This window comes from Schistocerca piceifrons, chromosome 4 (genome assembly GCF_021461385.2).
Source record: "Schistocerca piceifrons isolate TAMUIC-IGC-003096 chromosome 4, iqSchPice1.1, whole genome shotgun sequence".
Lineage (NCBI taxonomy): Eukaryota > Metazoa > Arthropoda > Insecta > Orthoptera > Acrididae > Schistocerca > Schistocerca piceifrons.
The window spans coordinates 532,305,217-532,377,305 of NC_060141.1; positions in this window are offsets into that span (position 1 = coordinate 532,305,217).

The window sequence follows — 72,089 nt, forward strand, 5'->3', positions numbered from 1 at the left end:
TACATCTACAGCATTAAGAGGGTTGGAACTTCAATAGTGGCAACTATTTATTTACAGCTCGTACAAAATAGATACGGTTTTCTAAGTTTTACTGACCTTCAAAGTAGTCACCAGCATTGTGTATAACCCGTTGCCAGCGTTGTGGAAGTCGTAGGATACTCTTAGCAGTGCCAATTGTACTGACAATTCGAGAGGCGCGGTCTATTGCCCGACGAATTTGTAACAGTTCTGAAGCGAATGCCGTGAAGTGTTTCCTTCAGTTTAGAAATCGAGTTGAACGTACGAGGGCTTAATTCAGAGGAGTGCAATACGTGGTATAGCTCTTAGCAGCCCCATCAGTCAAACAAATCAATAAAAGGTTGCTTGAGCATTGTCCTGCAAAGTGATGGTCAGGTCCTGCAGAAAGTGTCATCACTTATTTCTCTAAGTCATTTAATTTTTGAACACAAGCTATGACTCGCTTAGAGACAGAATTAATGATACTTTCTGCAGTACCTGACCATCATTTTGCAGGAGAATGCTCAAGCACGTACAGTGCAAGCTGTTACTGATTTATTTGACTGATCGGGCTGCTAAGTACTATACCACCTACTGCACTCCCCTGACTTAAGCCCTCGTGAGTTCGATTTCTAAACTAAAGGAAACACTTCACGGCATTCGCTTCAACTGCTACAAATTCGTCGGGCAGTAGGCCGCGCCGCCCGAATTGTCAACACAACTGGCACTGCTAAGAGTATCCTAGGACTTCCACATCGCTGGCAACGGGTTATACACAGTGCTGGTGACTTGATTACTTTGAAGGTCAGTAAAACTTTGTAACACGTATCTATTTTGTACCAGCTGTAAATAAATAGTTGCCACTTTTAAAGTTCCAACCCTTGTATGTGAAGTTACTTCTTCAGTCGTTGATGATATAAAAAGATAACGTAAAAACCTGAGATTTACTGAAGAGCTAACGAAGAGATCAATTTAAAAACAGATGTAATGGATTTATTAAGCTATCGGATTATCAGTATTAAGAGTTACATTCACGAAAATCGAAATACTTATCCATGAGATATTATATGATGAACAACAAGTAAGTTTTACGTGGATCTAGTCCTTTCGTTTCTTGGCCTACGTAGGAATCGAAGGAAGTTCTTCATTTTTAATGTGTAGCACATCGATATAATGCATTTAAGAATAGCTAAGGTCTACGTGGTACATTAACAGCCTTAATCAGTGTTAGTTATTTATGAAACCTGTAACACAGCAAATATAAAATTAATAGGAGATAAATAAACATCCAGAAAGGCAAAACAGGTGACTATAAAAGAAAAGAGACAGAAGAAAAAAACAAATTTAATCATAAGATATTAGTCATTAGCTATACAAGAATGGTGTCAGTAGATTAAAATACAGCTCTTTGCAGCTTTTGCTACTATGTCTCTGCCAGCCTAATTATGGAGGTTACTGAAATAACAGCCTCGACAAAACTAATAGCCCAGAAAGAAAAGCTCAGTTTCATAAAGACCTCGTCGTTGGCATTCAGATTATTAAGGTATTGGAAGCTATCTCAAAGTGCTAAGTCGGAAACGCCGGGAGCCATGTATCATGCGACAAAGCCGAGGAAGAACTGGGTCGTTGTAACAGCTAAGACTGGTAGAGAGAAAAAGGATAGTCATGAGTATTGTTTAGCACTGTATCTCATTACTTGCTTGTTTCAACCCAGAAAACGGTAACAGAAAGTGTTCTCGTAGTCGTGTTAGTGAGAACAGCACCAGGAGGAAACAGTTATGTGGGAAGTTCATACCATCTTCATCCTTTAAAAGATAGCAAACAATCAACCCTGAAAATAATTTAGCAACTAATGATTCATCTTAAAGGGAATCATAATAGCCTAGTGGTCAAGAACAAACGGCAGAACATTGCTGCCACAACTTCACAATTAATAGCAATCGTTTACATTTACATAACATCATCTTCCATACATCACACGGTGTAGAACTTGCGGTGAGTCTGTAAGGATACGGTTTTATCATGCACGTCAGCGTTTAAATTCAGTGTGCACTCCAGTGTAACAAATATAAAAAGTATACAAATGCTCAGTCTAGATACAGTGGGAGTTCAGTGAAGTAAAAGAAGATAAGGATTTCTGACCAGACGAGTATAATGTCTTATGTACAGCAAGAGAATAAAATTCGTCATGAACAGGGAAGCAGGGCTGCGAATGAATTACTGTCAACAGTTCAGTGACAGCATTTTTCTCATCATAATTGGCATCAATCTAACAACAGAGAAACTGTATGAGGCCATTTAACTGGTAGTTCAGAGTGGAATGGAAATGAAAATTAAATAATCTTGTGTTACTGGACCGCTGTTGTAGGGAGTGGTACTAAAGGATGATAAGGGTGCAATAGTAAGAATGAGAGAAAAGAATACCTAATTGTATTCTGCAATAATTTTCAGCTTCGAGTAGTGAATAGACTGCTCCAAAATAACAAGAGGAAATGATGTATTTGGAAAAGATATGGGGACTCGGCAACAAACCAGCTGGATTATATTATGGCGAGAGGGATATTTCGAGATTAGACAGTGAATTCTGAGACGTACTCAGAAACAGGTACAGATTTAGAACACAATAAATATTTACTAATAACCAAGAGTAGACTGAAATTTAAGAGTTTCATCTGGAAAAATTAGTATGCAATTAAGTGGGATACTAAAGTATTGAGGAATGATGAGAGGCAGTTTAAGTTCTCTGATGGTGTAGACACACACCACAGTAGGTGGTTCATTTGAATAGGAATGTACATCTCCAGAAACGACAATCACAGAAACTGGAGTCACAAACAGAAATGTCAGGACGGCAACGGCAAATAAACGTTGGTAAAAGAAGAAATATTTCAACTAACTGACGAAAGAAGCAGGTACAAAAATTTCCAGGCAAAGACAGGGATGGAGCAATATAACTCATTTGCGAAATAAATGAAAAGCAAGTGCAGCGAAGCTAAAGGGAAGTGGCTGCAAGAAAAATTAAGAGGTATTCCAATTTAAATGCATAGTACTGAGTAGATATGGGGAAAGAGTGCACTGACGGGCTTTATGAGAGGGAGCAACCGTCTCATGATGTGATAGAAAAAGAAATGGGCGTAGATTAGGAAGATATGAGTGATCAAGAGTTAGAACCAAAGATTAACCGAGCCTTAAGATCTAATAAGGTGGATGGCACTATATATCTAGAAATACCCAAAATCATTTGGTGAAGTAGCAACCAAAAGCATATTCTAGAAGGCTTGTACAATCTGTGAGACGGAAGATATACTCTCATACATGAATTTGAAGTTTACGTTACGGATGGAATTGGACTAGAGTAATCCACGTAGCTGTGTTATACACACTGGAAACGTGGCGTAGTGAATAGCACAGCTGCCTAGTAAGCAGTAGTCGAGTTCAAGTCACGGCCTTGACACTAATTTCAGTTCAATATTTCAGCTTCGATTCTTATCGAATTTAGTAGACATTCTCTCCGTAGACATTTAGCAACGGAGACTTAGATAGAAGTAATACGTTGTCTCACTCTTCTTGCAGTGTGCGGTCCCGGGACTTTAACAGCAAATCTCTACCACTGGAGTTTGATGAGAGGAGCCGTAATGCTCTAGTGCCGACTGAACGTTCGCGTAACTCAGTGCAATGCTCTTCGTTGGACCTTGTCTGCCTAGTGTATTAATCCACCATGTTAAGTGTCCCAGGCCGACGAGAAATACTAAAGAATCAGTCCATTTTTTTTAATTTCTTAAGTAAATAAATTGCTTATCCTAAATGTTCTTCCAATGGACCTCATCCTGACATTTGGTTTTCTTAACAATAGTTTCATGTGGTCATACCACTTTAGGTCAACCCAGATGGTTACTTAAAGGTGTTCTATGATTTGCATTGTTGCAGCGATTTATCATCAACAGAGGACTCTAAAAGTAGACGACCTCCGCGGCTATTCACACGTCATACGTTGCATTTATCTGCGAGTGGGGTTAACATCATGACAGGCAGGAATCGTCGAATCACAGTGGCTCGTCCGGAATTTCGCTGCAGTCTTCTGGCTTTGCACAAGGCAAGTAGACAACGATACCGCCAATGAACAGTTTCATGGAGCTTTCGGCGTCACCAAAAGGTCACTTAATGGGTTGTAAACAGCAATAGTCCCATAGTACTTCCTTAGGGTATTACCAAAAGTAGTTTTATATAGCGTTAAGAGTTCTTGTCTGTTATGAAATCTTGAATTCAGAAACAGCTCTGGTCTGATACTTCGGGATATCGTATTTTCATCACTAAACTATTACGAACAGCTGTATCGAATGCCTTCCGGAAATCGAAAGAACACTGCATCATCCTAGGTGCTGTTGTGTATTGATCTCATGAACAAAGAGAGCGAACAGTTTGCACAGTGCATGTTGAGTTTAACAGAGAAATTTTCTTTCTCTGAAGTGCTCGTAATACGTGAGCATCAGGCGTGTTCCATATTGATGAAACAGACCTGTTTCCTGCAAGACGTGTTCAACAATAATATTTTCGTTCCTTGCTTAACATTTATTGAGGCATCAGTGGTTAATAATACAGTAACAGCTATAAATCACTGATGCCTCCTCTGGTTTAACAGATTTGTTAGAGTACAAAAAGTGATAATGTCGAAATTTGCCATAATATCTGGAACAATCAGCAGAAAGTCTATAGAAAACATTTAAAACACAAACATTTTACACAATGTGTACTTCATCTGAACTATTGAAAACTCGAAAAAATCATTACTGAAAGTTGTCCAAGTTTGTTAAAAAATAAAAGTAAAAATATAATGATTATATACTACACTCAAGTACGGTACCCTATATGTTGTTATATTCCATATAGTTATAAAGTATGTAAATCGTCAGAAAGCAATAGCTCTGAACTCATTGTCAGATGAAAGCTTAACGTCTGTAGTATTTTTGTATAAAGCAAAAGAACGGTAACAGTATCATTTACCCAAAAATACATTAAACGAGACAAAAATGTTTTCATATATCATGTTTGAGAATATGCACTAAACAACAGTTTTAGCACAAATGTTAACAAAGTGTCGAATATGTACACAAATGCCAGTCATTTAGCAAGATGTAAGGATCACATACAACAAATAAAAGTGAGAGTCTGCTGACAAACTTATGTGTAAAGCTGAGAACAAGTGAAAATCATGATACGAAACCAATCTTAACTGCTATCTCCTAGTACAAATAAATGAAGTCCCTAGCAATTCATATAAAGATTATTATGTATATATACAATTCCTTTCAATATATTCATCATAATTCAAAAGAAAGAGCGGTAACACAATTAACAAACCTAGCGAAATATGCCAGTCTGAGTGAACCAAAAGCACCTGTACCTCTGATTACTAATACCAAAAATGGTTCAAATGGCTCTGAGCACTATGGGACTTAACTTCTGAGGTCATCAGTCCCCTAGAACTTAGAACTACTTAAACCTAACCAACCTAAGGACTTAACACACATCCATGCCCGAATGCCCGAGGCAGGATTCGAACCTACGACCATAGTGGTCGCGCGGTTTCAGACTGTAGCGCCTAGAACCGATCGGCCACCCCGGCCGGCTAGTAATACTATATATAACGATGACAAAACTGTTGTACTTAATAGCACATACTTTTACTGCTATTTGTACGAAATATAGCAACTTTAAAAGTGTTATTTACAGAATGTTGATGAATAAGAAAATTGTACAGTGAGATCAAGATTCAATAACAAAAGTAAGGCACAGTAGTCGCCATAATTTAGCTTCGCTAACAAAAAATTATAATTGCTCAGCTTTATAATATCACACTGACTACATTCCTCGTTGCAACAGTGTCATTCCACAACTTGCCAACAGCGTGAGTGAGCTTCCGACTAGCTAGACGTATGAAAGCTGTAAAAAAGGCAGAAACGTCAACAGCACAGTTAAAATGACAAGAGAGCAACCTTAGAAAGAGATGCCTCTTAGAAACCACATGTCTAAGTGTGGCAGATTGTCAGCAGTTCAGGCTTCTAAGCTAGAAAACATGCAAGCGATTTGAGTTGGGAAGGGGGGGGGGGTGGGGAGTGGGCTCCTTAACTTCATGTCACAGATTCAGAGGCTCCTTGCAACACACACGACGGCAGTGGGCCCTGTCGGCGATCGCCATGAACAGTTGCCAGCACCGTCTGTTGCGCGTCCTTCGTTGTCATGGCAATATCAACAGATGAAGATACCAAAAATGTTTCACCTGCACTGCGGTATTAACTGGCCTGTCCGTTCATATCAGATAAGTGACGTCAGCTCAGGTGGCGGTACACACCCAGCCTGCATCCACGATGAAGTTATCTGGGTTCCGCGTCCTTCCTTGTCATGGCAATATCAACAGATGAAGATACCAAAAAATGTTTCACCTGCACTGCGATGTTAACTGGCCTGTCCGTTCGTATCAGATAAGTGACGTCAGCTCAGGTGGCGGTACACACCCAGCCTGCATCCACGATGAAGTTATCTGGATGTCAGTGTGTAAGCACGAAAACGAAGACGTGTGCTACTATGCACCAGTGCTCCATCCTTGTACTACTTCATTCGTACCCTCCTCAACGGCCAACCTTCTCCGCTTCAACAACAGGCTCCCTATCCTAGGGTAGGTTCTTCCGGTTTTAGCGACAGGAAAGTGCTTTTTTCAAATATCAGTCTTCCGGCATCAGGTTTTAAATGTGTTCTTACATTGTTTTGTTTTATCTTTTAATATTACTGTTTTTAACTAAAAGCACAAGAATCATATCTCTCATATACATAAAAACAAGCATTTTATTTTCACGTTTAAAGTTTTAAATTCATTTTAAATGTCTCTTCTTTCTGTTTTTAGTGTTTTATATCATTTAGTTTTCGTTGTCATTAGACTGAATACCAGGTTCACCGTATCGTTGGAAGTACCTTCTATACCCACCACGTCCACACTCCGCCGAAATGTGGCGCTGGGGGATGAAAAAAAGAACCTAAGTCTATCCTTCACACACATACATGTACCTTGCAACAAGTGAGAGACGGATACTTAAATGAGGAAAGTGTAAGGTTGAATAATTCCAAATCCTTTGCATTTTCGGCACCAAAAATTTTTTCAGCTTCTCTGTCGAACAGAGATCTCTTTATTCCGAAAGCCCTGTCAGTAATGATAATGGTCCCAAAAAATAGCTCTTGTCCATTCCTGATCACTCCCACATCTCAAATCTAAACTGAAAGAAGAAATGTGCACGAGGACATTGGAGGATGAAGGGAGATATGAGCATGACTGCTTTTTACTGATTTTGCAAAGTAAAGCATTCCCAAGTAAGGAGATTAATGCCCGCCCGGCTAGCCGAGCGGTCTAGGGTGCTACTTCCCGAGAGGGAAGGCGTTCCGGTCCCCGGCACGAATCCGCCCGGCGGATTAGTATCGAGGAATGGTGTGCCGGCCGGCCTGTGGATGGTTTACTGAGGAGATTTTCCATCTGCCTCGACCAATGCGGGCTATTTTCCCTTATTCTGCCTCAGTGATGATTGCTGTGCAAACACTGTCTCCTTGCACTTATGCGTACACCATCATTACTCTACCACGTTAAGATTTATGGTTACACACGCCTGGCATGAGAAGTTCCTGGGGGAGGGGGGGAGGGGGCACTGGCGGCGGAACCACACAATAGCCCTGGGTTCGGTGTCGGGCGTCGGTGAGGTGGGTGGACTGCCGTGGCCTGTTGTGGGGTTTTGAACCAGTCAGGGCTACGGTGGGACGAAGCCTGTTCGTATTTGCTAGGTCCCCGGTTTCAATATACACACAATACACAAGGGGATTATATCTCCCCTTGGTGAAAACTCCGAAATCATTGCCGAAAAAAATGGTTTATCATTCTCTATAGAAAGTTTAAGAACAAATGAGTTTTGTTAAGGTCGTCTTTAACAGATCGACCCCCCCCCCCCCCTTTGAATAATCTTGCCTACGTCCTTGATATGAGGGACACCGTCCTATATTTTAGAGACTCGATGAGGTTACTGGGCCTCATTTTCGACTCCAAATTGTCGTGATTGCCTCATCTGGGAGACCTGACAGCTACAACGCTCAAGGCACTGAACATCACAAAGTGCCTCAGCCACAGGTCTTGAGGAGTGGACAGCGCACGTCTTCTTTAGTTTTATAGGGGTTTTGTGTGTTTGCAGTAGGACTATGGGTTCATGGTATACGGATCAGCGAGGTCTTTTTATTTGATGATCATTGACGCTGCCAACCATGATGGGATTCGGCGGGCCACTAGTGCTTATAGGACGAGTCTCATGCCCAGCCTCCATGCTGAGGTCGGGGAACCGCCACTCACCATCACAGCTCCGACTTGACCCGCATGCCATAGTGAATAAATACTATAGAATAAATAACATCGGAAAGACGGCTGCAGGTGCTCCGTTTTATTCCATACTGTTGCTCATTTGTCTCGGGAATGCTTTTTTCCAACCGTGCAGGAGCCACAATGCCGTTCGGAATCCGCGTGCAGCGTGGGTGGAGTCACTTGGTGTAGAGCAAGTCCAACGCCAAGTCCAGGGTCTTAAGCGTCTGCCGCCCTGGTTATTGCAGTGGCTCGGAGTAATTTTAGATTTGGTGCAGTACAGGAGAGTTTACACTTTGTTTTTAATGTGATATTTTCTGACATTTTAAATGAGCACCGTAACTATGTAGCTGTCTTTACGGATGGGTCTGAACAGGGGTCTCAGATGATTGCTCTACCGTTTTTCCAGATCGTGTCCTGAAGGTCCGACTGCCTGAAGACTTCACTGTCTTCGACACACAATTACATGGGATACTGTGGGCACTTGAGCAGATGAGACATTCTTTCAGTGATAAATTCCTTCTGTCTTCTTGTATGTCCCGATTCCCTGAGTCCCATTCACTCTCAGAAATGTTTGTAGCCAGCAGATAAAGTAGTCGAGAATATCCAGGATGCCCTCCTCCAACTGCAGCGACTAGGGAGGGAGGTGTCTTTCTGCTGTGTACCAGGTCACATTGGAATTGCGGGAAACGAGTGAAACTATCAGCCAAGGAGGTGTGTCGTGATCCTCAGCTATTTCTGTGGGCCATCCTCTATAAGGTATGGCCTGGCAGTTGATCTCCAGAGCCTTGCGTTGGTGGGAATGTGTGTGGCTGGAAGTGACAGACAGTAAGCTCCGTCTAGTAAGGCCTACAATGCGGACGTGGTGTAACAGGGTGACTGGTTCACCCATATATTTTGTAAGTAGCCAACCAGTGATATTAGCATGTGCCTTTCGTTTAGCTCCTTTGTTGTTTTACATGTGTTTTAATCTCATGTATAGCTACTTTCACTCTTTCTCTATTGTTTTAGCGCATGTGAGATAAAGTGATAGCGTCGTCGATTCGAGTGCTAGAATGTGGAAAAATTTTCGAAGTTTTAGCTTTATACCTTTGTTTCAATGATGTTAAGGGCACTGATAGCCTCGCCATTCAGCACCCATAAGGTCCAAACACACACACAGACCCACCTTGAGTGACACAAGAAGTATTACCATTGATCGACTAAGGGAGGAAGTATAAAAATGCTCGGGGAAAGAAAGGAATACAGCAATATAAATCAATTAGGAATGAAATAAATAGGAAGGGCACGGCAGCCAAGACGAAATAGTTACAGGAAAAATGTAAAGAAGACGAACATGAAATGACCGTCGGAAGGACTATCTCGGCATATAGAAAAATGAAAATACCTTTCGATGCAACTGAAAGCAAGGGTAGTAACATCAAGAGCGCAATAGCAATTCCGCTGTTAAACACAGAGGAAAGAGCGGATGGGTGGAACGAGTACATTGTAGGCCTCTATGAGGGGGAAGGCTTGTCTGATGAGTAGATAGAAGAAAAATTTGTGGTTGATGTAGAAGATATATGAGTTCCAGTATTAGAGTCGTAAACCAAAAGTGTTCTGGAAGATTTCAGATCAGGTGAGGCAGAAGAGATAGATAATATTCCATCGGAATTTCTAAGGGCAATGGGCGAAATGGCAACCATTCCATTATTAAAGTTGGTGTTGAGATTCTATGTGACTGGATGGGTACCATCAGACACGTTGGAAAATGTTATCCACAATATTCCGTAGACAGCAAGGGCAGATAGGTGCGAAAATAATTCCACCACGAGATTAACATGTAAAACATCCAAGCTGCTGACAGGAATAATTTACAGAAGAATGGGAAAGAGGAGGATCTATTAGACGACGATCAATTTGGCTTTAGGAAAGGTGAAATCAACAGATAGGCAGTTGTACTTGATAACTGAAGCAAGAATGAAGTAAAATCAAGATACGCCCATAGCATTTGTCGATCTGGAAAAAACGTTCGTTAACGTGAAATGGCGTTACATGTTCCAAATTTGATAGAAAATGAGTAAGCTCTAGAGAAAGATAGATGACATATGTTGGGCAATTCCAGTTACAAACTTCTAGGACTTGTAGAGTGGTTGAGTACATAATATCAGACAACGGTAAACGGTACGGCGATTTCAATTCAGTTGTGCAACACCTCATCATCTGCTGGGGGAAAAGGAAGGGTCTTAGAGAGAGCCTGCCCTGGCACGCAGTAGGGTAAACAGATTGACGCCCTTCAGCATGATGGTGCACCACCTAATTTCTCTCGTGCCGTTTGGAGACATCTCAGCAGACGATGTAGTGAAAGACGGATAGGCCGAGTTGGTGCAGCCGCGTGGTCGCTGAGAGTGCCGGATTTAACTGCTATGAACTACTTCTTGTAAGATTGTATGTTAAATCTAATTCGCGAGAATCCTATAGAGACAGAGGAAGATTTTCTGGCACTGGCTGCACTAGAAACTCATGGTACAGTGTCGCTAACAACGTCGGTGGTCGCCACATCGAGCCGCTGTTGTTGTGCATCGGTACTGTTCTGTACGTACAGTGTACTGTGTTTTCTTTTTGTTTTAGAGTAAAGTAAACACGTAACGTTTAAGTGTTGAATCAAACAAGTGTACATAAGTGATAATGGATGTTTCGTTATCTTTCCATTCGAACTGTTACGCAATAATCGTACTGCGTTACACCTAATTAAATTCCTCAAACAGAATTAGATGACTTAAATATCTAATATGAAACCGTTGAAGAATGGAAACAGTACACTTGTGGACATGGGTTCCTATTCAATATATTATGTACTCACTCCTCTCTGCAAGTTCTAAAAGTTTGTAACAATAATTTCCGAACCACCGAGAGGGACTAATAATATAGTAAGACCAAGAGTGAAGTGGTCGGATTAAAAAGGGTGTAACAGAGGCATTCAGTGGGTTAAAATAGACTTTTGTTTATAACGGATTCGATGATAAAATACCGTTGATGAAGGTGGATTTGATAGTAATTTGATTTATTTAATGTAACTGATATTGTCTCTGAGGTGTGTACACATCGCCCGTCGCTCTCATTATTTATTATTCTATTTTAATTATTTTAATGTAGCTTCAATTTAGATGAGATAAGTCGTAAACATAGTAGGTGTACTGGAGACTCTTATTGTTCAGTCCATACTTCAAAATAACCTAAATACAGGAAAGATTCAAGGGTGGAATAAAATTCAGGATGGAACGATATCAATGATAAGATTCTCTCACAACGTTGCTACATTGATATCCGGAGTAAAAATGAAGAAGAATTACAGGTTTCGTTGAATGGAATGAACTCCGTAATGAATACAGAATAAGGACTGAGAGTGAAAAGGAGAGAGACAAAAGTAATGAGATGTAGCAGAAATGAAAACCACAAGAAACTTAACATCTAGACTGATGATCATAAAGTAGTCGAAGGAATTTGCTATGTTGGAAGCAAAATAATCCACGGCGGAAGAAGCAAGGAGCACATAGAAATCATCTTTTGGAACATTGTTAGAGGAAGAACATCTATCCTCATAATATTATAACTTATTGCAGTACACACAGGCGTGATCGAATTCAGATTCTTTATTTTTATTTTCAGATGAAAGGTTTCGACCTTCAAATCTTACATTCCTTGCTGTAATATCTCAAAGTGATCTCTTAGAAGAGCGAAAAAATCATCTGAAAATGGAAATTAATGAACTCAAATGCGATCACGACTGTCTGTACTGAAATAAGACATAAAAATCAAACTAGCACAGACAGAGTGCATCCTAGCCAACAGACGTTTACTGGTGTCAAATTAGGGGAAGAAATGTCTAAGAATGCACATTTGGAGCACAGAAATTTATAGTGGTAAATCAGGGACAATGGGAGAAGAGAACAGAAGTGTCTGAGATGAAGCGCTACAGAATAATGTTGAAAATTAGCTCTACAAACAAAATAAGGAATGAGAAGGTCCTCTTCAGAATGAGTGAAGATAGGAAAATACGGAAAACACTGAAAAGAAGATGCAGCAGGGTTCGCACATGTCTTAAGGCATCAGGAAATAACCTTCGTGGTGCTAGAGCGAACTTTAGATGGTACAAAGTGTATGGGAATAGAGACATTGTGTCATCACAAACATTTGGATTTAAGTTTTATAGGCTAATGCAATCACATTAAACGTCAATAAGAAATAATTCATTACAATCATCAGCACCCATCTTGAGATATGGAAGACAGACAACAACAAAAATTAGTTTAAAAGTTAAAAATGATAATATGTTGTGTATGATAAAATTAAAAGATGTACAATACACTGATTTCACAACATTAAATATAACAATACCTTATTCCAAATCACATTGAGGAAAAAATAGCGTCAAATAAATTGAAGTGAGACTACTCGCTTGATGGGCATGAAACTAACTATTCAATCTGCTAGTCAATATATAGCGACATAATACACTAGATTTAAAATGGTGTTCAAATATAATTTATAAAACAGCATTGGAAGTAAGTTAGCATGTATTGGGTTAAAGGTGCTATACATCTGAGATGAGAACACACGTTATGTACAAATTGTACACCTGTACACAATTAAGTTCACAAATTTTTTTTAAACGGTTCATACTATTCATACTGTAGAAAAAGAGTCTTTTTATATAAGCAGTATGACAAGAGAGCTGAATAAAAGTCAACAACCGAAAATTATAAAAGTGAATTACAGGGTATGACTTTCCGTTTCTTTACTTCACATCTACATTCAGTACCATTAAAAGCGTCAACTAACACGTTGCGAATGATTTAGTTTTTGCTGGAAGAGGGAATTTAACATGTCAGGCGTTTAACTAAGTGCTCCGTGTATTCATCTGCCTGTTGGCAGTACTCCGCTCCCCTGTGCTGTTGCTCCAGCCGCAACGGATATGTCGTGCAGTGGCCGAAGTGCGCGCGTCTCATACTCCTGTGTTTACATGCAGCTCCAGACGTCAAGTGGAATGAAATGGGTCTATAGCACGTCGTCAAAAAAATTCAGTCTGGGAACTGATTGTGCTCATTTAAAATATTATCCTCATCCTTTTGTGTAGCAATGTACATCTGTAATTGCTCGACGGAGCTAATTCTTTTCCTCCACCAGTTCTGCGCACGAGTTTTAAACTTGTATTAACTATGCTACGTTTCAGCATCATAGAGTGAAGCCCCAACGCTAATTTGTTGCTCTTGTATGTTTATTTCTTGAAATGAGCTCTATATACCCCACCAGTTTGTCGTATGTAGTCTTTTCTGCAGTCTTGACACGTAATTTTATAAACTCTTATTGTTGAGCCCTTATCTGTCCAAGGTACAATACAACACAGTAGTTCTAATTGTAATCGATTTGATTTTTCTCCGTGACATGTACTCTGAGGCTCTGAGCACTATAGGACTCAACATCTATGGTCATCAGTCGACATGTACTCTGCTTCATCTTGTAGTGGTCTGTTGTTTGTCACTGTAACAAAATCTCTTTTTTCTTATTAACTTCTTATTGCTGCTATTTACCCGTGGGTCCGTTGTTTATTTTATTTCTTATCTTTATTAAGATTTTGGATCATAATTATTGGCGAAAGTACCATGGTGAAAACTGTTAAATAACTTCTTGACTTGGGCTCCATGTGGAAGAACTTGTAGAGTTTTACGCAAGTATCATTGTATAGAAGCAAGCAAGCTAATTTCCAACCTTTTATTTGTGTGTTTACTGTATCAATTACAAACGAACGTTTATCTATTTTTAAAACAGCTGAAGCTAAGAAATAAATCTTTTGTTCTGATCTGAGTTCTGTCATAAATTATAATTCTATAAGTATTTCAGTTAACCTAAGCGTTATTAGTTCAATAAGCGTTGCATTACGTTTACAAAGCACAGTGTAGTCATGGACACGTCTACAATGACAAATTATGTGTCTTGCTACTTCGTTATTCTAGATGGTTTTCAACCAGGTTTACAATAACCTTAGCAGTTTCCAATTCTGAGATCGTATTGTCATAGTAAAATTCGTCACTAAACTAAAAAAATATGACCATGTCAAGTTGGAGATGTTGAACATTTTTCTGACGTTGACAGATATACGTTTATGTGATAACACCATAAAACAATTACTAGCGTCTTCATCTTGTCCAGAAAGATCATTTTTTCCATGTTATCGTGAGTGCTTTTCACTAAGTCTCCCTGTATTCTTTCCTGAACAGAGAATGCTCTATTTACAAAAGTGGTGGTACAGTGTTTTGTAACTCTACTGACGTCATAAGTTTAATTGAGTTCCATTCCAATCCTTCGTTCACTACAAAGCTAAAGACCTTGCGTAAGGTCAACATTACACAACGTTGGAACTTCTAAAAGTTGTGATTCAGTTTGATCAATAATTATCCATTGTTCAATATTCTGAGTCCATAAAGCAGCCATCTTCAGCTATGAGATGACAAACAATGCCATCTGCTTAACCGCGCACAAAAGTTGTATGAAACCAAAAAGTGTCTTTAGCTCGTTTTTAGTCAATGGCGAACATTTTTTTGGCTACGTCCATTTCCAAGTTTCTTTTCCATTGCAACTTGTTTCGGTGAAGTTAAGTGTCCTAGATATTTAACTTCATTACGTGAAAATCTTAATTCATATCGACTTTCAGAATTTTATTCTTCCGATGACATTAAATTAAGCAGAACGTCACTAACGTTTTGCTGTAATTTCTTTTCCATATTGTGACTCAATGCACATGACAATGCTCCTGACGAAATGATCAATCCGAAAGGTAATCTACTATTTTTGATATTGTCTGTGTAGTTTATGCTTTTCAGATGCGACTGAAACTGCCAGTAACTGAATTGTTAGGACACAATTTGTTAAATATTTGATGCCCTTGAATTTTGCAAATGTTCTCTCCATATTTTTTGGTTGTCTTGTTTGTGGGAAAATGATGCGGTTTAAAGCTCATGCATCAATAACAACTCTGATGGAAGGATTATTTTTGTATTAGGCCGCTTTATCATGACATACGTTGCCGTACAACGAACATCATCAACAACTGCTTTGCTTTTAGTCGACATAAGTTAATTTCTGCTTTTGAAAGTGCAGATGATATATTAATACCTCATGAAGTTATTCCATTTAGAGATGCAGCCAGTAATACCAAATATTTAGTTTCCAAACTGATCCCAATAATAAAACCTTTTAATAATTAATCCCGTTTTCATACTCTTCTAGGTTACTTCCTCTTGGCACATTCCCAGCATCATTGCATTCTCTCATTCAGTGTCCACACTACCGCCAACTAACCTATGTGGCATATTCTCATTCCATTATTAATAGATCTGTCATCCGGTATTAAGATAAATTTATTACGAAACTTAAGCTTTCAAATCACTTCTGTCAACAATTAGGTTCCTAAAATCGGTCACATATATTAACAGTGGCAATAAAAACATTTTTTTCTTCTGTGTAAATGGTTCAAATGGCTCTGAGCACTATGAGACTTAACTTCTGAGGTCATCAGTCCCCTAGAACATAGAACTACTTAAACCGAACTAACCTAAGAACATCACACACATCCATGCCCGAGGCAGGATTCGAACCTGCGACCGCAGCGGTTGTGCGGTTCCAGACTGTAGCGCCTAGAATCGCTCGGCCACCCCGGCCGACCTGTATAAGTTCTGAACTAAAATAAAGACTGTCATATAGCTGTTTCATTCTTAATTGCCAACAGTGCTGAACACACAAATTCCGTTCGTAGGAACAATCGAAGTATTGTCTCGTCGTTAAAAAAGCATTAACAAATTTTTTGAAATAGTCGTCAACTCTCTCCCTGGATCTAATAAAGTACCGATACTTATTCCAAAAATATTTACATCCATGTGAGAGGCATCTATTTTGCCTTCTTGGCTGTTTCAGGATAGTGTAGTAAGTGTTTTAGTGTCAGATTCCGCTTTATACTGAATCTGATTAAATTATGTTACATGTACACAACTTTTCATGGTATTAGTTTCAGTATGGGTCTGGTCCAAAAGATGTTTCAGTTTCCCGATTTACGAGGTGGCTCTGCGCGATCGTCACCTCTTGTTCATTTTGCACTTGCTTTAAGACACTGACGATTTGTATTTGATCTACGATGATAATGATAATTTTGATTGAGTTTGTTTGAAATTGGGGAATATTGGTATGGACTTACCATACTGCCTGTTTCCTGTTGTCGCTGTCCTTTTTCTAGTGCCTCGAGTTGGTTGAGACTCGATAAACTCCCTCATTAGATTTGTGCTTGGTTGGAGGGAAGATTTTCCGCACAGTCAACGGTAACATTTGAAAGAATACAGTAACGGTCTACTTGACTGGATCATCGATGTATCACTATCTAAATATCTTTGTAAAATTCTCAGACGGGGCGTCACTTCCGGTATAATTTTTTCGCATGAATATGGTTGACTTTATTGTACGATCCCGTTCGTGTGACCAATATTTACTCAGGAAAAATATTTCAAATTTTTTTGTAAGTGAGAAAACACTTCGTGATACATATTTGCTTTGAGTTCCCGTCGTCCTGAGTGCAGTCCTCACAAACATTGATCGTTTGGCGCTCCAGTCATCGTGTGCACAATGTATTTAGAAACTGCTTGATGTATGTTACAGAATGGAAATCCTGAAATGCTGGACGTTTTTCCTTTACTTATAATTAAGCTTGGAATCAAAAACAAAAACTGATTATACTTTTCAGGGCGGACGAAAAATTTTCGCGTAATAGTTCTCTAAAGGTTTCAATTTCGGTAACAGTCTTCTGTAATATTTTCATGGGACTTCTGCATAATTAATAAACACCAGAGAATTGTTTAAGATCAGCTTTCTCGCAAGCAATCACTCTGAGTTCAACAACATGCTGTTTTACAAGGCTATCTACCGTACGTTCTTAATTAATTTCTGAGCTATTGTCTCTTAATCAGAAATCTATGTTTCGATTTTAGTAACTTTACTTTGTGCTACACTCTGAAATTCTTATCACAATTCGTTACCTTTTATATCTGGTACTATACATAACTTGTTTGATATGTTCGTGAACGTATTGCCGCAGTTCACACTGACTTTGTTCAATGTGTTCTCTGACATGTCTCTAGAAACATTAGCATTTATCACAAAATCTTGGCTAGACGCTTGAATCGACACCTACATTGCCTAACTCTGTATATAGTTACCGAGTTAGCGTGTTTCCGTAAGTTCGTTACTAGAAATTTCAGATTTACTCTTTGTTTTAAGGCTAATTATACGGTTCACAACTGGTGCTACAGCCTGAGTTGCAGTAGGAATTTCACTTATGTTAACCATCTTATGACAGAAGTGACTAAGCTCTGACAAAGGACTTTCTTCATATGCACAACACTGAACATTTCCAGTCGACGCACCACAGTTCACTGTTATATAAAACACGCAATATGAACTCTATATTTTGCTGCAAAGGACATCGAGGGTTACCAAGACTGGTTTAAGCAAAATTCCAGAGCGCCGGAGACCAGTGCACAACCCCTTACCCGTAGAACGCTCTTATGTGCATTACCCAAGATACTGTAGCCATCACTGCCAAATGTAGATGTTGGCGTGCAGTGGAGGAATGTAGGACTGGGATGGAAACTTTCAGGATGCGCCATATTAAAATTCGGCCATGATCTTCAAGTGTTTTATTATTCCCAGCTACAGTGCTGCATTCCCCTCTGTCTGCATCACAGGGTCCCGTGCCGAGGACACCACTTCGCTGTCTGCAAAACAGCTTGGTGCTGATGGGCTATCTCAACAACCTGTGCACTGTACTGCTGTGCGATGGCCGTTTACAGCCGCGGAGTTTTGATGATGTCAGGATGCACTGGCAGCCAACTCAGTGACCTCTTTCCCCATTGCCTCAGCACCACTGACGAGGAGCCGCAGGTCGGCCCGCTGCGTCTTCTTCGCCTTTGTGGTTAAGATCACGGTGACAACAAGAGCCTGCAATCCGACATCCAAATCCGCGGCCCTCGCCTCGGGATGCCTCTGGTGTGCGTTGGGAGCCAGCAAGACTGCCCACAGTAGCGAGCCATCGAGTGGCCTGCCGCTGGCTGGCTATGGACCCAGCATTGGCCTCAGAGGTTTGAACCAGCGACCTGCCGTGGACTAGAATACTGGCACCCCATCTACTGCTTCGTGTAGCTGGTGGTGTGACACGCCTCGCTGTCGAGGAGAGCTGCCACACTTGAATCTCCCGCGTTGGCCTCAGAGTGTCGAATCAGTGACCTGCTGTGGACTGGAACACTGGCGCACCATTTCCTGCCGCATGTAGCCGGTGGAGTGACAAGCCCCGCTGTCCAGGAGAGCAGAAACACTTGAATCCCCTCGTTAGAAAACCAGTACCTATTTATACGCGGCTCTGCACCTCTGTTTTGCACACTCGCCACTACGTTGGGCCAGTGGGACTCCTCTGCCTGTAACTTGCGCCATTCAAACCACTTTGCTTACTCTTTTCAGAGGTTCTACGGCCCTGTGGCCTCCATTCAACATCGCAACTGCTGGTAAGCGTAACTTACTGTCAACAGGCCCGCACCTGGCTGTGACTTGTGCGCTCATAATATTACATCGAATCTAACTTTTTCCTATCTTAAACAGTAGTGCCGCTACAACACAAAGCAATTGCAACATGTAGCTGCTCATGGGCAACCTCTGTACCAATGGGAAAAGTTGAAAATGTGTGGTGGCCCGGGATTTGAACCCTGATCTCCTGCTTACCAGGCAGATGCTCCGGACACAGTTGCCATCATAACTGCCAGGACTGCCACAGCGTTCTCCCTGTCTAATCCATATTCTCTGCTACTAACATAGTGGCCCTGCCCATTATCCTCGCTACTCACGGCGTTTTTCCGGTTCTCATAAGTACGCTATTGCAATTCTTGTGCTATTTTATGATGCAAAATTCCTTTGGACTTGCATGCACGTCAAAAGGTACCAGGCACTGGGCCAATTACAGCCGCTTTGAAATATATCAAATGAATTGGCAGTTGTGAATAAGGACAACCATCACCTGTAGAATGGAATGGCGACCACGAAAATTTGTGTCGGAGTGGGACTCGAACACGGAGCTCCTGCTTATCACGAGCGGTTGACTTGCCATTTGGCTATCTGGGCACGACTCACGGCCAGACCCATAGGTCCAAATTTCGTGCTTGGGATCGCGTCGCTGTCTGGTAAAAATTTTCACTGTCGTCATTCCATTCTACAGCTGTACGGGAATGTACATAATGGATGTACGAACACAGATCATAGACTCTTGGTTGTCGAAATGGATTCGTTCTTGTCCAAAGAAACTTTCTATCGTAATCCGAATGACACAGGCACTGCAATATTGTAGTTATCTGCCGTTACAGGAAAAGTAACTTTCATGTACGACGTCTCACCTGTACGGGAATGCACATAATGGATGAACGAGTACAGGTCGTAGATGCATGGTTGACGATATATGGAAGTTTGGGTCTAGGCGTGAAACGCACGCGGCTAGCCAAATGGTATAGCGACCGCGTGCGATAAGCGGGAAATCTCGAATCGAGTCCAGGTCTGGCACAAATTTTCATTGTCATCAATCCATTCTACAGCTGATGGTTGTCCTTATTCGCAATTGGGAATTTATTTGTTTCCCGTAAGAGTTGGAGTATGGTGTGCATCTGTATTGAAGTGATCGTTGGCCAGTCTCGCCTCAATTGTGTATGTAGTGTCTGTTCATTTGGGCATGTCCGAAAGAACAGACACCATGTTGATACTACAGCCTAGTAAACAGGAGACCTGAGTTTGAATCCTGATTCGGCAATAGTTTTCAACATTTCCGATTCATGTAGATCAATGCCCACTAGCAGCTATAAGTCGGAATACCTTTGTGTCTTGACTACAATGGTTGCAGAATGAAAATGGTATTTGTTCTTTCGGACATGTGCAGAAGAACAGAAAGAACATTTATAATTATTGTGAGACTGGCCAATGATCTCTTCAGTGAAGTTGCAGGTCACACTTTAACACTTATGGGAATCGGCCAAACCCCTCAAGTAACGAGGATGAAGGGCAGGAAGTACTACATCAGTAATGTGTGGATGAATTGAGAATTTGGGTCTGATGGGATGCGTGCTACGGAAGTCTGTGCAGTAGGGATGACCACTATGCCTAGGTAGTAAAGTGATACGAGCATGTAACTAGAAAGCGTGAGGCACGGGCTCAAATCCCAGTCAATGTCCTCTATGAGAGACGGCAAAACTGACGGTTCCATAGACTTTCACATTACCAGTATAGGGTGTATTCAGTTATTTTATTAAAGATTGACCGACGGTGATTGCCAATACATGCAGTAATTATAGGCGTCTTTTTAGAATTACGTTTGGCTGGGCTGGTGTTTCACATACAGGCTGCAGATAAAAGTCAGTCGAGGGGCACTGTTAACTTAAAACACGTTGTAAAAGGTGACGCCAACGCCAGATATGACAGTATTCGTAGAAGGCTGTTCTGTGTGCTGGACAGGACGATGGGCGCTCGTCGCGAGCCGAAACAGTGCGAACAGCAGGTTCCCCGTGGCAATCCCGATGGCTACGCAGGAGTCGATGGAATTTTGCATGAGATTTCTGCCGCTCCCACATTCCTAAAGGAGGCTTTGCATAATACTGTAAAGGTTCCTGAAGGTGCGCAACAATGAGCCTTGGGCGGAGAATGCAGAGATGATGACTCAAATCTGCCGATAGGAGAGCAATATACTGGTGGACACTTTGCAGGCTGTGTGAAAGCTACAGGTATTTGCGGCACTACGCTCTCGGTAGAAAATGACTGGTGACGCTTGAGGTCTCTGTAAGTGTAAGGTTTCAGTTTCCTCATCCCAAAAATACCTGTAGCTGGCCCATCATATATACAAAGCATATAGGAATCTTAGGAGGGCCGTGGGAAAGAATATGATAACGTGCTCCTTTGAGGCATCTACAGGACAAGGCTGTAGGTATCTGGGTGCGAATTTTCCAATTCTGCATTTCGTCATCGATTGTACAGCTCGTTAGTACATTTGTGGAGTTATGTGGCACCAGGTTGGAACCAGGTTGGTAGGTACTCAGTGAGCGCAGAGGATAAACGCCCGTGAGCTGACCCTTAACTTCATGACATAAATCGTCCGCAAGCGGCAACCCAGATACTGCTACAACAGCGGAACGAAGCTCTTCCCAGTTTGAAGGACGATCACGAAAAACGAGGTGCGACTTATCCGGCGTTCGCATTCCCCTGAGATCAATAGACACCAAACCCCCGTTCTGGCAAATCGATCAAGAAGGCCAAGCAGGCCGTCTGAACTCTGGCCACATACTGATGTAACTCCTCTTTATCCTGCTGCATCTCCCAAATGTAATGACACTCAAGCTGTTTCCGAACTCCGGCGGTCAATCTCTGGTCAGTGACAAGCTCTCTCAACTGCTGCAAGGTAAGCCCTTCTGTCATGGCTAGGGATACGAGGCTCCTCAACTTACCTCTAGCTAGCAGGTACAATAATGACAAAAATACTTGGTACGGAACGCGAAATGAAGCAGCATGTTGCTCAAGACGAACCAACAACCATAATAAGTTTTCAATCTGCTCAGGTCGATATACAACTAATTCAGTAACATCTCGAAAGATTAGGCAGTTTGCCAAACGCTGTGTCTATCTTCTCAGAGGATATAACAAAATCACTCCCGGTCTGCATTCCGGTTCCCCCTCGATATGGCAAGTCCCGCTCTTCAATCCTCTTCCCATCCAGTTCCAAACATGTAAGCTTAAACTGCAATGCATTAACCAAAGACCCCAATTCGGCGGTTAATTTTTTATGATGATCCTCCTAGCCTAACATGCCTAAATCCGCTATCCGATTGGTTAGATGCACTAACTGTACCCGCACCCTGTCTGACTGCCACTAGCTTGAGTGTCTTCCAAAACACAAATGGTGTCCTCGAGGCCCCTAATACCATTAAAAATAATTCAGTGGCAGATTCTGTCTCACTCACCACATCCGGCGTGACGTCAACCTGCTGATGAACAGTAGCACACAAACATGCCACTAAGTCCGCAACAGTGCCATCAATAGACTGGCTCCTTAGCACCAACTCATAAACAAGGTGATCCTTCCTCAGCAGGCCAGTCCCCAGGCACTGCCTGACTGCCATTAAAATAGTTCACCTGAAAGAATCAACAACCAAGACAATATGGTGCAACACTAACAGAAATACAATTGAAACAAACAGTAACTGTAATGGCAATCGCACAATCGTAACCACGCTCTGCTACCATTTGAAACCAGGTTGGTAGGTACTCAGAGAGTGCACAGGATAAGGTTATGATTGTGGATGGGGCGGAAAACAGTTCCTGTGAGTTACACAATCAAATAGACGACTTTATTTTTCTAAGAACCACTCATTTACACATTGCTTTAAAAGATCACAATTAAACAATACGGCTGAAGGCCTAGCTAAAGAACTTGTGATGCTTTCTGGGCTGAAGGCCTGAAACCACACCAAAAACAAGAATGGCTGAAGGCCTGGCTTAGAAATCAAAAGCAATTAAAAATAGAAAGTAAATTAAAAAAAAACATGAAATTGAAAACAATCAGCAGCTGAAGACTTACACTACATCTATGAAGGACAACTATAATTAAAAAAATATTAATAAACAATTTTTCTAACCAAGAACTTTCCTTTTGAAGTTACAACAGAATGGCCAAAAGTCTAATTAAAGAAATATTAACTTATTGCACGGATGAAGGCCACAAACAAATTTGAAACAACGGCTGAATGCCTGAACAACAAGTCAACCAAACAACTTAAAATAAATCCCTTCGTTCTTATAAAATATTTTCCTTTAAAGTATACACACAGCTCAAGGCCCTATCAAAAGGGGTTCGTGTAAATCCTCAGCTGAAGGCCACACGCAACACATTGAACAAGTAATGGCTTAGGACCTGGATTACAAACAATTTCAGATAGAACCAATTTTAAGAAATTTTTTTAAAATAAAATCTTCAAAATTTTAATTTAACACAGCTGAAGGCCTTTGTGAAAATTTAAAAAGAAATAAATTAATACACGGCTGAAGGCCTCGCAGAATACTTCAAACTAAAAAGAAAGTCACTATCTAAACCAAACAGAACTAGTGGTGCTCAGAAGTGTTCCAAGGGTCAGCCTGAGAAGGTGGCTCAAACGTATGGTGAGGTGAGACAGGCAGCCAAGAGTTGAAGTTAAATAATCGGATGGCAACCAAACTAGGGATCGACCAACAATTTAACCAATTCCCTTCCGTCTGACCAACGGCAGAATGATGAAAAACATTGGCTGAGGACGAGGATACGAACAGCACTACGTCTTCAGAAACTGGCATTTAAAAACTGCCACGCGAACAATAACCACTCTCGGCAAATATGAACCAAACAACTTAAAGGGCTGTCGAACTATACGCTGGACAGCATCAACACGACAGGGGAAAGACACACCGCCGGAAAAGTACGCCAATGACCAGGGCAGGTAACCGAGGCGTTAACGGCCATAGGGCAGAAAATACCGCTGGTGCAGTTCCCTGGTAAGTAACAGTCAGTTTAATAATCACAATATTGGAAAACGGCTGCAATATTTCGCCGACCCCAACACATCATACATTGCTCTAGCCCGAACAGCCCAGGGTGCAACAACCCGCAAATGAACGAAGAGATGTCACAATAGTTGAGGCTTCATAACAGATTAACTGATCGCACAATTCCAGCGTCCAGGTTCGGTGGGCAATGAACTTTGTCGCTCTCGCAGCTAGCGCCTTACGATCCGACTGCGCATGCACGTCGCCAGCGACCAGGCCGCGCGCCGTGGACAGTTCCTTGCTGCTCCATCCCAACCGACTCACCACTACACACACCAGCACCATCCGGAAATACCAGCGGTCACACCAAAGATAGTACGACAGTACTAGTATCGATAAGCGCTGCTGCTGCCACTCAAGGAGGCAAGCCAGCAACTTCGTTACGCCAGTAAGTAAGGAAGAAACAAGACGCCACTCGACATGACAAAATGCCAAAGAACAAACAGCATGAACGCGAGCCGCATAGGGGTCACAGTTGATGTAATTCCTGCAAATAACTGGGCGCTGATTTGTGATGTGGTGATCACGCTCGATAGCGACCCAGTTTGGAATCATCAGACTCATATCAGGCAAATATGGTCGCCGTGACATTACTGTGATTGCACTATTATGCTTCTCGAATCATTGTAGCACGATTCTGGGTTCTAGACACGGACAAGTATGCTGCTGTAGGACGACATTCTCATCAGGTAAGACATCAAGTATGAAGGAATGCAGGTAGTCCGCAGCTGACCTGGCGTCTTCGATTACTACCACAGGTCCCACGCAACGCTGGAGAATGTTGCCTCTGAATGGCTGTATGTTGCGATTTTTTTATTTCATTGTTTAACCAAATAGATTCAAATTTTACTGCACAGCTGGCCGTTGTCGTTGTGAGATTCTCATAGTTATTAAGCATAAAGCAGATATTTGTTCTTAAATTAACTCTTTTGTATTAATAGTAAAACATTTGTTATGATCAGTGCTGTTTAAACAAGGAGCCTTCTGCAAGCATAGTGGAGTTGCCTTAGAGGGATTGAATATTTCAAGGTTGAAAGTTATTTGTGGTCTTTTATGTTCAGCCAAGCTCAGTATCCAAAACTTTTTAAGATTTACTTCACCAGTCTAATATTACTTGGTTTAAGATTTTAAGGTGTTTCAGATTTGGTTCAAAACAGGAATTGGTTGGGTCTCTGTTTATATTTGAAACTATGTTAATATTTGAAATGTAATTTTAATTTTTAGTTTGCTATAGTGATTTGATTTTAACTGTCCTTGTACTTGTGTCTGTGGGTCCCGTTAGATAATCCTACAATGGCGACTAAGCCCGTATTATGGCTGTCGCCGATGGCGGCTGCCTATAGATTCTTGCTAAAAATCTGATTTTATATTTTTTGGAGAAGCTTTACGATCACGATGTAATAGTTTCATAATAAGTGGTGCGTAAACTAATCCTTTGAAATACATCCTTATTAAATTTTGTTAATTAATTGTGAGTGGTGTCTGAAGTATTATTTCATTTTACTTGTAGGCTGCCCCTCTTACCCAGCAGATAATTACGCTGACGTTGGCCGAGACACGAGAAAGACTAGTACGTGGTGGGAGAGCGGAGGATTTGCATGACTGTTTGACAGAAGAAAGTATCTGTATAGGTTATATTAGTTGGGGAAGAATTATGAGGTTTACAGAAAGAATTGCCCCAGTTTTTTTCGCAAGTACATCAAAGTTTTGAACTGTGCTCAGTGTGTTGGGTTAGCATGTTCCAGAGGCGAACAACAGCAAGAGAGAACCGGTTTGCGAATATTTTTGTTTTATAGATGGGCACAGCTAAGATAATAAATAATGTATACGCAGTCCAAAAGGTCCTACGCATAAACTGGAAGCTGCTAGATGCTTTCTCAGATTTTCTCAGTGTGGTCGATTAATGACGCGCTTCCTGGTGTTCTGCCGAGTTGTTATTTTCATTTTATGTACGATACTTCGACGATTGCCACAATGATCTTTTGCAGGTGCTGCGTGTTTTGACGTAATGAGTACTCGCTGTCTGGATTCGAACGAAACAGTAAATTACTGCTGGCCTCACGCCGCTATTTATAGCAGAGTTAGAATATCGGTATGCACTATGACATTTCATGCTTTTTCAGAGGTCGCAGTGATATTTCACTGAAACACAAAGTCTTTTAGCGTTTTTCAGCCCTGGTGGATGTGACGAGCGGTCGGATTTTGATAAACTGACTGCCACATACCGCTGTCACGATTAAGCGATAATTAGATATACGGATATGAAGGAGGGAGTGCATGTGAAGGGGTCGAGAGACCCATAAGGTCGCCACAAGACTTTTGTCGATGTCTCAGTAGGAGCAGTTCCTAGGTGACAGCTAGTTTTCGCAGAGGCCTTGTTCCTCGAAATGCTTACTGTAAACAGTTCCTTCTGCTAATCCGCTTTCGACGGGCACAGATGACCTCGGTAGCGACAGGTTCCCCTGAGGTTGTCTGTGGGTGAAGTCAGCCCTTCTATTTGCACATAAAGGAGGTGGCCACCTACTGGCAGGTCTTTGGCATGGGAGAGAGTGCGCTGCTCCCGTCCAAAATTACGGACTGTCCAACCCACGGTAATGCTGCCGCCAGACGCGGTTCAGTCGGTGCCGACCAACAGAGGGTGAATGTTCAAACTCGGTACCAATCTGATGAATTGTAATTATGTTTTGTGCAATGTTTAAGTTTGAAGTTCCTGTTGCTTTCCTTTGTTTATATGTAGAAAAGGAAACATGCTCATCCATCAAATAGAGAGCAGCAGGCAATCTCCTCTCTAAAAGGAGCTTGAAAATTGTGCAGGTTTTGGAGATAACTTGGTTCGTAAGATTCGCTTCCCAGCTCTCGTCTGGTGCTGTCTTGCGCCCTCTCGCTGTGCGTGGTTGGTTTCGCGCAGGCAGTAGCGCAAACCTTATTTCATTCATTTGGTTATGTATCTTGAATGCTCACTTATCTGTCACGCATATTTGTTTTTGCGAGTCTTGTAGATATTTGCTTCCTGCAGTCTTCCAGCTAAAAGTTGGTTACATAGAGCTTAAAGTAATTTTATTTTGTTTTTCAACAATTTTCAGAACATGGCTCTGTACTACTCACTCTTAAGTGTCCAATGACTTATATTAAATAAAATTTTTGAATTCTCCATATAAAATTTGAGATTCCAATTGCTGTACACCTTCCCTGTGGTTAGGCGATTGTAATTAGTAAATAAAGACAGTGAAACTTCAGGGATGTTAGCTTCATTGTGACAAGTTCCCATTGTGTGCAGTGGTCAAGCACTGTTTTTGAGGATGTGAGAACACAGTTGCAGTAATGAGTGTAGAGCCCTCCCAGCGTTATACAGAGTAATTCAGTTGCTCCTACCGAAGGGTTTTATGCAACCTACAACACCTTCTAAGACCAGGTGCGAGATTTTCATATGATCCTGGTCACAACTCACAGACTGTTAGTAAGAAAAACCACTCCGCCTTCAGATCACAAGTGGCCCATAGGGACCATCCGACCGCCGTGTCACCCTCACTGAGGACACGGATAGGAGGGGCGTGTGGTCAGCATAGCGGTCTCCCGGTCGTTATAATGGTTTTCTTTGACAGAAGCCACTACTATTCAGTCAAGTTGCTCCTCAACTGGCATCACGAGGCTGAGTGCACCCCAAAAAGTGGCAACAACGCATGGCGGACCGGATGATCACCCATCCAAGTGCCGACCAGGCCCAACATCGCTTAACTTCGGTGATCTGACTGCAAAGGTGTATCCACTCCGGCACGGTCATTGCCACAAACTGTTAGTGCTACAGAAAAAAAGAACAGAATCTTTCCGTTGGATATTTAATCGATTCGGGGCCGCAGCGCTTACCCGAGTCCAGGAAGCAGCGCGTTAGCGCTCTCGGCTACCCTGGCGGTTTTTTCTTGAGAAAACATATCCCATCACAAAATTTAACTACATGAAATTCCTACAAAAATGTCCTGTTCATTTTTGCTGTAAGAATAATAGTTTTCCCATACCGAATGAGAGAATATCAAAAAGATGTGCATGGTATTAGCAGGCGTAGCAGTTTGCATACGACCTATAGGTAGGGACAATTGAATGACCCTTTATAGCAGGAGTAGTTCGTGCATGAACTATTATCTTTCTTTTGACCCTTTGCAGGTCGGTTAACTGCATCGAGCAAATCAATGACCCTTTATAGCAGGAGTAGTCCGTGCATTAACTATTATCTTTCTTTTGACCCTTTGCACGTTGGTTAACGGTGTCATTATTGATGTTAATTGTGTTACATATCTTCTGTAAATACGTTTTGAATAACTTGCATTTAATTTATGCGGTAATAATCAGATAATTACACGCCGCTTTCTTTACGACAGGCACCAAATTTTGATTTGTTTAAACTGAAACCTCCATTCCTGTTTACTAGATTTTCTGACATCATTACTTCGATAAATTTCTCATTTTTGCAGCCCCATAAACTTGACATTTGCACCACGATCCTGATCTCCCTCTGTTACATTTCATGATTATATTCGAGGCAGCGCTCGGTGGCAGCTTATCTGCTTCGGTCTTTCTGCCTTGTGTATCACTGATGCTCCTTATATCCCTGTTAGACTATTATGATAGTGTGCCCCACGTAAGACATGCTACATTCGCATGGAAAGCGATACTTACCTCAATTTCGCAGACCTAGATCGTCTTTAACGTTATAAAGAATTATTTTTGTCGTATCTGAATGGAGCGAAATACACTGGATGCTATCAAACCGTAGGAGTCTATGATATCACCACATTCTGAACTAGCATAAGATGATTAACGATATTTGGCTTCTCTTCCTCGGGCTCAGTCACAACCTATTTGTCAGGCGTTCTTGATTTTGACGGCAACGACCGTTCACTTTGACGATGTGAGAACCGTTTCTTCTGTACACTGTTCGTAAGTGCTACAGTTCTTGGGTGAAACTCTCCCTTTTTGAAAGTGTTCGAACTCTACCGATAAGAGTATCTAGTTTTCGATTCAATAAACTTTATCAGCAGCCGTATACTTCAAGATATTTTATTTTATCTCATTTCTAAGGCAACCAGGTTCGGAAATTCATTTTTCCGTCTTCAGGTCCCTGCATAATAAAAGAGTGTACATGTAGTAATATAAGGGTGTACAAATCAAATTTACAAGAAGCTTAAAAATCATCATTGTAATGGCGTTAAATCAAATCTATGTATACATCCATCACAACAGACTAAAACATGTGTATATACTTGTTAGGAGCAGTGAACCAAACCTCTGGGTATATCCTGTACAATAGACTAAAATATGTGAACATATTTGTTAGTCATAAATCTATGTAACATCACAGACTTACTAGGGAACATGTAAATTCAGTAAAAGATCAGCACTAGATAGCGTACAATCAAGAGTTCCGTAGAAAAAAAGTTTGTAATTTTTTTTTAATAATAATAAAATCCTATAACATTCCTTTACATGAGAAACGGCCTAGTATATATGAGTACCAATCTTCATTTAAAATAAGATGTCACACAGCAAATTATGAAATACAATAGCATGCATATGTACAGCCTGTTCAATATCACGGATGGTAAGACAAGTAGTTGCCACAGCATCAAAAATAACTTGACGCAAAACGTAACGGCAGCTGACATATTAAGAGAAAATAGCATACATAGCTATCACTAAGAACATTCCCAACTATGTTGTGGCTTTGGTTGTACAGTAAATCGGAATAAAAGATATGATTGATTTCCTTTATATTACTTAACAGGTCGGCATTGCCACAGTGAAACAAATCAACAAGAAAGTGAAGATAAATGAGTGTGCGGAGACCACCATATTGTCGAAGTTGAAGCCCATGAAGTGAGTATCTCTATGAGCACCACAACTCATCTCTAGTAAGAACACCATAACATACTTTAAAACTGTATGGGGAAGTAAGGACACTGGCAATATTGTGGTCTTCGCACACTCATTTACCTTTTATTTTTTTCCGTACCCATGTTCCCTATCGCGACACAACTTGCTATGTCTTAGAATTTAGATAGTTTGGCATCTATAGAAACGTCGTGTTAGGTATTGCCTTATACTCACAGTGAAATTATAGGAAGTTGTCGGCTGTGAAATAAGACGATGCGCCTTGCTTAAGTAGGTTTGACGTAACTTCTGAGGTCATCAGTCCCCTAGAACTTAGAACTACTTAAACCTAACTAACCTAAGGACATCACATACATCCATGCCCGAGGCAGGATTCGAACCTGCGACCGTAGCGGTCACGCGGTTCCAGACTGTAGCGGCTAGAACCGCTCGGCCACTTCGGCCGGCGACACCAAAATAGTTCACAGTATAGGCAGCGAGTACAAATGACAGCAAACCTCACAGCACTTGTAAAGAAGAGAGCTACGTCGGTCGTCGAAATATTTTGCATAAAACGGAAATAGCTTGGAGGACACCCGAAAGCACAGCATTAATTACGCAGTCTCCAAAGTGTACGCATCAACTGAATCATAAGTACTTGTTTTACGAACTATTTATAATGAGAATTTAGCCATATTATCAGCTCCTGAAAACCGTATTATCTCTCACGAATAATTCTGCACCGATGATCAAAATTTCGCTCATCGGCAGCGCAGGAGAGGCCAGTAGATTTTCGCTGCCGTGCCTATCGTTAATGCATGGTGAGACAGGGGACCCTGTTAGGCTGCTGCCTCATTGCCGTGAAAGATAAACGCGTGGCTCGTTTGGGCTTTCCTGCAGCCGTTATGGACAGTGCGTGAAAACTAATGGGCAGATTTATGAGACATTACGCTAAAAACTGGGCGCTAAACTGCACCCGTAAACGGACCGTCGTCCGGCCGACGGCAGGTGAAATAAAATGGAATTAAGCGCCCTCCACGTTGCGCCGCTCTGGCAGCCGCCTCGTGTGTTTTACTGCGCCCGACAGCTGTCGCATTCCGCCGCTCCCGGGCCAGCGGAATGCCGCACGGAGGCTACGCATTGTAAATCCAAACCTTCAATGAAGAAAAACGCCGTAATTTCAATGCGTCCGAACGATTCGCAATAAATCCGCACAGCTCATTCAATTAAATCCCCTTCGCCCAACGTTAATCTATATACTGTTTCACGTAAATAAATCACATATTGTATTCTTAGACGTTCAGTTTTAAAACGTGATTTAAATAGCCATGTTGTTAGAAGCAAACAGTAATAATAATAAAAGTAAAAGCGAATAAAAAATACGCTTCAAATTATGAAACAGACTGTTTACCTTTTGCAGGTGATATAGCCATTACGACAGAATGCTTCGAATCAGCAACGAAACAAATTATTGTTTTGAATGAAACAGCAGAACAAACTGGCTTCCGAATATCTTTCGAAAAATAAAATAAGCACAGTCAGATATCAACGACAATACAACACAGTTAACACCAGATAGGAACCAATAAAACACGTGAATAGCTTTAAATACCAAGGCGAATGGATTTCAGCCGGTAAGCTAGATGAAGAAGCCTTGAAACTAAGTGCGAGGAAAAAGGAAATGGTTTCCAAGTTTCGTTAACAACATTCATCAATACATCTTTGCCATAAAACATTTGTGTCTTTTGCAAGCTAGTGCTTTAATCTCTCTAAGAGAGGGTTAAAAAGCAATTAGTAAGAAAAGAGAGGATGATCTCCGAAAGTGTACTGGGTCTAAACGATAAAAACAGTATCTTAATAATAAAAAACAAATAACAAACATTTAATATAAAAAAATTACGGAGACAATGCGCAAACGAATAGTTCGGTTTTTCTAGCCATGTAAGAAGAATGAATCATTACAAATTTATGAAAATGATCCTCAACGGCCGGCCGGGGTGACCGAGCGGTTCTAGGCGCTACAGTCTGGAACCGCGCCACCGCTACGTTCGCAGGTTCGAATCCTGCCTCGGGCATGGATGTGTGTGATGTCCTTAGGTTAGTTAGGTTTAAGTAGTTCTAAGTTCTAGGGGACTGATGACCTCAGAAGTTAAGTCCCATAGTTCCCAGAGCCATTTGAACCATTTGATTCTCAACGTCTTTGACCCAGAACCTAAAACATCAAAAAAGACCTAGACGAAATAGGTACACAACCGGGAGATGTGTTACAGTATCAAGTATCCAGTACAGGCGCTGTATGTAGAATTCTTCCTTTCGTAGCGTTAGTGCTGGCTATAGATATAGCAAGAAGCAATCTACTGTTTGATACACATTGTGATTGACGATGAAATTTGCACTTGATGATGGTCCACGGCCAAATGTAAACAGCAGCTCTTTGCGAGAAATCTTTAGGTTCTTCGAGCTATAACGACATATCGGACTTCCCGAGGTGAGACTAGGACAACGGTTGTCAAATTGTCATATGAACCAGACTCATTAAGAATTGACACCTAGGAAAGTGTCTCTCTTAGTATCAAAGATAATATAAACGTACTACTGTTTTTAAATCTTAGTTACGTTGTAAAGTTGTTACCTGAGTTTGTTAAATTTCTTTAGAGTGAGATATTAAATATTTCAGTGAAAATTAACCAGCATCAATGTAGTCGCAGTATAGAAAGGACGGATTATGCACAAATAAAAGTAATTATGACAATTTATTTACGTTCCTCAATCTGGTAAAACTTATTTTCCCTACTGCTTGCAGATGCAACACTTCAATATATTAACTACTCTCGTCAATGGCAACATGTTGGCATTAAGAGAAATCGTTATAATTAACAGATATGAGCAACATACGAGGGTTGGAGCTTTAATAGTGGCAACTGTTTATTTAGAGCTTGTATAAGACAGGTACGTGTTTCAAAGTTTTACTGACTTCCAAAGTAGTCACCAGCACTGTGTATAACCCGTTGCCAGCATGCTTGAGCATTGTCCTGCAAACTGATGGTCAGGTCATGCTGAAAGAGCCATCACTTCTGTCTCTATGCTGTTCATTTTTGGAACTCAATCTACGACCAGTCTAGAGACGGAAGTAGTACCTGACCATCATTTTGCGGGACAATGCTCAAGCACGTACACTGCAAGCTGTTACTGATTTGTTTGTTTGATGGAACTGCTAAGTGCTATACCACCTACTGCACTCCCCTGACTTAAGCCCTCGTGAGTTCAACGCGATTTCTAAACTGAAAGAAAAACTTCACGGCATTAGCTTCAGAACTGCTACACATTCGTCGGGCAATAGACTGGCACTGTTTAGAGTATCCTACGACTTCCACATCGCTGGCAACGGGTTATACACAGTGCTGGTGACTTGATTACTTTGAAGGTCAGTAAAACTTTGAAACACGTATCTATTTTGTACGAGCTGTAAATAAATAGTTGCCACAGAGACCGCAAAGGACTTGGAAGAACAGTTGAACTGAATTGACACTGTCTTGAAAGGAGGATATAAGATGAACATCAACAAAAGCAAAACGAGGGTAACTTGGGGAGCAAATTAACTGATGATGGTCGAAGTAGAGAGGATATAAACATAGACTGGCAATGGCAAGGAAAGCGTTTCTGAAGAAGAGGAACTTGTTAAAATCGAGTATACATTTAAGTGTCAGGAAGTCGTTTCTGAAAGTATTTGTATGGAGTGTAGCCACGTATGGAAGTGAAACGCGGACGATAAATAGTTTGGACAAGAAGAGAATCGAAGCTTTCCAAATGTGGTGCTACAGAAGAATGCTGAAGATTAGATGGGTAGGTCACATAACTAATGGGGAGGTACTGAATAGGATTGGGGAGAAGAGGAGTTTGTGGCACAACTTGACTAGAAGAAGAGATCGGTTGGTGGGACATGTTCTGAGACATCGAGGGATCACGAATTTAGTATGGGAGGGCAGTGTGGAGGGTAAAAATCGTAGAGGGAGACCAATAGATGAATACACTTCACAGATTCAGAAGGATGTAGGTTGCATAAGGTACTGGGACATGAAGAACCTTGCACAGGTTAGAGTAGCATGGAGAGCTGCATCAAAACAGGCTCGGGACTGAAGACCACAACAACAACAACAACTATTAAAGCTCCAACCCTCGTTGTATGCCACGACGAATACAAGCATACATCAGTGGAAGAGGACGTTCTACTGGATATTAGAGGTACCGATGTGTCCTGCAATCTGTACCACCACCTCTGAAGGTCTCGCTGTAGGGTGGTACAACATACAATGTTTGGTTTTCATGAGCAATAAGAAGGGCGAAGATGATTTTATGTTGATCTCTATTCCAATTTTCTGTACACTTTCTGGAACTCTCGGAACCGAGGTGTTGGTTCAAATGGTTCTAAGCATTATTGGACGTAACATCCGAGATCATCAGTCCACAGACTTAGAACCACTTAAACCTAACTAACCTAAGGACATCACACACATCCATGCTCGAGACAGGATTCGAAACTGCCACCGTAGCACCAGCGCGGTTCCGAAGTTAATAGGCTACAACGGCCGGCACCGAGGTGATGCAAAACTTTTTTTTTATGTGGGTGTATACATCTCATAGAAGGTTGATCTCTGCACCTCCCGGACACTCATTTTCCATCGCCCGTCTGATTCACCTGGTGAGTTATTAGCAGCTAACACTTTTTCTGTCAAGATGTTAGCACAAAATATTCTAATGAGCCTTACTACGGATTTGACTACCGACCTCGCGCTCAAGGGGTTCCTCCACGGAAAATGTCCATGAACGACCTTCGAAATTTTGTGATGGAGTTCGCATTCACTCTATATAAGAGGTTACAATTCTATTTATTTATAGTAAATGTTTGATATATTTCAGTTTTCCTGTACAGTTGCAAGCTTATCAGCAAAGCGTTGTACGGTGGCAAGTCGTAATGCTGACAATGTACGCACGTGTACATTCCAGGTAGAAGGCCGTGGAAGCACGGTGCTCAGCACACAACACGTGTCACGAAAAGCCACACAGGGTGAGGTCACAGCAGGTAGCAGAGCGGTGCCGAGGCGCGCGCGTGGCATCTGAACCCTGGCAGCCGCTAATTGAATTCTGTCGCCGCCGGGGAATGCAGGGTTCGATCTGTGTGAATTACGTCCATCATTCACTCCCAACACAGTGGGGTCCTCTCTGCAGCTGAGTTATACTACCCGTACTGTGGCAAGCTTGCCTCATCGTTCCCAGAACTTTTTTTTATTGGTTATCGAAAGGCCTAATATTTAAGAATGTGGAAAAGTCGTTCTGATGAAATAGTGCTATATGGGCCAACGCTATTGACTCTTTACAGCCAACTGGTCGTTATCTATTCCAGCTGTAATTATTTCAGCAACAGTTAGTGGGTAAGCACAATTAAAACGCACACACAAATACCCATACAAACAAGGATTAATTGGCGCTTGACAAGGAATATTAGCGTTTAACATTGTGTCGAAAACCAGGTAATTCCAAACGCTGCATTTAAACTTGTCTCTACGCATGCAGGCGAGGACGGAAAAATAATGATTAACGTATCGTCGACAACGAGGTTGTTGCAATATCGAGTTGAGTGACGTTGTGAACAGAATCGGCAGATCTTTTTGAAGGAACCCTCGGGCTTTCACAACAAGCGATGTTGGGGAATCATAGCAAACTTAATACTGGATAGATAGACGGGGATTTGAACCAGTGTTCCCTCTAACAGGTTGCTAGTGTCTTAGCATTCTATCACATTGTACGCTTTTACCTGTGCAGTTAAGGTTACTTAGCGTTATTTGTTTTATGGCTCTAAACTGCCAAGTCGTCAATGCTCTTGCATAAAATTCGTAGAGACGAAATTGGGTGAAATTTTTATAACAGTAAACTGTACAACACGCTGTACTAACAAACAACAAAAACAAGAATATAAAATACCCCGTTGACATATACAAGACAGACGTTGAAATGCAGACAAAACACAGCAAGATCTTCCTGACTGATTGAAACTGGCGTGACCGAGACTCGAACTCGGAACCTTTGCCTGAAAACGCAGCAGAATAGATACCAATAAAATCAGGCACCGAGACAAATACATTTAAAAGGGTCCAGACGTCTGTGGCAGGGTGACTCGATAGCAGTGCTACAAACCAAAATCTCACAGCCTTTATTTCTGGAAGGGGCTCTGTCAACACCCGAAAAAACGTATACCACAATCGTCTCATTTTCATACACTGTAACGCAAAAAATAAACAAAAAGGAAAAAACCCCTGTGTAATGCGAAGAAGTTATCCGAATGGAATGGAAATCGGAAGGTGGAATGAACATGTACAGACAAACAAATAATTACGGTTTCAGAAAAATAGACTGATTTACTCAAGAGTAAGAGCTTCACAAATAGAGAAAGTCAATAAAGCATTTGTCTACCTCCGGCAATTATGCAAGTAGTTATTCGACTCGGCGCATAATTACAGAGTGGTTGAATATCCTCTTGAGGAATATCGTGCCAGATTCTGTCCAATTGAAGTGTTTGATCGACCAGAGCCCGAGCTGGTTGGAAGGTACAGTCAATAATTCTCCTAACGTCCTCAGTTGGGGAGACCTGCGGCGAACCTGCTGCCCAAGGTAAGCTTTGCAAGCACGACCACAAACAGTGGAAACTCTGGCTATGTATTGGCGGGCATTACGTTCTGTAATGCAAGCCGAGGTTGGCTCGCCATGAAGAGAAACAAAACGGGGTGTAGAATATCATTGGTGTACCGCTGTACTTTAAGGCTGTCACGGATGGCAACCAAAGGGCTCCTCCTATGAGCCGGCCGCGGTGGTCTAGACGTTCTAGGCGCTCAGTCCGGAACCGCGGGACAGCTACGGTCGCAGGTTCGAATCCTGCCTCGGGCATGGATGTGTGTGATGTCCTTAGGTTAGTTAGGTTTAATTAGTTCTAAGTTCTAGGCGACTGATGACCTCAGAAGTTAAGTCGCATAGTGCTCAGAGCCATTTGAACCAGCCATCCTCCTATGAAAAGAAGTATCATCCCAGATATGGCTGTCGGGTCATATACTTGGTGACAGTCAGGTTGGTATCTCACAGCTCTCCAGATCGTCCATGAGACGGGTGTTACGATTAATCAAGGGCAACCCCCAGTTGGGAAACGGGGCCAAAATTAGTTGGTTACTGTAGATTTGCAATTTACAATTTAGTTATTGATTATTTCAACCATTAAAAGTCATTTCTTTATCACTTGACCAGGAACAGATCCAAAAGCTAGTAGGCATGAGTGCTTTTTCAAAACAATTTACTTTACAGTTAACGGCCAAGCCATTTTACTTAAAACCGAGTTTGATAAAACATTTGATAACAAATCAAAATTTTCCATGTAATGAAATTAAAAACTTTACTTTACCGTTAATAGGCAAGCCATTTTACTTCATACAGACTTTGATAAAGCATTTAAACCTTTCCAAGTAATGAAACAAAAACCATCAATTTTCATACAATTTCGCTACCAAACATGTAAGGAGCCAGCTTCTTTTAAAATTTGCCACAACAAGATATTAAATTACAAGGGCTCGCTAACAGGGAGGCAGAACTAGCATTTTCAAAGGATGCCAAGTAGATAAAAACAATCAAAGTAAAGATACAGTCATTCACCTTTCACAATAACTAACAGTTTTAAAGCCACGTAATTTTAAAAACCTACCAACAAAAGGCAAACTTAACCTTTTTAAACAGGGGCCAAAAGAACTAAGTTAAAGACAACCATTTAACATTTTACAATAACTAACAACATTAATACCACGTCCTGCCACCATAATGCCCTGGGATAGAAATAATTAACCGACCGGGTGTAAGGGCAGCCAAAATTGTCTCCCGAAGGACGCTCAGATTAGATGCAGACTAATAGACCCACAACGCCTCACATTCAGCAATCACATCGATTTCACGCGATGTCAGGGGAGGAGGAGGAATCAAATCAGGTACCAAATCCCTGCCCAAAAATACACTTCCTCGCAGGCAGTACTAATAAGAAGCCAAAAGATCACTGTCTATAATTACACCGGCAACAGGGACAGGAAACCCGAACACAGGAGGCCACAAGGCAGAAAAGACGCAGGTTGCACAAACCAAAATTCTTCAATTAACATCTAAACCTTTAACCAACTTAACTTGCAGTTTATCAGAGAAACAGCAGGTGAACTCCGATGCAAAGGTTCCTCACACCAGACCGTGCCCACGTCGCCAGCGTACCCAACTGGGCACAGTCACGCAGCCACGCGCTCTGTCACCGAAGCCCTCGTCTTCTCTGCACCCACGGCGGCGAAATACCACTCCTCACGTTAGGCGAGTTACTAGTCCATCATTCCCGCCTCCAGACGGAAAATTTAAAGACATCCATTGCCGCTCCCACCAAGTAGTGACTCGGAAGCACAGCCGTGGCCCCCGGGTGCTCACAGAAAGAGCTTACAGCCTTATCCCGTCAACTCGTCCCACTCGTCTCGCACCGCCAGGATACACCACGCGGCTTCTCGGAACAACGGCTAACTCTCTACTGCCACGACACGCCGCGGTCTCATCGTCCGACATTCTCTAATTCCCGATTTTAAAAACCGACCTACCGACTCGTCACCGCTAGGCAACCAACCGGCCATCCCCCCAAAAATCTTATTCCCTTACACAAGGCTAACAGGAAGCAACGACTCGAAGATCGATAAGACCAGACACGCCGCCAGAGGGGAATCTCAACGGAATCGTACGCAGCATAACTATAAATATGAAAGAATCAATTAACGATGGAATGGAGAGACTCAGAATAATCTTTACAGCGCTATATCTGTTGGGAGCCGACACACGGATCAGTCTCCACACAGGCCTTTGCTGGTTATGGGCTTAGAATCACAATGGCAGAAGCAGAATCATCCTCATTGTTGAGTCCCGTTTCGAACTGAGCCCCAATGATCAGCGAAGACATGTTTTCAGACTCCCCAGACAGTGGTGGGATACCAACCTGGCTGTCATTGGCCGTACGGCGCGACAGCCAGGAGTATTGATCTAAGGGGTCATTTCGTTTCAGAGCAGGACCATTTGGTGGACATCCGTAGCACCCTTACCTTGTCCATACTGATGAGCCATTGTGGGCTTACGTTTCAGCAAGATGACGCCTGTCCGCACACGGCAAGGGTTACTTCTGCTTGTCTTCGTGCTGATGAAACCCTACACTGGCCAGCAAGGTGGCCAGATTTCTCACCCATTTCAGAACGTTTGAAGCATTATTGGCAGAGGCCTCCAGTCAGCTCGGGATCTTGACGATCATACTCGTCAATAGGACAGACTTTGGTGCGGTATCCCTAAGAAGGAGATCTAACAAATCTGTCAATCATTGAAAGTCCAATAACTCATTGCATAAGAGCCAGAGGTGGACCAATGCGGTTTTGGCTCGTTGTGAAACTCTTTCTCTTGAATAAGCGTTCAAATATTTCTGAAATTGTAATCATTGTTTGTCTGTACATAGACGTCACATCTACCGGTTTCCAACCCATTCGGATATTTCCTCCATGGTGCGTCGATTTTTTGATTGTTCTTTCAGAGTGTATACGCAACCGGAGAAGAAAATGCAACACCCTCAAAGATAAAGTCATTTTATTGATAAGAGAGTTGACGTAGTTCAAAAAAAGGAGTATGTGATAACAAATTCAGATCAAAAGAAACACACATATCACAGTAACGGATGCCCAAATAGTCCTCACCCAGTGAAAACAACGCAGGCACGTCTTCTTGCATGCGGACACTTGTTACTTCACCTTGCAGAAACCTCGAGCTCTAACTGATGGCCTCCCTCACCTTAAAACGTGGGTTGGGACCTGTGTGACGCGGGCGAATGCATTATGGAATAGGCAGGTGACCAGGTCTACAACACACACTTGAATGTCCATCACTATCATGCTGGCGGAATCAACTCCCATTACTTAAGACAAGAGAACGTCATTCTACGCTCCAGTCAACTCTTTCACGACACCAAAGTAACCATGCTTAGCAATGTCACTGGTAGCCTGGCCAGGGGCACAGATGACCTTAATCGTACTTCAGGAGGACGTTTCCAAACTGTTCCTTCTGGTAAAGCTGGTGCAAAATGTGTACTAATTTCGTCCCTGAATGATGTTCAGTCGACTACTGGTGGTCGCACAGTATGTCGATCTTGACGTGCATCTGTACTAGCGGACGTCGAGAACCTGGAGTACAGGTGTCGAAATTTTTACAGATCGCTGTTGAAACCACCGATACACTATGCCAAACATGTGCTGCAGTAGTCCTTCAATACATTCATCCAGCTTCCTCCTTGCTCGCAGTGTGACCCTGTGTAAATAACTGAGGCTTTTAAATACGACTACTCGTCAGTGGGGAATGGTTGCACCTTCAAATTATTCCTCCAAGCGCTGTACACGTCTATAATGAACAATGTCTGCAGAGCCAAAATAGGCCTCCTGAGCTCCATCTGATCGCCGATGTCCGTCGCAGACGAATTACCTACGCTACAAACCCTCTGTAGGCACATATTATAACGACATGCCACCGAACACAGCCATAGAACATGTTGCATATTTTTACGGCGGTGTAACAGAGGATGGGTCCTCTGGTAGACACAGGTCTGCCCTGAGGTCATCAATTAAAATACGCTGGTTTGTCCTCCTGTCGGAACAGCCATTCGTCAGGCGGCAGTCTCGCATTCTTCGCTTTATAAGAGCCACTTCTTCAGTCCATCACGGTCGGAAGAACGCAAGCCATAGTGGCACCGCGAGTTTGCAAGTTTCGCCGACCACAGATTATTGCTCCTCACTTCCAGCTACTGAGCCTCTTACCGACATACAGGGTACCGGATCAAATGTGTGGTGACTGAATGCGGGGAGGAAAAACAGCAAACAGGAAGTTTAAGGAAGCCTCCTTGGCAACAGAATCAACACTTAGGTGGAATATACATGTGACTTGGAACTGAACACAAACTGATTTCCTTCTCCTGCCATTGCAAGACAACGACAGCATCTTGGGTATGTTACGCCATCCTATTTGCTGGACGCATACGCCCTGTAGCTAGAAGGGCACATTGAGAATCAAAGCGGACGAGAAATTTCCTTGTCACGATATCGTTTCATACATTTCAGTTCCCTCGGGGATGAAAAAGAATTAGCGTAGTAAACCGAAATCTGCTCTGAATGCCATAGCCGGGAGCATCCTCTAAAGAACTGAAGGAAAACCTCCTCTGATAAAACATGCTGTGCGTTATCAAATCGTAGTCGAGTGCAAGATCATGGGCTGTAGAGAATGCAGAACCCCACTTCCCTAGGGAGGTAGGTAGGCGGTATTCTTCCGTGTTGGTGGAACGAATAATCCCACCATATCTCTCTCTCTCTCTCTCTCTCTCTCTCTCTCTCTCTCTCTCTCTCTCTCTCTCCTGTGTCATCCTATAGTGTCTGAAAGCTAGATCATGTCTGTTATCGACCGTAACGTTTTTTAGAATTCAGCCACCGCCCGGGCGAAGCATCTCAGTGTTGCCAGAAGGTTGCTATTAACTGTCACGAGTGCCCTGAGGAAATCCTCGTACGTCTTTGATATAATGTACTTGTGAGTGTGGAATGTTGATGGAGCTCTTGCCATGACCTCTTCTTATTGTAATCTTCTCCACACTTTAGCAGTCGCTACTCATATAGTTGACACAGTTCTCGTCTGTAGGACCCTTCTTGAACCTTCGCGTATCCGTGCGTCAGTGTCTGATTGCCGAACTACTATCATTCCACGAAAGGACAGGCTGCCTCCTAGGCGTTCATGATGACTTTGGGATGGGTGCTTCAGTGACTTTGCGGATCACAGATGTAATGTGATCCACCCAGTCCTGGCTATAAAAAGTCGAGTTAGCTTTTCGACTGCTCGATCTGACTCATGAATCGAGATGTGGAGTGGTCTCTTCCACGAACGTCGTGATCCACCTCCCAGTAAACAATGTGTGTTACGGCACGTGATCAGGAAGAGAAGCCTTTCTATTGCTAGGGATGACCCTGATGTAGTGCTGAAATGAGTGGCCTAATTTGTGTGGGATCCCCAATTACTTCACTCCTGAGGCAAATTGTGGTGAGGGCCCAAAATGCAATGTTTGCTTTGTAATCTCCTATGACGAAAGTTCAGCAATAAGCTGTTTGTTCACCGTCAAGGTTCTCATGTGGTGGTAAGTACGTAGAGCATACGGTGACGAGGAAAATAGGCCTTTATCATGGCAACCTCCGCCTTCTGCGTAGGGGTTAAGAGAGCAGTTGAACACCACCACCCAATCTTTAAACCTATCAACAGTACAGTTCGTAGCTTTCAATGAATGTAGAGAGGGAACACATTCTCAAACGTCTAGCCTTTCTCTTAATCATTAGAAACACGTTTAGACTGACGACTTCTTGAGCACATTTATTAGTTTTAATCAGACTATCAGGGGACCTTTAGTCTTGAGGTAAGGTTTCGATTACTAGTTAAAACACACAGAGTCTCGGTATCGACCACAGCCACTGCTTAAAATATGAAGAAGAATCTTCAACAAAGGTGGCCGAAATGTTCTGACCCTTTTTTTTTGTGGTTTTAGGGCGCACAACTTCAACGGTCATTAGCGCCCAGTTCCGACCTTAGGAATCAGCCTCGTTCTGTCAACAGCCTTGCCAAAGAAGGCACGGGAGCAGACTGATTTTAGGGCAATCCTAAAAGACTCATAATCAGCCGGAAGGATTCCAGCTAGACTGCATGATGGCGAGGCGGAAATTTTAAAATTAGATACTGAATTGTAAGGCACACTTAGGAGTAGATATAGACTCAGATCTGTGTTTAGTAATGACGATGAGTGGGCTGAAGTTCAAGAGCACTGTGCGTAAGAATCAACTGGAAAGTTGTAGGATACTGAAGTACAATGAAATGTCGAGATGCATCTGAAGTTCTCGTAGGAAATATATTGTTCGATAAAGAATGCCATACGATGCTTTTCAGAGGTATGGAAAGCTCTGAAACGGCTGTTCGCAGTACTTGGACAGGCAAACATTCGCACAAGGAGGCCAACGGATAAAAACTCTTAAATAACAGGAGATAAACTTCAGTGGATCAACGGAAACATGAAAATACTTAGGAATGAAATAAATACAAAGTTTAGGAATGCGAAGGCGAAATGGTAGAAGGAAAAATCTGATCGAATCGAAGAAGAATCGTTCATCGGATGGACTGATTCAAGTATACAGAAGAAACAAGACAGCTTTAGGTGCAATTAAAAGTAAGGACCTCAGCATTAAGAATGCAATGGGAATTCCAATGTTAAACGCATAGTATACAGCGAATAGGGGGAAGGAGTACACTGATGGCGCTTCGACTACGATATGGTGTCTGATGACGTGACTCAAATAAGAGGCGATATCGAAGGCACAGGGAACCCAGTGAGAATTTAACAGAGCGCTGGTTTGTGATCAATGAAGGTAACATTCGTTTGGAATTTCTAAATAGGTATACAGGAATTGCTGCCAAACGAATATTCAAGTTGGTGCGTAGAATATATGTGGATATAGTCGAAAACGTAGAATATATGTGGATATAGTCGAAAATATCATCCACACAGTATCTTAACTTGGGCGAGCAGTTAAGTACGAGAAGTATAGCGCAATCGACTTAATAACACACACATTCGAAAAGTTAAAAATGTTCAGAAGAAGAAGAGAAAAATTCAGGATCTATTGGTTGACGGTTGGTATGGTACGCTTGGAAGTAAAAGCCATCGGAGGGGCTGTTCTTACTTCGTGATTGATCATGGAATCAAGACAAAGAAAAAACAAGACACGTTCTCATGATCCGTTTATGCGGAAAAAGCGTTCGAAAATGCAAAATGCAGCATGATGTTGGAAATTCTGAGAAAAAGTGGGAAAAGGTGTAGAGAAAGAGGGTAATACTGAATATGTACAAGAAACAAGAGAGGATAGTGAGAAAGGAAGACCAAGAACGAAGAGCTCGGATTAAACTGGGTATATCAGGGACGCAGTTGAGCCGTGTGCGATCCACATCTGAGACGCGTGCGTACAATATTGATAGAAGCCGCTCTGCGGGAACGTCTTAACCCGGTTGCTGTGTACCTGTTGGAGGCGCTTCTGCAGGGGTTGCGCCTGCGGCGTCGAGCGGCGATATGTGGGAATAGTTGACATGCGTTAGGAGAGTTGACTTACTGGAGGCACAGTGTGTTGCTCGGGGTTTGATGTTGCTGCGAACGTGTTTACCTTCCCGAGGAGCTGATCACTGGGGCAGAGACGGCAGCCTCGCCTGAGGACTTTCGCTGCTGAGATGCCTGTCTGAGTTCGATCCACCAGTCGCTCAACGCTCAACAATTTGACGGACGGAAACCTGGCCTGGCATTTCTTTATGGTGAGCATCTACCTCCGTCATTGGAGAGCGATTTGAACCTGATAAACAGGTGTCCTAAGTTTACCTCATCTTGCAAGTGTGCTTTCTCTGCTTTGCAAAGCGAAGAGCCGCCTTGACGTATTAATTAATTTCTGAAAGTAGTGGCTAATAGAGGAATATGTCTCCTTCTATTAAAACACCGCCCAAGTTAGCTAAATTGTATGCTTTTACTGTCGTTCTTGAAAGCTTGAACTACATTTTGAGTGAGCTCCAATCTTTATGGTGTTAGGATAACTTTCTGTTGTTATTTGTTGTTCTGCCCCCTCTGCTGTCACAGTGGACGAAAGATAATTTAAGGATTTTGTTTTTATTGCCCCTGTCCGCTCAGCGGCTTTAGCCGTTAATCTTTTTTGTTAAACTGTTCATAAAGAATATCTTTGTATTTCAAAAATTTTTTTGCTGTTCCTGCAAGGCGTGTACCTGATTTATTTATTTGGTGCCAGAAGGCATTCTACCTAAATATCTAGCTTGTAAATTTCCGTTCGCACCATGTATTTACTGCTCCATTTTTGCTTATTATTGCACTAAGGCGTTTTTTCAAAGCCTAACTGAACGTGGCGGTTCCCTTTGGTTCAAGAAACTTTTCTAGTACTATGTTCAGGCCGTATTCAGTCTTCAACTTGTAATTGGACACTGACGGCAAATTATGACTTAAAATTATTTTTCTTATCCTCTGTGGTCCTCGTCTACATTCCAGTGTGGCGTTCCGTGTGTGCTAAGTTCAGTTTTGAAGAGCCCCACTGACTATAAACTTATAATTTTCCGTAAATATATTTTTTAAAAATTATTATTAATTCATCTATGACTGATAATTTTTGAATTGTAGAAATTTTCTTTTCTTTTCTATTTGTCCGTGGTTCTAAAAGAACAGTAACCAACTGTCTTTCTAAATTACTTTCTCGGTGGAGAACTCTAGTAGCCTTCTTATTTATTTTGCCTTGCAAGGCGCTTTCTCGAGAAGAGCTTCCACATGGTTTACAATTTCTTTATTTGGTGACTCTTAACATTAAAATTTTATATGTTTTTATCGGCCCAGTATCTCCCAGTCACCCTATCAGTTTCCTACCGCTACAGCAGTCTTCCGCTATTAAACATTGAAGGAACAATGACGAAAATAAATGCAAGTCGAAGAGTGGGAGTAAAATTCAGGATGAAAGGTTATCAGTGATAAGATTTTTGGATGACATTCCTGTCCTCAGTAAAAGTGAAGGATAATTACAGTCTGTATTGAGCAGAAAACGTCAGATTAGTGCAGAGTTGCTCTGAGAGTAAAACAAACAAAGACGGAAGTAATGAGATGTAGCAGAAATTAGATTAGCGATAAACTTGTAAAAACAAATATTCTGATGAATCACATTGAAAACAGAATTTCAGTAAAAATAATAGAAAAAAACGTATAAAGTATTATACGGGTATAGACCTGTAGACGGCGTCAAATGCCTCATAGGTGAACCACAAGAATACATAAACCGTTTACCCAAGCAGATAAATAGCGTAGACGACAACATTCAGTTCACCATGGAAACAGAAACAGAAAAGGCAATACACTACCTCGACCTCAAAATCATCATATCAAACTACTGATGCAGCTTCAACATTTTCAGAAGAGAAACAGCTACAGATATGGTTATACATCATGACTCAAATGATCTATATTGTGAAAAAATAGCCAACAGGCATATGACGGACAGACTGTGAAGAATATCTCTAAGCACAGGGGACTATCAAGAAGAACTGAACACTACAGTTAGCGTAGCACAAAACAATGGATACACTAGCAACACAGTTTACAAACTACGTTAAACTATTAAAGGGAAAATAAAATACAGAGAGATTACATCAAAGTTAAAAACAACTCGGTTATACAAACATACCGTGATAACACACAACGGACACTGACATCTCTTAACAAAAATTGGTACACCGTGACATACACTTAGTAAAATCTTCAAAAATCATACAATTATTACCTCCTTTGAGACAAAGAGAAGAATACAAAAGAAACTAAGAACTTTGACGGAAGAGAACGATAAATACAACAGTTCAGGAATATATAAATGGAAATGTAAGAGCTGCAATTCTAAATGTATTGGGATGTTTGAAAGAAATTTCAAAATAATGGTGAAGGCACTGAGGAGTGGATGTACCTATTCCACATATGTCGAAAATATAATAAGAGAAGAATCACCATGACACGGCAATAAAAACGGAGATGGCAGTCTTATGGCATAACAACAAAGAAAGGGAATACTGACTCTATAAGAAGAATATTTCATACAGAATGCCACAGATAAAAATAACCAAAATAGCAATAACAGAAGTCCAGTGTAAATTAAAATAAAAAATACAAAAAATCACAGTAACCTACAGACACACACACACACACACACACACACACACACACACACACACACATCACCATCATTGTCATCATCATCAGATACTCATGCACATACAAGCACAGACGCACACACATAGCGCCCCACCACCCACCCTTCCTCCTTCCCACATTCAGACCCCATCACCCTAATCCAATTTCTACAAATCCCATGATCCCTCAGTCATCTCTAAAGCATGTACAGTACACTATAGTATAGGTTACATGCAAGGAAATGTTTATTGAAAGGAACCTGTACTATTTGCATTTAGCGCATACGGAGCAACAAATAGTTACATAAATAGGGCAAAAATTAGTATAAGTAATAAACAGAATCATACTGTAAATACAAATAGCTAGATTTAAAAAGCCGCAAAAAATCACTAAAAATCTCATGTCGAAACGTTCATAATTATAAACGATGTTTCGAAATACTTTTACATATTTTGAAGATACATCCCCTACATGAAAACAAGAAGAATTTCATTAAACATGTGTCTCAAAGTCTTTCATTCCGAGTTATTTATGAGAGTTGACATGCAAGAGCTTTCCATGTACAATCCAGCAACTTCACTTATCTATGTACCCCTCTGACACATTGTATCCTAGATGGCGTTATATCCTAGATGGCGTTTTGTCGGCAGCAAGACTTGTTTACAATTGTTAGTCGTCTTCGTCTGTCTTTAACGTGTCCACGTACTACAGGTAGTAAGTTAACTGAAAATACTGTCTTCAAACATGGCAGAATATTCATTTTGTGAGGAAGCACCCATAATTTTGTATCTAAATCTATGGAAATGGTAATGGACACGGGGCTGCACAGCTTTATGGGACGACGTTTCCAAACGGAAGACAGAGCAGTCACCCAATCTTTGGTTCAGTGTATCGTCAAGTTGCCGAGACAGGATCCGAAGCACCACAGACCTTAACCGAGAAGACTATGTATTCTATATATACTTGACTACGAAGGGCACATTTTATTTGCTATGGGAGAAGACAGTGCAACATAATAGGCCCTGGCTTGTGGCACATCCCGAAGTCAAAAATGGACGATAATTAACGAACAATGCATGTATCTATATAATCTTCAAAGTATGTGAAGAGCCTTACGCCTTCCGGTCACATACTAAGAAAGGACTTTTGCCGACGGTTTGTTGCACAGACTGCCAATCCGTTGTTTGTTTCTTTAGTTTTATTTACAGGTAAGACAGTAGTTGGAAGCGACAGAATAACAAATTTACAAAACCAACACATATGGACCGATTGCAGTCCCAAGCTATAGTACAGGCTAGACATTAGCACCAGTTTACGATCAAAGCTTGATATGGAAATGTAGGTGACGGTCTGGTAAGGCCATACGTTCTCACCGCACATCTTACATAATTATATTGTCAACAAGAACTTTATTCAGAATATCCTCCGAGGCATAGTAAGAGACGTGCCTATGTAGATATGAAGGAACATCTCGTTTATGCATAATGGAGCTCTAGCACATTTAAGTCTAGTGTTCGAGATGCACTGGCTGGTATCCAGCATGAGAGCTGGACAGATGGAGAAGGACAAGTTTCCTGGCCCACACGTTACCTCGTTCTCAGTTCTCTGGATTATCTCTTGGGGGCATCTTAGCAAATCCCAGGAGACCTCCCGTACGCATAAATTATTCATTAATACCTCATGGAAGCCGGCGTAATCATTCGAAACCATCAGGGAGTATTTGAAAGTATGTGACAGTCCATGGTTTGGCGAGCGTTTGCGTGTTGCGAAGCAAGAGGAGAACCCTTCGAGCTCTTATTTTGAGTTCAGGTGTTGATGAGCTCCAATCACCTTAACTGTAAAGTTTCGTTAATAATACGTTAACGAAGGATTTTCAGACATTTCGGGCACGGGTTTATTTGAACTTTTTTCTTGTTGCAGTCTAAGCAACTTGTCCCAAAGTTTGTAGAAGTATTTTTGAGACAACCTGTGTAATTCTTAATATTTAGATTACTAAAGATGCCTAACACATACAGACGGAACGTGTTTGGCACAAACAAAATAATTGAATTGCAAAAGACGGAATTTTTATTATCTACGTATTAAAACATAATTGAAGTTAGAGTTTGAGGAAAATAGTTGAAAATATTAACAAGAGAAGAAGTTTTCGACTGAAGATTCAGTGTAGAAAGAAAAATATGGAAAAATCTGACAAGAAGAACGGACTGGATGATATGTCATATATGAAGACATCAGGGAATAACCTTCCTAGAAGGAGCTACAGAGAGCAAAATCTAAAGAGGAAGAAACGGATAGGAATGTATTCAGTAGATAAATGAAGATGTAGGATGCACGTGCTACTCTGAGACACAGAGTTTGGCACAAGAGAGGAATTCTTGACGGACCGCTTCAAACCATCACATGACTGAGAACAAATTAAAATTATTTTTACGTTGAGTGGGTGTGAACGGTTCCAATAGTGGAGTTGTGCATTGGATTCGCCCACGACCAGATGAGGATATAAATGTCAGCCCAGGTAAAACCCCAGATGCCTTATACAACAACTGAGGTGTGACAGTTCGTCAGAGGATACAAGCTAACTACTGTTCCGACTCCACAGCTGTCCATCTCATCGGCGCCCGGCACACCTTAAGGTTGTTTTCATATTGGTTTGTACCATCTACGAGGTACTGGTGAGTAAGCAAAGATCCTCTCTCCCTCTGACACACAAGATTCAACCGCTGTGCTGCACAGTGGTCGCTGAAGCATGCCTAAAGCTTACAGTAACAGCGGATTGGCGGCGCTCACCGGCCTCAGTTAAGGACACCCAGGTTCTTCAAACCTGTACCCAGACTGAATTCCTCGCCATTTAGTACAACCTGGGTGTGTCTTACCGAATTCCATGAACAACTGCGGCTCGTAGGTATACATTGTGGGTGTTCACAAATTTTTAAATTCAGGTACATATGAGAGTGCGGAATTAATAGTATCTGCTGTTAAACAGCTACCCTTATCAACAACAGTTATCGTTATTAACTTGTTTGAAAAGTTGAAGAATTGGTTTTGTGAAATTTTGTTGTTTTGTACGTAATTAAGTACAGTTTAATACAAGAGCAAAATAATGCTTAAACTTTGGCTATTTACGTCTTTTATTTTTAAATAAGCGGGAAATTTTCGTCCTTTTTTATTTTGTCGGACAAATGTACAGGATCCCTAAATCATGTATTAGTAAGAAAATTAACATCTGGGCTGAAAGTCAGTCATTTTTACGTTGCACCCACGCAACAACTCATGCTTATTATAAACTTCGTTGCACCCACGCAACAACTCATGCTTATTATAAACTTCGTTGCACCCACGCAACAACTCATGCTTATTATAAACTTCTTTGTTTAATGTTCGCTTGTAGTCATGCTTCTTTGATTTCGTCACTTTCTCACACAACGGATCAGGTCTGGGATGCCCTACTTCCTTCTGCGGCTAACTATTCCAAGTAAATTTCTTTTTTGTTAGCGCTTAATACAGGTTCAACAATGTTCATGTCGGCATTGCACAGGAAAGCCGATTCCTGCACAGTAAACAACGACTCCATACACAAACCGTCGTTCGCGGAAATTATTAAATTCAAGTAGTCCTATCCTCCAACAAGATCACTTGGCTACAAATGAGGCGCTTAGAGCCATAAGGGCCCAAAGCACAGAAACCAGTAAGACAGATTTTCGTGAATGTTCAGGTATACGTACAACATGGGCCTTCAGTACAGATAAACCTGATCCACCATAAGATCAGCAGATCTTAGAAGCATAAATAAATGCTGCAGTCTCACAATCGACGATGATGAGCTTTGTTGTTCTCAGCGCCTCAAATGGATTACTATTTGATTAAATCCAAAACTTAATGTATTATATCTCATACGGAATTCCACAAAACAGGTTTTTCTATCAGTATAACTATAACATACACTCATGTCCGATCTAATTTTACTAAAAGTGAATGAACTTTCTTATCTGTGCAGTGTGCTAGCGCCTAGCGGGATTTATGCCATGCGAATGTCAAAAGTCTGCTGCAGTGTGCTACCACTTGGTCGCACTGATTTAGACTTATAGCTGAGTGGTAAGAACTAGCCGTGCACGTCGTGAATCGTGTACATTATTCATCAAATTCATATGTATTTGGCCTGTAAGGCAATTACGTCCCGCCAGTCGTGCATGCGCAGAACCTGCTTCAAACATGCAGAAGTGAAGGCGTACTCGCAACGCTGATCCCTAGTTTCACCGAATCTAGAGGAGCAATGTAGCACACCGCGGTAGATTTAGTGCTGTGTATCTCAGATTACCGCATCTACATTACACTCAAACACAAATAACCAATAAATCCGCGTGGTGTCAAAGGTTAGGTTTTACACATGCTCTTGTGCTCTTACACTACAGCCACCACTTCCTACGAAGCTTAATGCCATGAACCCATGACCGAGTGCATATAATTCAATTAGGCAGATTAAAATTAATGCCACCACCGGGAAAAATGGACGGAATGTGTATATCGAAGCATAGATTATCTGATAATGGCAATCACAGATGCGGCTTTCACTAGTGACGCCTCCATTTCTCGACTTCGGCTATGCGAATTAATGTTGGAAGGTAACCTGGCCAGTGACCTCGTACCTTGATGTGTTGACAATGACTGCACACGTATTCATGTTTAATGCTTGGAGAACTGTACCAGGAAGAATTAGTCTGATGAAATCAGTTTTCGAGTAACGATCTACTATGAAACCCACAAGTAATGTGAGTAAGAGAGAGGCGTCGTTTGATGCCTCCAGTATACGTCTGTTAGACTGAGAATCCAGGAAGAGACAAATACCACAGAAGGGAACCTACAAGGAGACTTAAGAAAAAGTTACACGCTATTCTGGCAGGCCAAGTTACTTTCATTAAATGCTGCACTATTTTTCAAAGTGACACAGACACGTGTCACCGATTTTAAGGCAGTTATCAAGTGTGAGTAAAGAACGGTCGTAACGTTCTACCAATCGTTACTCGATGGCAGAAACCCGCTCCTTGTTATCGAGCCACTCCAGAATCATTATGTAAACGTCTTCATAGTTGCAAAACCTTCAGTTTTATTGTTCTGAATGAGATCCTCGATTGCCTGGACACTGTAGTCTGTGGTCGATGTCCATAGCCGTCCTTCCCTATCAATATCATCAACATCTGTGCATACTTGGTCAAACTGTTGACACCATTTCACTACGGCTGGACGCAAGATTGTAACCTCATTTTCACAAAAAAAGAAGACCTTGAATGACTAGAGATAGGCCGTAAATGTTCACAGGTCACCTACATTAGTATGTTCTGCAGAAATGATTAGCATTTCATTCGGTTCAGCATGTGTTCTGTTGTCTAGTAGGCGCAGGGTCCTCCACGGGCCCTGATAACGTGTTCCGTGCGGGAGAGCATCGATACATATATGGCGAGAATGGCATCCTGTGGTATAGCCATCCACGCTGCGTTCCCCTGGTTCCAAAATTCATCTGTGGTGGTTGGCATTGGATCACAGCGCTGCACCCGTCGTTCCACCATATCCCATACGTTTTCGACTGGCTACAAGCCTGGGTATCTGACGGGCCAGGGCGAAAAGCTGACACCAAGAAGGCACATGTTGGTGCAGCAACATGTGGCCGTGTAGTGTCTTGCTGACAAATGGCATCTGAGGTGTTGTGCAGCAAGTGATGGCTAAGGGTCACAGGATGCCATTCATGTGAGTCACACTGGCCACAGTGCTCTGGACACGTACCAACCGTGATTTGTGGTTGTACGCAATAGCATCCTACAGCAGAAGGCCTTGAGCTGGCGCTGTATGTCTTGGGCAAATACACTGTGATGCCGTTCCCCTTGTCTGCGGTGATACGAAACATCATTTTCAAACAAACTGAACCAGAATTCGTATGAAAACTCTCTCTTATGCCATTCCTTTACTAAGTGACGTCGTTCCATTCACCGTTGCCGTCTGGAATGTTTTTGGAAATTCGTCAAAGGGAGGCGGAGATATGGAAGACGCACACGTAACCCATGCCGTAATAATCGGCGACGGACTGTCACTCCTGATAGTGGTACGATGTGCTACACTGTTCCGCTGTTGCACCAGAGTTGAAGAGGACGCAGATCTGTCCTGCAATGCCGACCGAATGAGGTGCCGATCATCTCGGGGCAGTAGCCTTGCTGGTGCGACCTGACCCATCTCGTCGTGCTCTACGGTCTTCCACGATCCGTTCCACACAGACCAGCTGCACTGCCGAAACATTTCCTACAATAGGAGCAGGCATTTCCCGAATGGATGCATTACAGTCTCTCGTACCAATAATGCGCCGTCTATCAAACCCACTGATTTTACGGTCAGTTCGCGTATACATCTGCGGGGCATCCTGCACGTCTGCGCAACTCACACTGATCCATTACCATCGTTTATGGCGACAACGAGTGCCGCAAGCATATTTTACCGGTAGGAGGCGTTGGGTGGCGATATCGATGTTGAAGCCGAGGGCCGACATGGTACAAACGCTGATCATTTTTCAGAACATGCTAATGTACATGTACTGTGAATATATAGGTCCTATCTCTGTCCGTTCAAGGTGTTCCGTTTTCTCGGAACATGAGTGTATTTGGTCCATAGAGCGACAGCCTTTCACGTGAATCCGTACGAAATTTAGTTTTGTCCACTAGAATCGTACTGCCCCGCCTTCTTCTACTCTGGTGTACGTTCCCTGTTACCGCACCATTCCATTCCCGCTCCGTGATGCACTTGTTATTCGTACCGCAGCAGAACTGTGTCAACAGGAAACGGAGAATATTTACTTCCTTTTCACAATGCGGCACTCTTGTTGCGTAAATCCGGGCGTATTCTTTTGTCCGTAAAGGATATGGGATTATAGCTGTTAAGAGGATTCAGAAGAATTCTGAGCGTTTGTTCTCTTAAGTCGAACTCATAGTTATCTGTCGTGGAATGGTACTGGAGTGGTGACGTGCATTATGTTTTGCATAATGTATTGAATACAATATGTATTAGATCTGCAATAAATATCAGGTGCCATAGACAGTTAAAATACTTCTTCAAATTACATGTCGATTTAGAACCACGAGGATGATTTTTTTTAAAAAAAAGCCTATACTTTGATTTCAGTAATAATTAGTCTAGCAACAGATACGTTTCACAAAACCTTAGGCACTGCTAGTAACTACTAGTGTACTGTCATCACATTCGACTACACTTCAAAGATGTTAGCGAGTAAAACCGGTGCCCGTCGCTGAAATGTAGTCACGGGCACGCCGGTCTGGCGGTTGCTGTTCCATAGAACTCGTTGGGCCCTCGATCCCGCAAGCGTCGCGCGTGTCCTTCCACCTCTATAGTGCGCGTCATTTATGACGGCGGTCGAATTTAGGTTCGTTCTGCGCATCTGACGTCACAAAACACAGTCAGCCAATGAACAGAGGACAACGTTGCCAGAGCTCGACGGCAGTGCAGAGCACGGACGAGTGTCTTCAGTTTCAGAAACCTTCAGTCATAAATAAAGTAACTGAACAAAAACAATGTTTAGAAAAAACATTCTTTACACCAAATCCTTCATATTCTATCAATTAATTAAATCAAACAAGCAATAAGCCCCCTATTCAGGCGATAGCAAGAAAGGTGTTTGTATCATTCTCACGAACCGCTTTTTCACAATAAAGAATGGCGGTAATTGTTTATTCCCTATTGTACTTCGATGAAACGTGAATAATTCATAGTCATACCAATAGCGTTTGTTGGTATTTCATGTGATATTTTAGATTCCTCAAGGTACTCTGTTGAACAATGAGCTCCATTAGCGTAATGGTTAAGGTGGTTGACTATTAAACGAAAGGTTGTGAGGTCAAACCTTGTTCGGATTTAAATATTTTCTTTATTTAAAAACAATATCGAAGTGTCACACTACATGAATTTTATTCGTGTGAATGTAATTTTTTTGAAATTTCTAGTGCTTTGTCCCCATTATAATCATAATAAGTTTTCGGTTTTTCTAATTTTGTCCTCCAATATTCCCTTTCATAGCAATTAAAAACAGTGAAAAGGCACACATACAATATTCATGTTATCTGTTTTGTTTGTATATCTTCTCTTCCGCAGTCACTGTTATACTCATACTGAGATATTATATTCTTTTGCGATAGTATTAAAAGTATTATTTAGAGCAGAATTTCGGCTCGTACATTGCCGAGCTACTTGATGGTCTGACGCAATTCATTGTTTCGCTGCTTTGGCAACATCATATTCAATGTTTTCGTCGACTGATCTATGTTTTGGCAAGTATTTGCTGTACGTTGTGACAAAGACAAATTGTTTTGCACTGCGCCTCAATGGCAATATATTTTAGTTTCCGTGTTTCATTACGTCCACAGTTCAGTTTTGTGTACTTCGCCAACTTTTTTTAATCAGCACGTTTTAGAAAAAAGCGTAATGACTCTGATATAAATAAAAATTTTATTACAGTCGCTAAAGATGGAATATTTCCCAGTATTACATATGACACCTATCTGTTACTTAAATTAAATGACATATTGTTATACAGTAAATTTTATATTAAATTTAGTTGTCTTGTCCACATTTCATTCTCAACATTGTGGCAACTAAAATCGACCATACGGAAAGTATACTCTACGGATTTTTACCTATGCAAACTCTTCAGAATTTCGTGCAATGGTTTACTACATTTAATGCTGCACAATAACTGCGTTGAACATCGAAACGAAATTAAGTCATTTATGGGGGGAAGGTATCAGTCAAGAAGATGTGTAAAAATAAAATTTTTGGGCAAAATGGGTTTTGTGAAATCGAATGATAAGTGTGGCAAAGCAGTCGGAACACCCTGTGTCTGCGCAGGCGTGCAGTGCAGTGATGACAAAATCTAGTACAGCGCGGAATGCAGGGAGCACGTCTCTGTCGCAGCGAAAGGGTTAATGCGGCCGTGGTGGCTTCACTTAATAAACTGCGTGCTGCCCCCTAAACGTAAGTTTCCGAATTATACTATACCATGGGGCTGTTTCTCTTGGCGCGTGCGTCGTTTGCAACTGGCAACGCAGCAATCTCCCGCGTATGGGCGGGCATGCGCACACTATAGTAGTGCAGGAACAATCGCGCCCTCTATGGGGCTCAGCTGCGTCGCTCAACTGTATATATAAAAAAAGCCCTGCGCCCAAATGAGGCCACGAAGGCCCAACGGTACCGACCGGCTGCCGTGTCATCCTCAGCCCACAGGCGTCACTGAATGCAGGTACGGAGGAGCATGTGGTGAGCACACCACTCTCCCGGCTGTACGTCATTTTACGAGACCGGAGCCGCAACTTATCAATCAAGTAGCTCCTCAGTTTGCCTCATAAAGGCTGAGTGCACTCTGCCACCAACGGCGCTCGACAGACCGGATAGTCACCTGTCTAAGTGCTAGCCCAGCCCAACAGCGCTTAACATGGGTGATCTGACGGGAACCGGTGTTACCAATGCGGCGAGGCCGTTGGCTTGCTCAGCTATGCCGCCGCAAAATTCAAAATCCATGCCGACGTCACTTTAACGATATCCTCAAGTAACGTTTGGCAAGAAAGGACGTTATTGTATCCGACCGCCATATTGTAGCCATGTTCCTGTAATCAATCTGACCAATCAGTACTGACTGCAGTATGTTATAAACTAATCCAGTTACTGTAAAGAGAGCGGAGGAAGTTCTCACACTGGGCAGTGGCTGATGAAATGTACAAAAAAATTTTCAACACTCCAGCGGCACATTAAGTAATTGATTAAATGTGTAAGTAGGCTGTTTGTGTGTTTGTATGTTAGCAGCGATATGTAGCCCTCTGCATTAATAACTCTGACAGCACTGTGCGCACTCTGTAAGAGACTCTGTGGCCGGTCGGACTCGCAGTTGGAGGTGAACAGCCAGCAGTGATGGAAGTGGGAACTTAACAGTAAGTGCTGATGGAAGTTGGAGGTGAATAGCCAGCAGTGGTGGAAATTGGCAGCGAGTAGTCAGCAGTGATGGAGGTTAGAGGTTAATAATTAGCAGTGTTGAAGGTTTGCAGTATTAGCACGAGCAAATGGTCTGAATGTGTATCCGTCTCGTATATTTATTACTGATGATTATATACTTTTTTTAACTGGTTGTCACTTGATTAAGGTAAAATTTTGTAAATACATTGTTTACTCTGCAACAAATACTTTCCTTTGCTAACCACTTGCCTCTTAGAAGTTGGACCCTTCAGTAGCTAGAATCTTTTATTTAGCTGGCTCTATTGGCGCTTGCTGCATTGCTGTAGGTCGTGTAATGAAGATTTTTGTGAGGTAAGTGACTTATGAACAAGTTTGTAGGTTATTGTTAGGATTCCCTCGTATTCAGGGCCATTCTTTTGAGTTAATTTTAAAGCAGTCAGATCGCGTTGACATTGAATATTTTGAGTAATTAATGAATACGAAAAGTTTGAACTGTAGGTCAGTGTTGAAACGATAAAGACAAGCAAAGAGACAGTTTAGTCCAAGTCACTCAGCAGTAAGCAGGTTCACTTGTATTCAATTTCAGTCAGCAGTTTCAGAATTAAATTAAGACGTTTCATCTTCCCAGTTATTCCAGTACAATTAAAAATTTTATTAAGTTTGAAATGAAGTTCCGGGACTGCAGCTGATTCTTGTCTACCTCCGGAAATGATGTTTCAACCATGGACCTTCCGGTCATCTTCATATGAGTTGGTGAAATTGAGTTTCTCTTCACAGTCTTGCACTAACTACCAATTTCAGCTCATGTTAAGAACATAATAACAATACTAACCACCAGAGAACCTCATCTATGAGGCGAAGCTGCAGGAATGGCTTAATTCGACACTGGTCTGTTTAAATAAGCTTGGTGGCACTTGACTAGCAATTTCCTCAGTCAGGTTCACAAGAGCAAGCAACCGGCAAGTGATACCAGAAAGACTCATGGCTCTTCCTCATGGCTAAGGAAACATGCCAGTTGGCTACGTCACATTGAAGCTTAAGGTGTAGTGGTGGGTAAAGGAAATCCGTCACTAGAGACCGGATTATATGCACTTGAATGTGCATATGCACTTGCATATATGGCTCCTTTTCACCTCTTATTGCATATTTTAACTAAAAACTAGTGATGATGCATATTTTCGCTCTATGTTTACAATATTTAAAAAATTTAGACGGGCGGTATCTATCTCGATTTAGTTTTGATGTCTCACAGTTTGACGGTTACCTATAACTGCGTTCAGCGGCTAACCGACAGGTCACTGCCTTGAGAAATCATTGCAGAAGAGTAACAGTAGCAGGCAGAGTCAAAGTTCTAACGCCCGCGTCCCCGGTTAATCCCCTCCGCTGTTATACCGCACACGTCGGCAACAATTAAACTACGCAAGCCTTCCGTCGCACGTCCATTGTTTCAGTTTAGCTTTCTGTTTACTTGTACACAGTTGAAAGTGTTTACGACATGTAATGTGTAAAGTGTTGCGCGCCATTCTGCCCGAAAGAAAAACGTCGTGACGCGGGTAGCTGACCACCCTGGAACATTTACATATGACGGGATTGTTTTATACTGTCGAGTTTGTGAGAAAAAAGTTTCTAATAGAAGAACATGTCAAGACTAGTCTTCGTACCGCAGGAATGCAGAAGAAACTACCACGACAACTTCTGACAACAGCAGATTTGTCCCAAGGTAACCAAAAAAGTCGGTTTAACGTGCATCTATGTGAAGCATTCATAGCAAGCAATATTCCTCTTCACAAACTTAAAACCCAATCCTCAAAGGCTTCCTGCGCAAATATTGATTAAATAAAAATATACCAGGGGAATCAACATTGCGTAAAAATTACATATCGACAATGTACGTAAAAGTTCTGAAAGAAATGCGCAATGAACTGAAGGACAGAATTATCTGGATTTCAGTTGACGAAACTACAGCCATTTGTGACCGTTACATTGCAAATTTAATTCAAATCAAATGGCTGTGAGCACTATGGGACTTATCTTCTGAGGTCATCAATCCCCTAGAACTTAGAACTACTTAAACCTAACTAACCTAAGGACATCACACACATCCATGCCCGGGGCAGGATTCGAACCTGCGACCGTAGCGGTCGCGCGGTTCCAGACTGAAGCGTGCCAATTTAATTGTTGGTGCTTTAAAAGAAGAGCTTTCTTCTTCCTATTTAGAAGCCTGCAAAGTATTTGAAAAAGTACATCATTCTACGATCGCCACATTTCTGAATGAGGGTATTAGAAAAATATTTCCAGAATCTTTTGAGATGAAAGGATGTTTGTGTTTATTTCAGATGTTGCTCCCTATATGCCGGCCTCTGGCGGCCGAGCGGCTCTAGGCGCTTCAGTCTGGAACCGCGCTACCGCTACGGTCGCAGTTTCGAATCCTGCCTCGGGCATGGGTATGTGTGATGTCCTTAGGTTAGTTAGGTTTAAGTAGTAATAAGTTCTATTGGACTGATGACCTGAGATGTTAAGTCCCATAGTGCTCACAGCCATTTTTGCTGCTCCCTATATGGTCAAGGCAGGAAAAGCCATCGTAGTGTTTTATCCCAAGTTCATTCATGTGACGTACTTTGATCATGGCGTACGTCGCCTTGCTGAAGAAGTACGCTCCACATTTGTGAGTGTAAATAAATAGATTTCATGGAAGGAGAGACAGCATTGGTCGTATTTTTGTTTTTGTTTTATTAACCCCAAAATCGATTTTCGGTCACTTAGTGACCATCCTCAGTGCTGTAATATACAATTTAAATTGATCGGTACTGGTGTCAACAAGTTTAGAGCGATCACATAAACTGAGCCATGCTTGCTGACACCAGTGCCTATCAATTTAAATTTTATATTACAGCACTGAGGATGGTCACTAAGTGACCGAAAATCGATTTTGCGGTTAATAAAACGAAAAAACAAAAAATACGACCAATGCTGTCTCTCCTTCCAAGTATATCCATTATCTGGTCCTGATGCACAGGACACTCCATGGAGTCGCCAATCAATAAATAGATTTCATCCACAAAAAAAGTGTTCTGAGGGCTCCTGCTTGCATCAAGACCTACAAAGAAAAACTGCCTTTTGGCTTCTGTCTCGGGTTCTTCTGCCGACGTTCGTCTGATGATTTTACTGACGTTTCGCCAGCACGAGTTTGATAGTTCCAAAAGATCCATAAGAACAAAGTTCCAATAGGACCGATTGTTAGCGATCCTGGCTCACCGACGTATAAACTGACAAAACACTTGCTCTGCTCCAGCCGCACCTGGGGAAGAGCGACACATACGAGGTGCATTCAAGTTCTAAGGCCTCTGATTTTTTTTCTAGTTAACTACTTACCCGAAATCGATTAAACTGGCGTTACTTCTCGACGTAATCGCCCTGCAGACGTACACATTTTTCACAACGCTGACGCCATGATTCCATGGCAGCGGCGAAGGCTTCTTTAGGAGTCTGTTTTGACCACTGGAAAATCGCTGAGGCAATAGCAGCACGGCTGGTGAATGTGCGGCCACGGACAGTATCTTTCATTGTTGGAAAAAGCCAAGAGTCACTAGGAGCCAGGTCAGGTGAGTAGGGAGCATGAGGAATCACTTCAAAGTTGTTATCACGAAGAAACTGTTGCGTAACGCTAGCTCGATGTGCGGGTGCGTTGTCTTGGTGAAACACCACACGCGCAGCCCTTCCCAGGTTTTTGTTGCAGTGCAGGAAGGAATTTGTTCTTCAAAACATTTTCGTAGGATGCACCTGTTACCGTAGTGCCCTTTGGAACGCAATGGGTAAGGATTACGCCCTCGCTGTCTCAGAACATGGACACCATCATTTTTTCAGCACTGGCGGTTTCCCGAAATTTTTTTGGTGGCGGTGAATCTGTGTGCTTCCATTGAGCTGACTGGCACTTTGTTTCTGGATTGAAAAATGGCATCCACGTCTCATCCATTGTCACAACCGACGAAAAGAAAGTCCCATTCATGCTGTCGTCAACATTGCTTGGCAACATGCCACACGGGCAGCCATGTGGTCGTCCGTCAGCATTCGTGGCACCCACCTGGATGACACTTTTCGCATTTTCAGGTCGTCATGCAGGATTGTGTGCACAGAACCCACAGAAATGCCAACTCTGGAGGCGATCTGTTCAACAGTCATTTGGCGATCCCCCAAAACAATTCTCTCCACTTTCTCGATCATGTCGTCAGACCGGCTTGTGCGAGCCCGAGGTTGTTTCGGTTTGTTGTCATACGATGTTCTGCCTTCATTAAACTGTCGCACCCACGAACACACTTTCGACACATCCGTAACTCCATCACCACATGTCTCCTTCAACTGTCGATGAATTTCAATTGGTTTCACACCATGCGAATTCAGAAAACAAATGATTGCACGCTGTTCAAGTAAGGAAAACGTCGCCATTTTAAGTATTTAAAACAGTTCTCATTCTCACCACTGACGGTAAAATGCCATCTGCCGTACGGTGCTGCCATCTCTGGGACGTATTGACAATGAACGCGGCCTCATTTTAAAACAATGCACATGTTTCTATTTCTTTCCAGTCCGAAGAAAAAAAATCGGATGCCTTAGAACTTGAATGCACCTCATACATAAAGGACTCAGGACATTTCATAGGGAAGCTGCAGAAACTGAAATTTGCACCAAACGACATCCTAGTCAGCTTTGAAGTTGTTTCTTTGTTTACGGAAGTGCCACTCTGACTCTCTGGAGCACATCCGTTCCATTTTCCCGCAAGACATCACAAAGCTCTTCCATGCATGTCTCACCACGAGCTATTTCATGTGGAATGGCAATTTCTACGAACAGTTGGAAGGTGTCGCCATGGGTAGCTCTCTTGGTCCAATGGTGGCCGAGTTCTTCATGGAACTTTTCGAAGCACAAGCACTGGACTTGGCGACTTGTTAACCTAAGGTGTGGTACAGGTACGTAAATGATACTTTCATTGTGTGGAGCCATGGTGAAGAACAGCTCGGTGACTTCCTAAGACACTTGAACAGCCTCTGTGCCAACATAAAATTTACCATGGAAGTAGAAAAGGACAAAAAAGCTGTCATATGTAGATGTGCTGGTCACAAGGGATGGCAAAAACCTGGGACACAACTTGAACCGAAAACCGACACACACGGACCGATACCTGCACAAACTATCAAACCACCACCCGAGCCAGAAAAGAGGCATGATTAATACGCTCGTAAAGCGATCAGGACGAATATATGAGCAGCAGCACCTCAGATGGGAAATGCAACACCAGGAAAGTGTTTTGAGGAGCAATGGGTACTCCACGAATTATATTAGAAGTGTAACAGAGGAAAACACTCAGCGAAGTAAGAAATCAGAAAAAGAAATATCAGGTACGGCCTTTCTCCCATACATTCCCAGAGTGACAGGCAGAATCCGTCGTATATTGCGCAACACGGCGTAAAGACGATTTTCAAACCGACAGGGAAGATCAAAGAGTGTCTTAGATCGGCAAAGGAGAAAAGGGACCCACTTGCAATGTCGGGAATATACCGCATATCATGCACATGAGGAAAAGTTTATGTTGCAATGACTGAACGAACAATCAACACCAGGATCAGAGAACATAAGCGACAGTGCAGGTTGGAGCAGGTGGAGAAATCGGCCGTGGCAGAGCAAGCACTGAGTGAGACCGACCACGTAATAAAATTCACCGACATGGAAGTTCTGGCTGTAGAGAAGCACTATCACACCCGCTTGTTCAGAGAAGCTGTAGAAATACAGAAACACGCGAATAGCTTCAACGAGAAAGAGTAAAGCCTTAAGGTAAACGGATCTTGGCTTCCTTTACTGCAGCGAACGACCGTCGGAGGTAGCAAGAGGAGAACTGCACCGGAAATGATCGCGGAGATGCCCTCGGACGTTGGCGCGCCAGGTACATATTGTCTGCAGCCGCGAGCTCGGCTCCAGTTCACCACCGGCAATGGACGGTTAAGCTTTGACAATGCCAGCCACTCGTGCTGGCGAAACATCAGTAAAATCGTCAGACGAACGTCGGCCGAAGGAAACGACACAGAAGCCAATAGGCAGTTTGTCAACAAGTGGCCACAAAATCATTAACAATTTTGTACTACAAAGAAAAACTACCAAATGTGCTTTTACCTCTCGAACTAGGGGTAACTCGGTGGAGTACGTGGGTCGAAGATGTGTTGTTTTACAATGAACATTTCGAGGCCATTAGAGGGGTAGTAAACGACTTCGATACTGCAGAAGCTTTGGCAGTTTGTCAGTGCAAGGAAGCTTTTAATGATTCCGGTAGACCTTCCTGTGATTACCACTCATTATCCCATATACATGAAAGTATTAAAAAGCTTGAAACTCAAGGTTTGGCGTTTAATGAATCTACTCAATTAATGAATAAAATTATTCTAGTGAACTCCTCATTGCCGGAGGTATTCAGAAGAAAACTTAAACAGAAGTTTGAAAACATTTTAGACAATAATGGGACAGGTGAGTTTGTACCAGAAACAATAAGTGCCAACAAAGCACTCACATTTAAATACTGTTCAGCTACCTCAGTTGATGTAGAACGGCCCTTTTCTACTAATAAAAATGTTTCGCGTGATCGAAGACACAATCTTACCACTGAAAATTTGGAACAGTACTTGGTTGTTTATGTTTACAAATGTAAAATGAATTGTAAATGATGCTTTGGCCTGATGGTATTAATTAAAAGTTAATGCTGTTCAAAAAATTTCACTATTATGTGTTGTTTTTTAAATAAAATATTACGGCATTCTTGAGCGTTCCCCTACGCGTGCGATATATCTCGAACTTGGTCCTGTACATATCGATTGTTTCGCAACGCATTCTCTTGTTACCATCAACAATAGCAAAGAAAGAACAATTCTTTAAACACGGTACGCGTCCCCATTGTACAAATTTTTAGAAAACGATCCCAGAAAATACCCCTTCCTAACCTCTACCAGAAACTATTCAGAAAATGATATCAGCGTTTTAAATGTACCAATTCTTCTCGTGGCCGACGCTCTTCCTCGCAACTGAAATGCATAGGTTCGACTTTGAGATATAATGCACGAAGTAACCACCACGTTTTTTTTTAGTATTTGATCTTGCATATTTCGACACTTTTAATGCATTTTTAAGTATTTCTCATGCATATTCGCCTGCATATTTTAAGGTTTTTATGACGCATATAATTCAGCCGTTGTGGCTGAGTGGTTCTAAGCGCTTCAGTCTGGAACCGCGCGACCGCTATGGTCGCAGGTTCGAATCCTGTCCTGGGCATGGATGTGTGTGATGTCCTTAGGTTAGTTAGGTTTAAATAGTTCGAAGTTCTAGGGGACTGGTGACCTCAGATATTAAGTCCCATTGTACTCAAAGCCATTTGACCCATTTGAACCAATCCGGTCTCTAGTTATTACGCTTGCATACAGTGCATCTTCGCAAGCCTATACGCAAGTGAGACCATCTGAGTGGGATCGGTTTGACCATACAGGCTGTGCAGTCGCCTGTTCAAATGGTTCAAATGGCTCTGAGCACTATGGGACTTAACTTCTGAGGTCATCAGTCTCCTAGAACTAAGAACTACTTAAACCTAACTAACCTAAGGACATCACGCACACCCATGCCCGAGGCAGGATTCGAACCTGCGACCGTAGCGGTCGCGCGGTTCCAAACTGTAGCGCCTAGAACCGCTCGGCTACTCCGGCCGGCGCAGTCGCCTGTGTTGTAAGGCGAGATTGTATCAGTTATCTTCAGAAACTTTCGCCAAGCTGTGGACGTTACAGCTGATCACGGTCACATACCGGTAGTCCTCTGTTAACCATAATGCCCGGTGACGTGGGCCAGGCCATCGATGGTGAAAGTGGGAAACTATACTGTTCGATAGGTTGTAGCTGACTTTGACCTTTATGGCCTACTTTCGTCCACACAAAAGTAGATGGTGGAAACGACGGATTTCATACACAGTTCCACTAGTAGCAGCTGTAACAACAAATAAGCCTCTGTGTAATGCGTGCAACAACTAACTCTTTGTTAATTCAGTCCCTAAACTACGTTGCTGACGCCGAAATTATTGTTTAAAATTTAAAAACTTGTATCACAGGCTGTAATACCTTATAATTAGAGTTCATGAATTTATTTGCTAAAATTTAAACAAAACATGACAAAAATCTTTTAATGCCTAGATCGCATTTATACAAGACAGATAAAATAGAATGACTAGTATTTTCTGTCGTAGGTGACAACCATCTTCAGGTCATACATATATTAGATGCAAGTTAAATACAAACTGATGTTCTTGTACTAATCATCAGGTAGTTAAATGCATTTGTCTAGAAAGGAACATGGATAAAGAACTTGGTGATAACAGCAACAACACAACCGGGTCAGGTTTACATCATACTGGTACAGGTCGCAGGTCACTGATGGTACATCGAGTTTGAGTTCAATCTGAATTTAACATATGCACGATCTGAGGATAGTTGTTACTTACAACTGGGGGCACTGCAGGAGCCTCCACGAAGATTGCGTTCACCACTCGAACAACAAGCAATCGGGCGTCCCCTGGAAACGACCTAGTCGGGCAATCCTGCAAACACCGGAGCACGAAAACCAAAGATGACAAAACAACTCTCCGAAGAGACTCAAAACTTACAACTGAAACAAACAGAAGTTATCGTATTTCAGTTGTATTACGTAAATGTGATCTACGCATTAAAAGATTTTTGTAAATAATCATACAAGGATCGCTTTCTTCATTTCTCTGTTTATTAGCACGTGAGATTATTAATTACTTTTGTGTGTAAGATGTCTTCACATAATATACAAAGTTCACAGGTAGATTAGTATTTCTCAGACCCTCATACTATGCTGCTTGGCGATGGTGGTGAATGGAAAGGGTGCTGTAGCTTGTAATGGTACTTGAATTACACAACCATTACGGCACCTCAACTCGACCTCTCGATACCAGCAATATTCGATTGTGTTTCTGTAAAGTAGTTAACATATTTCTGAGACAACATTCAGATTTGATTTCATTAATGTAGAGGTACTTTGATACATCGATATATTTATATTACAATGATATTATTCTTATGTGTATTCTTTCTTTTGTCACTATGATCTTTGACGTACTTGTAACTCTGATTTTTGGGCGCGTAAGCGATTATTAGTTAGTTGTAAGAGAGTCGGGCCTAGAGAAAGTCAAGTCTTGGACGTCATATTGGAAAGACGCATTTTGTAGTTGGCTTATTAAATGTGAGGAAGATATTTTCAAGTATGTTTTGTATTGTGAAGTGATGTTTTGTGTGTTACGTGATATTGCAATAAAAGCAATTAAAATGAAGTGTAACTTAAATTCGGAGAGCTGATTTTTTTTTACGTCACTATTGTGCTAACTTTGAAAGGTTTAATCTTCAAGAGTGGTTTGTGAAGCGCATCTACAAAACTTTTGAATATAGCAGAATAAAACCTATGCTTCTTTGCATCCGAGCTTGGAATCATCACCACCTAGATTTTCGACGATTGAGCCATTATTTTACGAGACCAGCGTTGGAAACACGAAAAGATGAGTGCCTAGTTTATTCATTATTACATGAAATGACTTTATTAACTGTGCTCCAATTGCACCTGCCACATAATAACTTAGTTGTTGCCTGAAAATGCAGTATTTAGCAGCGTGAGCAACACCACAATCGTTATTGAATTTGGACCTTTGTTGTGGTAGGGTTGTTAGAAGCTCCACGAATGTCAACTGTTCTCAGAAATTACTGTTTCCCAGAATTGTCAGCCAGGTTCCAACAATTTCTTGATTTGCAAGTAAACAATTGGTAACAAAAGTATATTTAACGAACATGAATCTCTCAGCAAAGATTAGCTTTTTGGTAGTTATTCATGAGATTTGAGAACAGTGTATGTTCTGTTCACTTACAAATAGAGAAAATACTTTTCCGTGCATATGTAGTTTGTCAGTCTGATGGTTCTTTCACAGTCGTTTACGATGGTATCTGTAGGAAAATCCTCGTTCACAGACGACGAAATTTCAAGAACGAAAATCATCCTCCAAAATGAAAAATAAGTGATAAATAGATAAGAGGGTGTACGTTGTAATATCGTTTTTAAATGAGATAAATCCTTTAACGTTTTCCGAGCAAGTTAAATAATATGCTGCTTTATAGACGAAGGGAGCGAACTTTTATATTGGTTCATCAGCGTTACTCATTTAGCCTGAAGAAAAAGTCTGTAACAAAAAAGAAACACAATGAATTCCCTTTATTTTTTTAAAGAAAAAAAAAGAGAAAGTGCCGAGTCCATTCTTCCACTTAAAAATTTCTCTCGTGTTTTGGCGTGCTCTTGAATAACGCTAACAAAGAAGAGGGCGAAGAAAGCTGCGTAAGAACCTTAGAGGAACATCACAGAAATGAATTCTATAACAAGCGGGCGCGCTGTCTTAGCTCCAAGCACTGTGCTTGCTCTTCCACGAGGAACGACGAGGCCGTGAAAAAAGCGGAACGCGGCGCTCTCAAATAAACATTAGAATGAGATATTTTCATTTTAATTACATTCCAGGGGGCGCGGAGTTCTTTATTACTTTCCTTAGTGCGCCGGCGGACTTCCAGGCGCCGTCCGTCACGACGGCAGGCGCGCATGCGCACACGTGCCCGCTGACGTCACACTGCCGCACTGGCTGGGCTCGGCTGTCGACGCCGCAGCAACGTCCGTGGAGGCTGGGAGCAGAAGCATTCTCCCCCACGCCAAGCGACGTCGCGCCGCTGGCGTTTTACGCCTCTCGGAACAGCGCGTGCTTTGGGCGCCGCCGTGTTTCATGCTGCCTTATCCAGCTGCCCGTTAATTCTTCCTCAATCTCCTTAATCAAGTATTCCTTTTAACCCTCGCCGTCCACTCTACCCTCCTGTACCCAAAACAGCTCGAACAACAAGTCTCCCCGTAATCTGCTTCACCACTGCAATCTTTCGTACGGGGTTTTACTGCTTATTTGCAGCGTGTATGTGGATTAAATCTGATAACATTTACACCTACCTTCTCAGCGCCTGTTCTGCCTTATAAATCCGTCAAATTGTACTTGTGTAACCGTTGGTGTTACACACCCGGCTTTAGTTCTGAGAAATTTGCGGAGCAAGAGAGAGAAACAAAGACGTCGTGGTTTCATTTTCTTTGAAGTTTCAACTACTTCTATCGTTATTGCCTCTTGAAGGATGAGCATCTATTACGACATTAACGACAGTATAGTTTTGAATATTTCAGTTAAAAATTCCCCCATCAATTATATTAAAATAGTTTTGAAATAAATTTCCACTATTAGACTGTTATTACTTTAAGCACTAACATTTTAGCTTAGCCTTACAGTGACTCTTATTGACATCAAATGAAAAAATAAGTTTGCTGTTACCAGTCACTGTTTATTTTTAAAATGGTTCAAATGGCTCTGAGCACTATGGGACTTAACTTCTGAGGTCAACTGTCACCTAGAACTTAGAACTACTTAAACCTAACTAACCTAAGGACATCACACACATCCATGCCCGAGGCAGGATTCGAACCTGCGACCGTAGCAGTCGCGCGGTTCCAGACTGTAGCACCTAGAGCCACGCGGCCACCCCGGCCGGCCTTTATTTATGTCCAAAACGACTTTCGAATGTTTAAACTCCGTCATCAGGTGGATTTACATGTGTTAGTATGACATGTGTGTGTTGTGTCACTACTTTGGGGTAACCTACGACACTGTCTCCAGTGGTCACAGGCTCCTTTCTCTGTCGTAATGTACCAAGTGCAAACTGTCATGCCTTTAACTTCTGGAGACTGAGCCACAAGTTATCACGAAGTCATAACACGACACACACACGTTGTACTAACACATGGAAATCCACCTGATGATGGCCTTCGAAACGCATTCTGGGTATAAATAAACAGTGACGGGTAACAGTAAACTTGTTCTTGGTGTTGCTGAGCAACCGTCATACAATAATTTTCAATAATTCGCTCCGCACGAAATGCCAGATGTTAAATCATCATCTTGTAGAAAGATCACTAAATAATAGTACATAAGCCGTGCTCCCTCTATTATTTACCGATCTTTTTACAAGATGATGATTTTATATCTGGCATTTCGTGGGGAGAGAACTTTTTTTAAATTTATGGCCAATTTTGAGTTTGATGTCCTGCAATATATGTTAATAACATAAAGTCAGTCACTTGAAAAATAGTATAAAAGGTGGAAACCATGGGTCGTAATTAAATGAATAATAGTATAGTCAAAAGCGGTGTGTTCATTTAAAAAAAAATAAACTTCTTGTTTCATTCAATCTAAATTACTTTTCATTTTTTTCATGCAAACTTATTTTCGGGTTTATAGTCATTCGTAGGCGCAAGCCGAAATGTTACAAAACGTCCGATATGCCTAAACGATGTGTCATCTAAATAAAATATATATCTGGTCTTATGAACTAGTATAAGACGACTGGTTTATAAGAATACACATATTGTTGTTACTTCGACGATGACATGTCACTTATGCATGTCAGACATTTTGTGACATTTCGATTTGCACTTGAGAACGACTGTAATACCGAAACCATGACTGTGTGAAATAAATGAATAGCAATTCACATTCAAATAACGAAAGCTTATTTGAAAATGTTCTGCGTAAAAATGCAACCCTCCCCCTCCCCCCCCCCCCTCCGCGAAAGGAAATTTGGAAATTTGTGATAAGTTCCTATGGGACCAAACTACTGAGGTTATTGGTCCCTCAGTTTACACACTACTTACACTAAAGACGACACACACACACACATGCCCGAGGGAGCTCTCGAACCTCCGACGGGAGCAGCCGCGCGGACCGTGCAAGACGCCCAGACCGAGCGGCTATCCCGCGCGACAACCCTAGATAGGAAACTCATTATTATTAACATATTATTTATTGTGAAACTTATTTCTATATCTGTCGCTTCAGTGTCAGGTGCATTTTAGTGAACGTGAGATATTTTGAGAAAGAACGAGTTGGTTTCTCACCAAAGATTTTTTTTTTTTTTACATACAGTAAGAGACAAATTGTAACACAGAATATAATTTTTTATCTTTAGTTAGAAGTTAAATATGCTGCGATACTTACCGTTCTGTGGGTTGAAACGTTAAATTTCGTAAATTATTTTCAACTGTATTTCTATTCACTAACCACCCAACATCAATTTTGTCACAGATACGGTTGGTAAACGGCGTACATTCATAAATAAGCCGAATTGTCGAGCTTCATACATCTAAAATATTGTGTATTATTCGCAATTCACGTTAAATGTTTTTGCTGTTTGAAATGTCAGAAGAGTTTATTGATGGAATCAATCGCTTGTGTGCAAAGCTCAAACACTTCGTAAAATTTACCACCGTAGTTGAGATCGTGAAAGTCTGTTTTTCATTGAGTGGTCACTGAAATTCATCCTGTGGAAACATACTTACAGCTGTTCCTCCAAAACTATGTTTCTCCAGATTGTTTTCAGAATGTATGAAGGGGAGGTGCTCTTCCAAGTCTTCAAATTTGTTTTACGCATGCTTTGTTATACCGTACTGCGTTTCAATTTTCAGGAAAGGTCTACCTACCTGTGGTGAAATTACATATTGTTTATTATTTCTTCGCTTCTTGTGTTGTCTAACTATATTTTAGTTATATGTCTAATTCTTCTGGTCATTGCCTTCCTCTTACAGGAGCGTCTATAGAAAGGTCCCAGAACTGCTCTCATTAATAAACGGTCACAACGCCCATATAGTACTAGGGACAGAAAGTAGGCTGAAACCAGATGTAAACAGTAATGAAATCCTAAACTCAGATTGGAATGTATACCGCAGAGACAGGCTGGACAGTGAAGGGGGAGGCGTGTTTATAGCGATAAGAAGTGCAATAGTATCGAAGGAAATTGACGGAGATCCGAAATGTGAAATGATTTGGGTGAAGGTCACGGTTAAAGCAGGCTCAGACATGGTAATTGGATGTCTCTATAGGCCCCCTAGCTCAGCAGCTGTTGTGGCTGAGCACCTGAAGGATAATTTGGAAAATATTTCGAGTAGATTTCCCCACCATGTTATAGTTCTGGGTAGAGATTTTAATTTGCCGGATATCGACTGGGAGACTCAAGCGTTCATAACGGGTGGCAGGGACAAAGAATCCAGTGAAATTTTTTAAAGTGCTTTATCTGAAAACTACCTTGAGCAGTTAAACAGAGAACCGACTCTTGGCGATAACATATTAGACCTTCTGGTGACAAACAGACCCGAACTATTTGAAACAGTTAACGCAGAACAGGGAATCAGCGATCATAAAGCGGTTACGGCATCGATGATTTCAGCCGTAAATAGAAATATTAAAAAGGGTAGGAAGATTTTTCTGTTTAGCAAAAGTGACAAAAAGCAGATTTCAGAGTACCTGACGGCTCAACACAAAAGTTTTGTTTCAAGTACAGATAGTGTTTAGGATCAGTGGACAAATTTCAAAACCATCGTACAATATGCGTTAGATGAGTATGTGCCAAGCAAGATCGTAAAAGATGGAAAAGAGCCACAGTGGTACAACAACCGAGTTAGAATACTGCTGCGGAAGCAAAGGGAACTTCACAGCAAACATAAACATAGCCAAAGCCTTGCAGACAAACAAAAATTACGCGAAGCGAAATGTAGTGTGAGGAGGGCTATGCGAGAGGCGTTCAATGAATTCGAAAGTAAAGTTCTATGTATTGACTTGGCAGAAAATCCTAAGAAATTTTGGTCTTATGTCAAAGCGGTAGGTGGATCAAAACAAAATGTCCAGACACTCTGTGACCAAAATGGTACTGAAACAGAGGATGACAGACTAAAGGCCGAAATACTAAATGTCTTTTTCCAAAGTTGTTTTACAGAGGAAGACTGCACTGTAGTTCCTTCTCTAGATTGTCGCACAGATGACAAAATGGTAGATATCGAAGTAGACGACAGACACTCAAAACAGGAAAGGCCGCTGGACCTGATGGGATACCAGTTCGATTTTACACACAGTACGCGAAGGAACTTGCCCCCTTTCTTGCAGCGGTGTACCGTAGGTCTCTAGAAGAGCGTAGCGTTCCAAAGGATTGGAAAAGGACACAGGTCATCCCCGTTTTCAAGAAGGGACGTCGAACAGATGCGCAGAACTATAGACCCATATCTCTAACGTCGATCAGTTGTAGTATTTTGGAACACGTATTATGTTCGAGTATAATGACTTTTCTGGAGACTAGAAATCTACTCTGCAGGAATCAGCACGGG